We start from the raw sequence: 69,674 nt of genomic DNA on the forward strand, positions 1-69,674 counted from the left end.
AGCATAGCATTAGCATAGCATAGCATAGCATAGCATAGCATTAGCATAGCATTAGCATAGCATAGCATAGCATAGCATAAGCATAGCATAGCATAGCATAGCATTAGCATAGCATAGCATTAGCATAGCATAGCATAGCATAGCATAGCATAGCATAGCATAGCATAGCATAGCATTAGCATAGCATAGCATAGCATAGCGTAGCATAGCATAGCATAGCATAGCATAGCATAGCATTAGCATAGCATAGCATTAGCATAGCATTAGCATTGCATTAGCATAGCATAGCATAGCATAGCATAGCATTAGCATAGCATAGCATGGCATAGCATAGCATAGCATAGCATAGCATAGCATAGCATTAGCATAGCATAGCATAGCATAGCATAGCATAGCATAGCATAGCATAGCATAGCATAGCATAGCATAGCATAGCATAGCATAGCATAGCATAGCATAGCATTAGCATAGCATAGCATTAGCATAGCATAGCATAGAAGAGCATAGCATAGCATAGCATAGCATAGCATAGCAGAGCAGAGCAGAGCAGAGCATAGCATAGCATAGCATAGCATAGCATAGCATAGCATTAGCATAGCATTAGCATAGCATTAGCATAGCATAGCATAGCCTAGCATAGCATAGCAAAGCATAGCATAGCATAGCATAGCATAGCATAGCATAGCATAGCATAGCATAGCATTAGCATAGCATAGCATTAGCATAGATTTAGCATAGAATTAGCATAGCATAGCATAGCATAGCATAGCATAGCATAGCATAGCATAGCATAGCATAGCATAGCATAGCATAGCATAGCATAGCATAGCAGAGCAGAGCATAGCATAGCATAGCATAGCATAGCATAGCAGAGCAGAGCAGAGCATAGCATAGCATAGCATAGCATAGCATAGCATAGCATAGCATAGCATAGCATAGCATAGCATAGCATGCATAGCATAGCATAGCATGCATAGCATAGCATGCATAGCATAGCATAGCATAGCATAGCATAGCATTAGGATAGCATTAGCATAGCATAGCATAGCATAGCATAGCATTAGCATAGCATAGCATAGCATAGCATAGCATAGCATAGCATTAGCATAGCATAGCATTAGCATAGCATAGCATAGCATAGCATAGCATAGCATAGCATAGCATAGCATAGCATAGCATTAGCATAGCATAGCATAGCATAGCGTAGCATAGCATAGCATAGCATAGCATAGCATAGCATTAGCATAGCATAGCATTAGCATAGCATAGCATAGAAGAGCATAGCATAGCATAGCATAGCATAGCATAGCAGAGCAGAGCAGAGCAGAGCATAGCATAGCATAGCATAGCATAGCATAGCATAGCATTAGCATAGCATTAGCATAGCATTAGCATAGCATAGCATAGCCTAGCATAGCATAGCAAAGCATAGCATAGCATAGCATAGCATAGCATAGCATAGCATAGCATAGCATAGCATAGCATAGCATAGCATTAGCATAGCATAGCATTAGCATAGATTTAGCATAGAATTAGCATAGCATAGCATAGCATAGCATAGCATAGCATAGCATTAGCATAGCATAGCATAGCATAGCATAGCATAGCATAGCATAGCATAGCAGAGCAGAGCATAGCATAGCATAGCATAGCATAGCATAGCAGAGCAGAGCAGAGCATAGCATAGCATAGCATAGCATAGCATAGCATAGCATAGCATAGCATAGCATAGCATAGCATAGCATAGCATGCATAGCATAGCATAGCATGCATAGCATAGCATAGCATAGCATAGCATAGCATTAGGATAGCATTAGCATAGCATAGCATAGCATAGCATAGCATTAGCATAGCATAGCATAGCATAGCATAGCATAGCATAGCATAGCATTAGCATAGCATAGCATTAGCATAGCATTAGCATAGCATTAGCATAGCATAGCATAGCATAGCATTAGCATAGCATAGCAAAGCATAGCATAGCATAGCATAGCATAGCATAGCATTAGCATAGCATAGCATTAGCATAGCATAGCATAGCATAGCATTAGCATAGCATAGCATTAGCATAGCATTAGCATAGCATTAGCATAGCATAGCATAGCATAGCATAGCATAGCATTAGCATAGCATAGCATAGCATAGCATAGCATAGCATAGCATAGCATAGCATTAGGATAGCATTAGCATAGCATAGCATAGCATAGCATAGCATTAGGATAGCATTAGCATAGCATAGCATAGCATTAGCATAGCATAGCATTAGTATAGCTTAGCATAGCATAGCATTAGCATAGCATAGCATAGCATAGCATTAGCATAGCATAGCATTAGCATAGCATAGCATAGCATAGCATAGCATAGCATAGCATTAGCATAGCATAGCATTAGCATAGCATAGCATAGCATAGCATAGCATAGCATAGCATAGCATAGCATAGCATAGCATAGCATAGCATAGCATAGCATAGCATTAGGATAGCATTAGCATAGCATAGCATAGCATAGCATAGCATAGCATGCATAGCATAGCATAGCATAGCATAGCATAGCATAGCATAGCATGCATAGCATAGCATAGCATGCATAGCATAGCATAGCATTAGCATAGCATAGCATAGCATAGCATTAGCATAGCATAGCATAGCATAGCATAGCATTAGCATAGCATTAGCATAGCATAGCATAGCATAGCATTAGCATAGCATAGCATAGCATAGCATAGCATTAGCATAGCATAGCATTAGCATAGCATAGCATAGCATAGCATAGCATAGCATAGCATAGCATAGCATTAGCATAGCATAGCATAGCATAGCATAGCATAGCATAGCATAGCATAGCATAGCATAGCATTAGCATAGCATAGCATTAGCATAGCATTAGCATTGCATTAGCATAGCATAGCATAGCATAGCATAGCATTAGCATAGCATAGCATAGCATAGCATAGCATAGCATAGCATAGCATAGCATAGCATAGCATAGCATTAGCATAGCATAGCATTAGCATAGCATAGCATAGAAGAGCAGAGCATAGCATAGCATAGCATAGCATAGCATAGCATAGCATAGCATAGCATAGCAGAGCAGAGCATAGCATAGCATAGCATAGCATAGCATAGCATAGCATAGCATAGCATAGCATAGCAAAGCATAGCATAGCAAAGCATAGCATAGCATAGCATAGCTTAGCATAGCATAGCATAGCATAGCATAGCTTAGCATAGCATAGCATAGCATAGCATAGCATAGCATTAGGATAGCATTAGCATAGCATAGCATAGCATAGCATAGCATAGCATTAGGATAGCATTAGCATAGCATAGCATAGCATAGCATAGCATAGCATAGCATAGCATAGCATTAGCATAGCATAGCATAAAATAGCATAGCATAGCATAGCATTAGCATAGCATAGCATTAGCATAGCATAGCATAGCATAGCATAGCATAGCATAGCATTAGCATAGCATAGCATAGCATAGCATTAGCATAGCATAGCATTAGCATAGCATTAGCATAGCATTAGCATAGCATTAGCATAGCATAGCATAGCATAGCATAGCATAGCATTAGCATAGCATAGCATAGCATAGCATAGCATAGCATAGCATAGCATAGCATAGCATAGCATAGCATAGCAGAGCAGAGCAGAGCAGAGCATAGCATAGCATAGCATAGCATAGCATAGCATAGCATAGCATAGCATAGCAAAGCATAGCATAGCAAAGCATAGCATAGCATAGCATAGCTTAGCATAGCATAGCATAGCATAGCATAGCTTAGCATAGCATAGCACAGCATGCATAGCATAGCATAGCATAGCATAGCATAGCATAGCATAGCAGAGCAGAGCAGAGCAGAGCATAGCATAGCATAGCATAGCATAGCAAAGCATAGCATAGCAAAGCATAGCATAGCATAGCATAGCTTAGCATAGCATAGCATAGCATAGCATAGCTTAGCATAGCATAGCACAGCATGCATAGCATAGCATAGCATAGCATAGCATAGCATAGCATAGCATGCATAGCATAGCATAGCATAGCATAGCATAGCATAGCATAGCATGCATAGCATAGCATAGCATGCATAGCATAGCATAGCATTAGCATAGCATAGCATAGCATAGCATTAGCATAGCATAGCATAGCATAGCATAGCATTAGCATAGCATTAGCATAGCATAGCATAGCATAGCATTAGCATAGCATAGCATAGCATAGCATAGCATTAGCATAGCATAGCATTAGCATAGCATAGCATAGCATAGCATAGCATAGCATAGCATTAGCATAGCATAGCATAGCATAGCATAGCATAGCATAGCATAGCATAGCATAGCATAGCATTAGCATAGCATAGCATTAGCATAGCATTAGCATTGCATTAGCATAGCATAGCATAGCATAGCATAGCATTAGCATAGCATAGCATAGCATAGCATAGCATAGCATAGCATAGCATAGCATAGCATTAGCATAGCATAGCATTAGCATAGCATAGCATAGAAGAGCAGAGCATAGCATAGCATAGCATAGCATAGCATAGCATAGCATAGCATAGCATAGCAGAGCAGAGCATAGCATAGCATAGCATAGCATAGCATAGCATAGCATAGCAAAGCATAGCATAGCAAAGCATAGCATAGCATAGCATAGCTTAGCATAGCATAGCATAGCATAGCATAGCTTAGCATAGCATAGCACAGCATGCATAGCATAGCATAGCATAGCATAGCATAGCATAGCATAGCATAGCATGCATAGCATAGCATAGCATAGCATAGCATAGCATAGCATAGCATAGCATAGCATAGCATGCATAGCATAGCATAGCATGCATAGCATAGCATAGCATAGCATAGCATAGCATAGCATAGAATTAGGATAGCATTAGCATAGCATAGCATAGCATAGCATAGCATAGCATAGCATAGCATTAGCATAGCATAGCATAAAATAGCATAGCATAGCATAGCATAGCATAGCATAGCATAGCATAGCATTAGGATAGCATTAGCATAGCATAGCATAGCATAGCATAGCATAGCATTAGGATAGCATTAGCATAGCATAGCATAGCATAGCATAGCATAGCATAGCATAGCATAGCATTAGCATAGCATAGCATAAAATAGCATAGCATAGCATAGCATTAGCATAGCATAGCATTAGCATAGCACAGCATAGCATAGCATAGCATAGCATAGCATAGCAGAGAATTAGCATAGCAAAGCATAGCATAGCATAGCATAGCATAGCATTAGCATAGCATAGCATTAGCATAGCATTAGCATAGCATTAGCATAGCATAGCATAGCATAGCATTAGCATAGCATAGCATTAGCAAAGCATTAGCATAGCATAGCATAGCATATAGCATAGCATATAGCATAGCATATAGCATAGCATTAGGATAGCATTAGCATAGCATAGCATAGCATAGCATAGCATAGCATTAGGATAGCATTAGCATAGCATAGCATAGCATAGCATAGCATAGCATAGCATTAGCATAGCATAGCATAGCATAGCATAGCATAGCATAGCATAGCATTAGCATAGCATAGCATTAGCATAGCATAGCATAGAAGAGAAGAGCATAGCATAGCATAGCATAGCATAGCATAGCATAGCATAGCAGAGCAGAGCAGAGCAGAGCATAGCATAGCATAGCATAGCATAGCATAGCATAGCATAGCATAGCATAGCAAAGCATAGCATAGCAAAGCATAGCATAGCATAGCATAGCTTAGCATAGCATAGCATAGCATAGCATAGCTTAGCATAGCATAGCACAGCATGCATAGCATAGCATAGCATAGCATAGCATGCATAGCATGCATAGCATGCATAGCATAGCATAGCATAGCATAGCATAGCATAGCATAGCATAGCATAGCATAGCATAGCATAGCCTAGCATAGCATAGCAAAGCATAGCATAGCATAGCATAGCATAGCATAGCATTAGCATAGCATAGCATTAGCATAGATTTAGCATAGAATTAGCATAGCATAGCATAGCATAGCATAGCATAGCATTAGCATAGCATAGCATAGCATAGCATAGCATAGCAGAGCAGAGCATAGCATAGCATAGCATAGCATAGCATAGCAGAGCAGAGCAGAGCATAGCATAGCATAGCATAGCATAGCATAGCATAGCATAGCATAGCATAGCATAGCATAAAATAGCATAGCATAGCATAGCATTAGCATAGCACAGCATAGCATAGCATAGCATAGCATAGCATAGCAGAGAATTAGCATAGCAAAGCATAGCAAAGCATAGCATAGCATAGCATAGCATAGCATTAGCATAGCATAGCATTAGCATAGCATTAGCATAGCATTAGCATAGCATAGCATAGCATAGCATTAGCATAGCATAGCATTAGCAAAGCATTAGCAAAGCATTAGCATAGCATAGCATAGCATATAGCATAGCATATAGCATAGCATATAGCATAGCATTAGGATAGCATTAGCATAGCATAGCATAGCATAGCATAGCATAGCATAGCATAGCATAGCATAGCATTAGGATAGCATTAGCATAGCATAGCATAGCATAGCATAGCATAGCATTAGCATAGCATAGCATAGCATAGCATAGCATAGCATTAGCATAGCATAGCATAGCATAGCATTAGCATAGCATTAGCATAGCATTAGCATAGCATAGCATAGCATAGCATAGCATAGCATTAGCATAGCATAGCATAGCATAGCATAGCATAGCATAGCATAACATTAGCATAGCATAGCATAGCATTAGGATAGCATTAGCATAGCATAGCATAGCATAGCATAGCATTAGGATAGCATAGCATTAGCATAGCATAGCATAGCATAGCATAGCATTAGCATAGCATTAGCATAGCATAGCATAGCATAGCATAAGCATAGCATAGCATAGCATAGCATTAGCATAGCATAGCATTAGCATAGCATAGCATAGCATAGCATAGCATAGCATAGCATAGCATAGCATAGCATTAGCATAGCATAGCATAGCATAGCGTAGCATAGCATAGCATAGCATAGCATAGCATAGCATTAGCATAGCATAGCATTAGCATAGCATTAGCATTGCATTAGCATAGCATAGCATAGCATAGCATAGCATTAGCATAGCATAGCATGGCATAGCATAGCATAGCATAGCATAGCATAGCATAGCATTAGCATAGCATAGCATAGCATAGCATAGCATAGCATAGCATAGCATAGCATAGCATAGCATAGCATAGCATAGCATAGCATAGCATAGCATAGCATAGCATTAGCATAGCATAGCATTAGCATAGCATAGCATAGAAGAGCATAGCATAGCATAGCATAGCATAGCATAGCAGAGCAGAGCAGAGCAGAGCATAGCATAGCATAGCATAGCATAGCATAGCATAGCATTAGCATAGCATTAGCATAGCATTAGCATAGCATAGCATAGCCTAGCATAGCATAGCAAAGCATAGCATAGCATAGCATAGCATAGCATAGCATAGCATAGCATAGCATAGCATTAGCATAGCATAGCATTAGCATAGATTTAGCATAGAATTAGCATAGCATAGCATAGCATAGCATAGCATAGCATAGCATAGCATAGCATAGCATAGCATAGCATAGCATAGCATAGCATAGCAGAGCAGAGCATAGCATAGCATAGCATAGCATAGCATAGCAGAGCAGAGCAGAGCATAGCATAGCATAGCATAGCATAGCATAGCATAGCATAGCATAGCATAGCATAGCATAGCATAGCATGCATAGCATAGCATAGCATGCATAGCATAGCATGCATAGCATAGCATAGCATAGCATAGCATAGCATTAGGATAGCATTAGCATAGCATAGCATAGCATAGCATAGCATTAGCATAGCATAGCATAGCATAGCATAGCATAGCATAGCATTAGCATAGCATAGCATTAGCATAGCATAGCATAGCATAGCATAGCATAGCATAGCATAGCATAGCATAGCATAGCATTAGCATAGCATAGCATAGCATAGCGTAGCATAGCATAGCATAGCATAGCATAGCATAGCATTAGCATAGCATAGCATTAGCATAGCATAGCATAGAAGAGCATAGCATAGCATAGCATAGCATAGCATAGCAGAGCAGAGCAGAGCAGAGCATAGCATAGCATAGCATAGCATAGCATAGCATAGCATTAGCATAGCATTAGCATAGCATTAGCATAGCATAGCATAGCCTAGCATAGCATAGCAAAGCATAGCATAGCATAGCATAGCATAGCATAGCATAGCATAGCATAGCATAGCATAGCATAGCATAGCATTAGCATAGCATAGCATTAGCATAGATTTAGCATAGAATTAGCATAGCATAGCATAGCATAGCATAGCATAGCATAGCATTAGCATAGCATAGCATAGCATAGCATAGCATAGCATAGCATAGCATAGCAGAGCAGAGCATAGCATAGCATAGCATAGCATAGCATAGCAGAGCAGAGCAGAGCATAGCATAGCATAGCATAGCATAGCATAGCATAGCATAGCATAGCATAGCATAGCATAGCATAGCATAGCATGCATAGCATAGCATAGCATGCATAGCATAGCATAGCATAGCATAGCATAGCATTAGGATAGCATTAGCATAGCATAGCATAGCATAGCATAGCATTAGCATAGCATAGCATAGCATAGCATAGCATAGCATAGCATAGCATTAGCATAGCATAGCATTAGCATAGCATTAGCATAGCATTAGCATAGCATAGCATAGCATAGCATTAGCATAGCATAGCAAAGCATAGCATAGCATAGCATAGCATAGCATAGCATTAGCATAGCATAGCATTAGCATAGCATAGCATAGCATAGCATTAGCATAGCATAGCATTAGCATAGCATTAGCATAGCATTAGCATAGCATAGCATAGCATAGCATAGCATAGCATTAGCATAGCATAGCATAGCATAGCATAGCATAGCATAGCATAGCATAGCATTAGGATAGCATTAGCATAGCATAGCATAGCATAGCATAGCATTAGGATAGCATTAGCATAGCATAGCATAGCATTAGCATAGCATAGCATTAGTATAGCTTAGCATAGCATAGCATTAGCATAGCATAGCATAGCATAGCATTAGCATAGCATAGCATTAGCATAGCATAGCATAGCATAGCATAGCATAGCATAGCATTAGCATAGCATAGCATTAGCATAGCATAGCATAGCATAGCATAGCATAGCATAGCATAGCATAGCATAGCATAGCATAGCATAGCATAGCATAGCATAGCATTAGGATAGCATTAGCATAGCATAGCATAGCATAGCTTAGCATAGCATAGCTTAGCATAGCATAGCATAGCATAGCATAGCATAGCATAGCATTAGCATAGCATTAGCATAGCATTAGCATAGCATAGCATAGCATAGCATAGCATAGCATAGCATAGCAAAGCATAGCATAGCATAGCATAGCATAGCATAGCATATCATAGCATAGCATAGCATTAGCATAGCATAGCATTAGCATAGAATTAGCATAGAATTAGCATAGCATAGCATAGCATAGCATAGCATTAGCATAGCATAGCATAGCATAGCATAGCATAGCATAGCATAGCATAGCATAGCATAGCCTAGCATAGCATAGCATTAGCATAGCATAGCATTAGCATAGCATAGCATAGCATTAGCATAGCATAGCATAGCATAGCATAGCATTAGGCTAGCATTAGCATAGCATAGCATTAGGATAGCATTAGCATAGCATAGCATAGCATTAGTATAGCTTAGCATAGCATAGCATTAGCATAGCATAGCATAGCATAGCATTAGCATAGCATAGCATTAGCATAGCATAGCATAGCATTAGCATAGCATAGCATAGCATTAGCATCGCATAGCATAGCATAGCATAGCATAGCATAGCATAGCATAGAATAGCATTAGGATAGCATTAGCATAGCAGAGCATAGCATAGCATAGCATAGCATAGCATTAGGATAGCATTAGCATAGCATAGCATAGCATTAGCATTAGCATAGCATAGCATAGCATTAGCATAGCATAGCATAGCATAGCATTAGCATAGCATAGCATTAGCATAGCATTAGCATAGCATAGCATAGCATCGCATTAGCATAGCATAGCATAGCATAGCATAGCATAGCATAGCATAGCATATTATAGCATAGCATAGCATTAGCATAGCATAGCATAGCATAGCATAGCATAGCATAGCATAGCATAGCATATAGCATAGCATAGCATATAGCATAGCATATAGCATAGCATATAGCATAGCATAGCATAGCATAGCATAGCATAGCATAGCATAGCATAGCATAGCAACGTTCCGTTGATGTTATTACAGCAGCAGAAATACAAAGGCTTAGCAAAATAAGAAGTACCCTAAGGTCAAGGGTGAAAGTTTCTATTTTCCTTCTCATTTGAAAGTCGGAAAACATTCCCTCAAAATAAAAAAAATATCGACCATGCGTAAAAGAAACAAAAAGTTTTATTTTATTCCAAGTTAGAAATAGATTAACTTCTAAAATTTGGAGAAAATGCGGCGAAAGTCAAGGGGGATTCTGGTGAAATATAGCTTTGGTTAACTTTACTTCTGCTAGAAAAAAAGATGGAAGGAGTTTTGCGAACAGAGTGAACTGAGTGACTTATCGTATAGCTCGCGGACTCAAGAAATAAATAAAAAAACTTTCCAAATACGACTTTGTCGAACAGGGAATTGGAAACTTCTGTAAATTTCTTTTACTCGCTCACATCCTTATTGAATTTCTTAAATATTTTCATGAATAATGATTCAATAACCTATACAGTAAGTACTTAAGTATTTGACGATGATTTAAAGTTGAATATTCTTTAAGAAAATTTTATAAATTCCTGATAACAGTTCTAAAAATATTTTTCTTGAAATTCCCTTATAAATATGATCATGAATACTTTCGGAACTTTACACGAATGTCACCCGAGACATTTGATGAACTGGCCAAGCTTTTGCATGGCTCATTAAAAAAAAACCCTCATCTAGAGAGCCATTGTCCACTAAACATCGCCTCGCTATAACTTTGAGGTATGTACGCATTGTTTCTCCATTGAATATAAATATATTTTTTGTGCTATTTCTAAATTGTGTTACTTTTCCATTACTAAAAGTGGTTTTACTGTTTTAGGTATTTAGCAACAGGGGAAAGTCTTGCTAGCATTCCTTATGGCTTTCGTATAGGGAAAAGCACTGCACATGCAGTTATTACTGAGACATGTGATGCTCTTTGGGAGGTTTTACAACCTTTAGTTTTGAAAGTATGGTCTCTTATCTTTAAAAATCCATTTCTACTAGTAATTTTAAATGTAATAAAAAAATGTGGACGGAAGCTGCGTTCGAGTACAGCCGTCAATGGCAATATCCTAACTGTTGTGGGGCCGTTGACGGTAAACACATTACAATACAACAGCCACCAAATAGCGGATCCATGTTATTTAATTATAAAGTAGACGTTAATGGGTTCCACAAGTCGCTTGTCAAACCCTTTGCGCTTGCCAATCTGCATTTCCGTAAACGTCTGGAAAATCCCCCAGCATGGCGCGCGGTATCAAAATTTTACCCCAGGCAAGCGACTTGTGGATTTCTTTAAGAATGTTTATGTGAACTGCAAGATCCTCAATACAAAAATTTTACTCTCACTAAAGGGTACAAACTCAATTGTATTGATGGCAGTGGTTGATGCTGAATACAGATTCTTGGCCGTGGATATCGGAGGGTATGGTTCTAACTCGGATGGTGGTATTTTTGGATCATCGGACATTGGTAAAGCATTAAACAGTGGACAAATAGGATTTCCCGAGCCAACCAAGCTACACGATAGCATCCGTTTGAAAGCTCGTCGAAACTTGATCGACATAGCGTTGTACAGAATCGGGTTGATGGCGCTTGCAGAACATCAAATACCACAGTTCCATGTAGCGCTCTTCCGCTAACGAGTTGTGGACTACGAGCAAACGATAGGGCAACCAGAAAATGGCAAAAACAGCCACGACAACCACCAACATTTTCACAACCTGGAAAATATCAAATTGAAAGAAAATCGTATCAAGCGACAATATTTTGAACTTTTGTTTAATTTAAAACTGAAAAGTGAAAAATAATGAATAGTTAAGCCTAAATTCAGAAACTAAAAAAAAAAATAACTCGTCAAGCCATGAATTTATTTATTAACATGAATATACATGTGTATCATTAGCCTTTCTATCATGTTATTCAGGGATGGGAGGGATCTTTCTGTAACATACGCGTTTAACGTCATCGCGCTAGCCAATCAAAATCGAGACACCTGGAAGTTCGAACAGCAGATGACCAGTTTAACGAAACCATAGAGATAGGAAAATATATACCTCTAGAGTCACAACATGGAAGCGTTTACATGGTTTTAAAAAGTGCGGCCTGCCTCGGGATATACGTTGTGACTCTAGAGGTATATATGTTCCTATCTCTATGAACGAAACTGTATGAGGATTGAGGGATACAATTTTCGGTTAGGTTTACCAAACTGCGTCAAGTGTATATTAAAAATGATCGCCGATACGTGAAAAAATATCTCAACACGATGCCCGAAGGTGATTTTAATCTTTTAAACAAAAAATAACTGCCTGCAATGTTTTTCCTGAAACTGAAAACTGTTGGTAAAGTGCTAGCCCTTGGCCATTAAGAAAATGAATGTAACGGTTGCAAATAAACTATTAACATTTGAAATCGTGAGAATTGATGATGATGGTTTTTTTCTGCTGTTGGAGGTAAATTCATGCGGTACTTGATCAATTTACAAGCATAATTAGCCTTTCGCATAACGAGAGCTTTAGCTTTAAAAACAAACCGCCGGAAAGTCTCTGACGTCACGCAAACTAAGCCCCTCCCATCCCTGAATATGTAGTTTAACTAGTCAATGCAGATATATATTCATGTTAATAAATAAATTCATGGTCAAGCCTAAATTAAGAAACTGAAAAATAATAACTCGTTAAGCCTAAATTCAGAAACTGAAAAATAATAACTCGTTAAGCCCAAATTCCCAACTTTACAACTTATTCATTAAGCCTAAACTCCAAAATTGACAATATATTCATTAAACCTTAATTCCCAACTTGACAACATATTCATTAAGCCTAAATTCCCAACTTGACAACATATTCATTAAGCCTAAATTCCCAACTTGACAACATATTCATTAAACCTAATTATAATGCCAAACTTTGAATAGACAAAAAATAAGTCAATTTCGAAAACTTACTAATTAAGCCTAATTACAAACTTCGAAGACTCGGGTAGACTAAGCCTACTTCAAATATTCGTATATTTCTCAAAAAACACAGCAGTCTTAGTCATAAAACCAAGGTAACCTTTAAGGTAGGTAGCCCATTAATTATTATTATTTAAATCCCAAATTTATCTCGGAAAGCCAGGGGAATTATAGGAGCATTTTGTCACGTTTCAAAATAATTCTAGGGTTATAGTTAGGCCTAATATTCACTGTCAGACACCTTCCAGCTAAACAAAGTAACAGAAATAATGGGATGTTAATATTTCCAGTCGTTAAGCACGTCTGTGGGATTTTCAGAGTTTGTCTTTTGGAATGAAATTTCAATTAGACGAGGAAAATACTTAAGGCTCTGTTTAATTTCTTTTTTTTCCCCCGCTTCACCCTAAGGACGTTTCTGGGGTTGTCGTATATTACCCCATTACAGTATGTAAGAAAGATAAAAACTAAGGCTTAGCTGGAAAAGAAATATTCAGCCCCATTTAATTTTGAATACAACTAAAAATAAATGGTTGGGGAAGGTTCAGCAATTTCAAACTTTAGTCTAGGCCCTAATTCTCCAAGGTTTAGTTTTTAAGCCTGAAAATAAATGTGTCACATAAAGTTTTCGAAACCAACATTTAGGCTTAGAGTTGTAATTAAATGGATGAAGAAATTCTAACATTTTTTTCGCAGACAATCATAAATTATATATGAAAAAAATTCATTAAAATTGCTGGAATACGAATAATGGTTCTTAAGCCTTAGTTTAAATTTAAATAATTGTAACAATAGAGGGTATCATCCTAAATTAAATTGGACTATTAAGACCAGGGGAGGAGCTTGTATCACATCCCTCTATTGACGTCATCCTGGTCTAAGCGTCGCGAGTTTACTTATGTACATCTCAAAGTGTCATCATTACACAGTTGAGATGGAGATATTTCAAATGTCGTTCTATTTTGAACATCAGCTGATTGAATATTCGGTAATTGCAAATTTGAAAATCCCCATTCCCGATAATGCCTTAAAACCAAACCCTGATTACAAGAACAGGTCGTCTAAGAAAACGCTATTGTTAGCAACGTTCCGTTGATGTTATTACAGCAGCAGAAATACAAAGGCTTAGCAAAATAAGAAGTGACCGTACCCTAAGGTCAAGGGTGAAAGTTTCTATTTTACTTCTCATTTGAAAGTCGGAAAACATTCCCTCAAAATAAAAAAAATATCGACCATGCGTAAAAGAAACAAAAAGTTTTATTTTATTCCAAGTTAGAAATAGATTAACTTCTAAAATTTGGAGAAAATGCGGCGAAAGTCAAGGGGGATTCTGGTGAAATATAGCTTTGGTTAACTTTACTTCTGCTAGAAAAAAAGATGGAAGGAGTTTTGCGAACAGAGTGAACTGAGTGACTTATCGTATAGCTCGCGGACTCAAGAAATAAATTTAGGCTTAACTATTCATTATTTTTCACTTTTCAGTTTTAAATTAAACAAAAGTTCAAAATATTGTCGCTTGATACGATTTTCTTTCAATTTGATATTTTCCAGGTTGTGAAAATGTTGGTGGTTGTCGTGGCTGTTTTTGCCATTTTCTGGTTGCCCTATCGTTTGCTCGTAGTCCACAACTCGTTAGCGGAAGAGCGCTACATGGAACTGTGGTATTTGATGTTCTGCAAGCGCCATCAACCCGATTCTGTACAACGCTATGTCGATCAAGTTTCGACGAGCTTTCAAACGGATGCTATCGTGCAATCGACATCGCCCTGGTCAAAGGAGCAGCCGAAACAGAACTCAAACTTTCTACACTAGCGTGGCTATACCAGCCGCTGGTTCCTCGCTGGGAGTCAATCACCAATTGTTTAATAACGGACACAAACAGATCGGTATATACTACTTCATTTATAATAAATTCCGTTAATAAGAACCTAATTATCGCGTATAAATCCTTTTCGGGAAAATATAATTTAAAGCTAAACATAACACGGGCGCCAGGGTCTTTTTTTTCTGCCAATAACAGCTTTACCCGAGAATGTCATTAAAAATGGTAGAAAACCTCTCTATCCCTAGCTTTTAATTAATTTCGCTCTTAAACAATAAGCGCCTGGTCTCCCGCGATGCTCATTAGTCACTCTTTAGGGCAACGACAAACATCTGGAGCTTACTTTTAATTTGAAAGAGAAAACTAGGCCTAGCTCTCGCGCTTAATTCCGAAAACGGAATTGCGGCATTCTTTTTCTTCAAAACCAACCGAGTCAAGATCAAAGAATATTTCGGAATTTTTAATTATCAATGGGCTGGTCGAATACAATAGGTTTTTGTAAAAGGACTTCAAGGAAAACATTAGATCCAGAATTTGTTCATTTTTACCAAGTAATATTGGTTGTGGTAAAAACAATTCCATGCCAGCAAAAGTGCATAGATATAAAAACACAAAGTAGCAATTCCCTGCCTTTGGCTGTAGACGACGTGTTAACTGAAAAGCAAATTACCCTCCTCTCAACCCCTTTTCACGAATTAACCAATAAGGGAAGAGTTTCTTGACGTCATAGGTTTATAGGAAGTAGTACATGATGCTGATGACCCAAACGTTAATTTTTGGTACTAGTCTTTGCTAGAATCTGCTATTTTTTAAGCCAATTCACGGCTTGTTCCCTGTGCCACCGTATGGAAGGTAAGCATACGCAAAGAGGGTTAGACACTATTCTGGGATAAAGGAGGGTCTTCTCCTATTACACGGCGCCAGAAAGTGTCAACGAAGAGTACTTTTTGTTTTTGTTCTATATACTTTTGATGCCCTCCATTGTTTGTCCCAACAAGCCCCCCCCCCCGAAAAAAAGGAAAAAAAAATTCATTAAAGTTAAGAAAATTGATGTTATTTTTTGACATATTTGGTTTAAGTTAGTTTTTCACCGAATTGTTTGAGGTTATTTAAATGTAAATTCACCTTTTCAAATTTTTTTTTTTACTGAAACAACAAGGACCGCATTTACCGTTGCCTTTTATGGCTGCTCAACTGCATTTATTTTCTTTTTCAGTTTTACTAGAAATATATATGGACATTTTCACAATCCCTAAAAAAAACATATTTTCTAAGAACAGACTTCTTTTCCGAGACTTTTTGAGAGAAAGTTCTTGACTTTTGCGCGTTTTTATACGATTATTAGGCCTAAAAAATGTTTGGCCTAATCTATTGTATAAAGTCAACTTGAAGAAAACAGTGACGCTATCCTATTTTAGAGTTGAATTCCAACTTTTTTCAAAACCTTTATTTGCTCTTTAAATCCCCAAATAAGTCTTATACTAGCCTATATTCCCAGGCAGTTATACTGTAGATAATTTAACGTTTAAACTTTATACGAAGTATATTTAAAGTTAAATGTATTGAACAGTAAAACAATATCGGCTTCTTTTTGTTCTATCTCAGGGTCGAGGAGCCGTAAGAAGCCAACAATTTTCCGGTGACTCCACCCCTTCACCGGTTCATCATACTGAACAAATTGATCTGACGTTATACGACACCAAAACTTCCAATCCTGAGGTATGATTCCTAGGCTTAGTTATAAGATATCTCTTTGATACGAGAGAAGACAGACAGACAACCAACAACCCCGATGGTTTCCAATATAACCTTTTTCTTTCAACCAAAAACACAAATATACGAGAACCGTGCGATGCGGTCATCTTTCTACCAACCCATTTATTTACTCTTGGAACAAACTATCTTCCTTTCGGGCGGGTTACTAGTTAGTATATTCCATTTCCAGTGTGTACGGGCGGCTATTTCCGCGGAAGTTACTGTACGTGATCCAAATCGGAAGTGGTGTTCGTGATAACGTGACTACTAAACCGTTTATACCGACGTTGCGTTACGTATCTCGAAAGCTCGATTTGTGATGGGTGTGTGTGTGTACGTCTTCAAGTCCGGTCAAAACTTTGTGATATTCACTGGTTCGATTATTTACTCGAACTAAATTCGACAGACGAGGACAAATTTGTACATTTTTGCTAGTGATTACGACGGGTAAAGGGCTTCAAAATTGAAATGATTTACGCCCAAATTGGATGCGACAAAAGTTACTCGGTGGTTTTGGATTTTATATCGTCACGGAGTCGAATAACTTGAAAGTTATTGAGTGGTTTTTGGTTTTTTTAATCGTCAAAAAAATGTCTTGTTTTTATTGTGATGAAGTAATTTGGTATTTGTCGTAAATTGAATAATAATCAATATTACTTCAAAGTTTAAATTCATGTTTCTTTTTTTTTTGATTGTTTTCTATTAATATATTTCTGTAAATTTTCGCTCTTAAGAATTATAACTCGCGCCTGTACCTATCGTAGAATGGAAAGTTTTCGGGGTTTTCTCTCCGACGCATCAACAGTAAGGAGCCCGAGCGACGAATTTTCCCGCTTGCAACCCACAAAGGGGTACGACCTCCCAGGTTTTTTGAAGAGAAAATTGGCGCCAGGGGAGAGAACCGAGAAGGCTTTCCAAGCTTAGTTATAATAGAAAAAAAAAAGCAGTCTTATGTTGAACATTGAAGCGATAGGAGCGATTTTTTTTACCTTCAATAAAATTATTTTGTTTTTTCATGTTTTAAAATCTTCGTTAATTTAAACCTAAATTAAACCCGCGATCAACCCTTTAGATTTTTCAGTAGTGAACAACCAGAATCACGTCATGGTACCGAAACAACGGGATTAATAAGAATTTAGGTTAGATTAATTAGGAAATTATTGCGAGAGAACGTTAAAATCTTCAAAGACACGAATTAATTAAGTCTACGAAGCGTGTTTTATCGACTCAAAATAAACGAGAACATGGATGATTCAGCAAGACTCGCCAGAAAGAGAGGATCTATAAGAAGTTCCATAACCAAGTTATGTAATGCCTTGGACAAAGCAACGAGTAGCGCGTCAGCGAATCCACTAACTAACCTGGAACTAACATCCTACAACCTGAAGTTGGTCGAAAAATTAAAGCAACTAAAGGCCATAGATGAGGAGATCCAAAACGAAATAACTGATGAAGAGGCGTATGATCAAGACACGGAAGAATGTGAAAAAATAGAAGACAAAGTTTTAGACTATCAAGCGATTTGTGCAGAAGCGATAGCCGAGAACAATAGAAACGCTTCTAGCTCTTCTTCGAGAATCGATTCACAGAACACTATCGTGACGCCAACAATCAGCAACACTAACCAGACTGGGAGCGGCAACAGTGCGATTCCACAGAACATTCCGACATTTCATTATCAAGCACAGCAGCCCAGAATTGCAGCAACCGTGAAATTGCCCAGAATAAATATTGAAAAATACTATGGTGAAATAAACAAGTGGCAAGAATTCTGGACTCAATATGAAGTAACGATTCACAAGAAAGACATGGACCCTGAAGACAAGTTAGTCTATTTAAAAAGTTATCTTGGAGGGACAGCATTAGCGAGTGTGTCAAGCCTAAATATGACTTACGGTGACGCAATAGAAAAACTGACTGATCGGTTCGGGAGAGTTGATTTACTCGTACAAGCTCACAGACAAAAATTACGGTCATTAGATCCGGTACATAAGTCGTCCGATGTAAAGGGTTTAAGAAAATTGCTCGATACACTCACAATAACGGTTAGTAGCCTACAAGCGTTGAACGTTGAGGACAACCCAAGCTACGGGACTTTCGTTATACCTATGATCACGGATTTACTTCCTGAAGATATTATTCTGAGTTTCACCAGAGAGAATAGAAGAATGAGAATCAACAGCATGGAAAGGTTGATAGAATTTCTCAGGGAAGAGGTCGAAAGTCGCGAACAATGCGCGAAATTGAAGAGAGTACCTATGAGTCAAGAAAAAGAGCATAAGAAACCGAGAGAATACTCAAATCACCGATCAAAACAAGATTCATCGACCTTCTCAGTCACGGCAGTAGCGAACCCCTCTAAGGAAGAAGAAAAATCCTGCATTTTCTGCAAGGAAGCTCATTAATTCGAGACGTGTAAAAAGCCGCTCACGGCTAACGAAAGAAAAGAATTTATGAGGGATTTCGGGTATTGTTTTGTCTGTCTTGGTAAAGGACACATTGCAAGGTTTTGCCACAGAAAGGGGGTGAAATGTAAATTCTGTGATAGGCGTCATAGCCACGTGGTATGCGAAAAACAGTACCCACCAGGCGGAAGCGTAGAGCCGAGAACAGAAGAAACGGGAAATGAAAATACCAACGTTTCCTTAGCGATAGCAGACACAGGCGAAATTGATGAAAAACCCGTAATTTACCTGCAAACGGCTTGGGTAAAAGTATCTTACAATGGACGAGAGAAAACCGTGAGAGTCCTGATTGACCCAGCAAGTCAGAGAACGTACATCCTGGCAAAAATATCCAAGGAGTTAAACCTACCTGTGTTGGGTACGGAAAGTTTGGATATAAACTCGTTCCCAGGAATCGTAACCAAGGTCACGAGATCAAGAGTGAAGTTCACCATTGGAAGTACTTACGATTCAAACACGGTTATCTTAGAAGCAATAGAAACTCCAAAGATTGGAGGGAAAATACCCACCATGCCACGAGAAGAGATCGAGAGCTTAACACAAGGAAAGGAGTGGAAGATAGCTGACACGCCACCTAACGAGGAGGCTTCAGGCGACGAAGAAATATCTCTGCTCTTAGGAGCTGATTTTATCTGGAAAATCACCACAGGCGAAGTAGAGAAATTGTCCCCAAAACTCAAGGCCATTGAGACGATGTTTGGATGGACCTTTCTCGGCCCTTACGTGCGAAAGACAGAAAACAAGAGGGATACAAGCGTGTATAGCGTGAACGTGTTCTCCACGATAGCGACCCCTTGCGATCCACACGATACTGAAGAAAAATTAATTTCCCAGAACCTAAGAGCCTTGTGGAACCTCGAATCCCTAGGAATAATTGACAAGTCAGATGACGAAATCAACCTTGAAAAGGCCATCGACGATGAATTCGATCGAACCATAGAATTTGATGGAGAACGTTATGTTGTAAGACTTCCGTTTAAGGATAACGTAAAGCTAACCAGCGACAATGAAATGGTAGCAGAAAGAAGATTCTACGGTCAAATGAAGAAATTTCGCAAGAAACCTCAACTTTTCAAAGACTACGCGGACGTCATTGAGTCTCACGTGAACAATGGAATAGCAGAAGTAGTAAAAACGCCGGGTACCCCTGGACGTACGTTTTACCTGCCTCACAACGAAGTCGTGAAGGAGAACAGAACCACTACGCGAACACGTGTAGTATTCGACGGATCATCCCATCCTGTAAACGCCCCTTCACTGAACGACTGCCTACACGCCGGACACCCACTGAACGTCAACTTATTGGGCATACTGGTCCAGTTTAGAAAGAATGCCATAGCTTTCACCGCTGACATAGAGAAGGCGTTCTTACAAGTTAAGTTGGCAGAAGAAGATCGAGACGTCACGCGATTCTTTTGGGTCGAGGGAAGAGAAATAGACCCAAACAAAATGAAAGTCGTAGTCTTGAGAATGACTAGAGTCCTGTTTGGACTCAACGCAAGTCCATTCTTACTCGGAGCAACCATTCGCCACCACACAGAAGGATATAAAGACACGTTTCCAGGTGCTTACCGAATATTGAAAGAGTTCCTTTACGTAGATGACGTAGTCGGAGGAGGCAAGGATAACGAAGAAGCTCTACGTCTAGCAAACGACGCGAAAGAGGTCCTAAGAAAGGCTGGCATGAACCTAAGAAAATTCCAGTCTAACTCGGAATGGTTGAACCAAGAATTGGAATCTGAAATTGACGGTACTGAAAGGTTGGAAGACGTATCCTTCAAAGTATTGGGCATAGCTTGGAAGCCGAAGAGAGATATTTTTTACTTCGAAGTAGACAGCCTTATGGAATTCTTGAGAAAACAAAAGAACACAAAAAGATTTATTCTTCAAGCTTCATCAAGAATCTTTGATCCAGTCGGATTTTTGTCACCCTTTTTTATAACAGTAAAATGTTTGTTCCAAGAGCTTTGGGTGAGAGGCACAAACTGGGATCAAAGGATAGACGAAGATCTGGTCGAACAATGGGAAAGTTGGTGTATGGACCTTCCCAGACTCATGGAAATAGAAGTACCAAGGTACTATGGTCACGGTCAAACGTGTCAACTCCACTGTTTTACGGATGCGAGTCAAAAAGCGTACGGAACAGTGATTTACCTGAGATCTGAAAACGAAGGTCGAGTAAAGGTCGTTCTTTTGACCTCCAAGTCAAGAGTTGCGCCTCTCAAGGCACTCACAATACCCAAATTAGAATTAATGGCAGCAGTCCTCGGAACTAGATTGACAAAAACCATGGAGAAGAATTTCGTGGATGAGAAACCATCAAAACACTATTGGAGCGATTCCACTGTCACTCTTTCATGGATAAAGAGCAGCGCAAAAATTTGGAAACCTTTCGTAAACAATCGAGTTAGCGAAATTCATCAAAACACGGATCCAATTTTATGGAATCACGTGCCCGGAAAGTTAAATCCCGCCGATTTACTGACCAGGGGAATAAGCGCTTCCAAATTAAAAGAAAATGACACATGGTGGAATGGACCAGAGTTTCTATGGCAATCAGAGTCTGAATGGCCCAGTAAGAAAGAAGAGAGCTCTAAATTAACCCCAGAAGTTGAAGCTGAACGAAGAGCAAAGTATGAAGACTGCGCGGTTTACCTCGTCGCGAGTTCAAACCCCAAGATCGAACCTCTTTTGGAAATTGAGAAATATTCCAAGTACTCTAGAGTAGTAAGGATCGTGGCCTGGATGAAAAGATTTACATTCAATGCGAGAAACAAGCACCAAAAGAGACGGGGGGAGTTGAACACGCAAGAAATTCTCGAATCTGAAAATTATTGGATAAAAACCACCCAGAGGGATGCTTTTCCTTACGACATCGACGCGATGAAGGAGAAGAAAGATTTCAAGAAAGATTCACTGATCGCTGAATTAAAGCCATTCTTAGACCAGGAGGGTATTCTCCGCATGGGAGGAAGATTGGGATTTTCGGACCTCAAATTTGATGAAAAACACCCAATTATACTTCCCAGCCAAGGTCACTTCACACGGCTATTAATAAACAAGCATCACGAGGACGTTCTCCACATGGGAGTCAACGCTACGCTATCGAGTCTCCGTACACGTTTTTGGATTCCAAGAGGTCGACAAGTTGTCAAAAACGTGCTCTTTAGATGTTTAAAATGCGCGCGCGTGAAAGCTAAGGCTTTCGAATGTGAAACCGCGCCTCTACCGCCAATTCGCGTAAACGAAGGCGCGCCCTTTGAAAATACGGGAGTAGATTTTTGCGGACCGTTTTTGGTTAAAAATTACGTCGCGGAAAAGAAAGCATTCGTCGAATCAAAAAGCTATATCGCCTTGTTTACGTGCGCGACGACTCGAGCTGTCCACCTCGAAGTTGTATCAAATTTAAGCGCCAAGCATTTCATTATGGCTTTTAAGAGATTTGTGGCGCGTCGCGGAGTTTGTAGGATCATGATGTCAGACAATGCAAAAACATTCAAAAAGACTGAAAAAGAACTAAACAAACTATGGAAAACAGTAGTCACTCCAGAACTTATCCAGTAGTCTAGAGGATAAACGACAAATTTATATGGAATCATGCACTTTGTGAAGAAAGCATGAAACTTTGCACAATGATAAATAAGGGTATTCCTAATTAATTCGAGATTAGAGCCCACCTCTAACTCATCCGTGACATTTGTGACAAGCTTTCAAAAGTCCCCATAATGACATATATTTGAAATCTGAAATTTATGAAATTCCCCAAACTTCGATGCAGAGCGAAAGCCGCTTCGCCGGGACTGGCTAGAGGCATTTTCATAGGGGCCGTCTCTAAAGCGAAAACATACGCAATTTATGCAGCCTTAACGGATAGATATATTTTCTTAAAGCAATGGAATTATATAAAATATCGAGAATGTACAAAATTTTGATTTTTAATACTTAAAGGAGACAAATTTAAATGCATTTTAAGTAGCCCTCTTTCAATATTTTTCTTTTTCAATTATTTATTTTTTTTAAATTCTTTTTCACATCCGCCACATTTACAAAGTGCGGTGCAAGGTAAATTTGCTTTGACGCATTTGCACTTGCCATGACAACCTTTTAGGCACCCACATTTTATCATTTCGCGACAAGCTTCTGCGGCTGGTGGAATTGTCAACCATGTTGGTTGCCATTCTATGGTATTATCTGGTTGAACCAGTTTGGTCCACCCAAAGTCAGACGGGTCCGGTAGATCCGGCTGTTTTTCCAATGTCTGCCCAAAATGTGCCCACCCTGAAAAGCCACTCGAAGCACGTGTTGTAGCAACGCGTCTGCCGAAGGTGGTATGTTTTCAATGTCACGATTTTTTTGTGTGAATAAGGTTGTCTAGAGGATAAACGACAAATTTATATGGAATCATGCACTTTGTGAAGAAAGCATGAAACTTTGCACAATGATAAATAAGGGTATTCCTAATTAATTCGAGATTAGAGCCCACCTCTAACTCATCCGTGACATTTGTGACAAGCTTTCAAAAGTCCCCATAATGACATATATTTGAAATCTGAAATTTATGAAATTCCCCAAACTTCGATGCAGAGCGAAAGCCGCTTCGCCGGGACTGGCTAGAGGCATTTTCATAGGGGCCGTCTCTAAAGCGAAAACATACGCAATTTATGCAGCCTTAACGGATAGATATATTTTCTTAAAGCAATGGAATTATATAAAATATCGAGAATGTACAAAATTTTGATTTTTAATACTTAAAGGAGACAAATTTAAATGCATTTTAAGTAGCCCTCTTTCAATATTTTTCTTTTTCAATTATTTATTTTTTTTAAATTCTTTTTCACATCCGCCACATTTACAAAGTGCGGTGCAAGGTAAATTTGCTTTGACGCATTTGCACTTGCCATGACAACCTTTTAGGCACCCACATTTTATCATTTCGCGACAAGCTTCTGCGGCTGGTGGAATTGTCAACCATGTTGGTTGCCATTCTATGGTATTATCTGGTTGAACCAGTTTGGTCCACCCAAAGTCAGACGGGTCCGGTAGATCCGGCTGTTTTTCCAATGTCTGCCCAAAATGTGCCCACCCTGAAAAGCCACTCGAAGCACGTGTTGTAGCAACGCGTCTGCCGAAGGTGGTATGTTTTCAATGTCACGATTTTTTTGTGTGAATAAGGTTTTTCTTGCTTGGTTGACTTTTTCGTCAGAACTACACCGATCATACGTTAGTATCACAAATCTCCCTATAGTTGGAAAAATTTATTTAACGGCCGTTATAGAAGGCCTTCTAGATAAAGCGGGAGTTAGTTCTTTAAATACATTCCAAGTTGACCACGCGGTTTTCTTTCCTTTTCCGTTAAAATGTGAGGTGGTATCACATCCTGTGAGAGCGTGGATGGCATCGCCTCGCATTTGTCTTTTCCTATTTTGTAAGCGTAACGTGTTGCGTCTATGTAACGAACGCCAGTAATATGTGCCAGTGAGACGCTTAGAACCAAGACATCAGTATCCACGGTTCTAATCAAAATGGATCTATGTCCTTACTTCACGCCGTCCAAAACATGAAGGAGCATCCTCGTATCTGCTACCTCGTGAAAACAAGGAGAAATGTCTCCGAAATTGCCTTCAACAAAGCAAATTACGTTTTCACCATTTGTGACGAATATGGCTCCTGGAAACTGAGACGCGACAACCTTTTGACTTAAAAATGCAAACAATTCCTTCTTGTTTTCTTCGTGCCTTAGAAATTCTGGCCAATTGCGTGGCAAATCTTTTCTACCTTCAACCCTAACTCTCAATCCCTTACCACGCTCCCCTTTAAGGCTGCCATTCAGGTACACGTCAAAGACGACATCTACACGGCGAACGGAACCGATGAACTGGGAACGTATGTATTTTTAAAATATAGTTGCGTAATCAGAGAACGTTTTACCGTTGCCTGGTTTGATGATATAGACAATCACAGCACCATGGAGTACGATCAAATCAGATTCGAATGTTGTAGTGATATCGTCGTCGTCTGTCAACATATCTTCTAAGCAATGCGTTAGGTCAGACTTGGTACCGAAGCGTATGACACCATTATCCGACAATGAAGGTGGGCAAGGTTGGTTTTCGTGTCGAAAAAAAATCTTCTAGATCGCCCATACGGCCATAGTCTTGAAAATAAATTTCGATCATTCTTCATGGCCGCTATTTGAAGTTGGTTTTTGGAAATCGCGTGGTCAACTTGGAATGTATTTAAAGAACCAACTCCCGCTTTACAAGCCATATCTAGAAGGCCTTCTATAACGGCCGTTAAAAAAATTTTCCCAACTATAGGGAGATTTGTGATACTAACGTATGATCGGTGTAGTTCTGACGAAAAAGTCAACCAAGCAAGAAAAACCTTATTCACACAAAAAAATCGTGACATTGATAACATACCACCTTCGGCAGACGCGTTGCTACAACACGTGCTTCGAGTGGCTTTTCAGCGTGGGCACATTTGGGGCAGACATTGGAAAAACAGCCGGATCTACCGGACCCGTCTGACTTTGGGTGGACCAAACTGGTTCAACCAGATAATACCATAGAATGGCAACCAACATGGTTGACAATTGGTTGTCATGGCAAGTGCAAATGCGTCAAAGCAAATTTACCTTGCACCGCACTTTGTAAATGTGGCGGATGTGAAAAAGAATTAAAAAAAAAATAAATAATTGAAAAAGAAAAATATTGAAAGAGGGCTACTTAAAATGCATTTAAATTTGTCTCTTTTAAGTATTAAAAATCAAAATTTTGTACATTCCATTGCTTTAAGAAAATATATCTATCCGTTAAGGCTGCATAAATTGCGTATGTTTTCGCTTTAGAGACGGCCCCTATGGAAATGCCTCTAGCCAGTCCCGGCGAAGCGGCTTTCGCTCTGCATCGAAGTTTGGGGAATTTCATAAATTTCAGATTTCAAATATATATGTCATTATGGGGACTTTTGAAAGCTTGTCACAAATGTCACAGATGAGTTAGAGGTGGGCTCTAATCTCGAATTAATTAGGAATACCCTTATTTGTCATTGTGCAAAATTTCATGCTTTCTTCACAAAGTGCATGATTGTTTTGCTTATCCTATAGACTACAGTATTTCGGAGAGAAGAAGATAGACTGGAGATATATAGTCGATCGCGCTCCTTGGTGGGGTGGGATGTGGGAGAGAATGGTTGGAGTACTGAAGGGTTGTTTGAAAAAAGTTGTAGGTCGTGCCTTATTAACGTACGAGGAATTAGAAACCGTCGTCATAGAAGCAGAATCGGTTGTAAATTCACGACCTATTAGCTACATTTATAGCGATCAAAGCGAACCTTCAGCGCTCACACCATCCCATTTTCTTATTGGGAAAAGATTAGATACGCTACCCCCCAGAAAGTTCAAATTAGGAGAGTTGCAAATTGGCTATGGAGATTTAGAAAAAAGGTGGAAATACCGCCAAGAGTTGCTAAATAGGTTCTGGATCAGATGGAGAAAAGATTATCTCCTTGAATTAAGGTCTGCCCAGAAATCAGGGAAACTTGTAGCTAACTCTAGAGAACCCAAAGTGGGAGATGTTGTCATTCTAAAAGATGAGCGAATTCAACGTCATCTTTGGAAACTGTGTAGAATAACTAATTTACATGTAGGAAGGGATGGAATTGTTAGATCTGCCACGTTAAAAACTCATTTAGGCTCAGAGATAAAAAGACCACTGCACAGTGGCGGCGCAAGTCAAGTGGAGGCCCCAAGCGGTAACCATTTTGGGGCCCCCAAACTCGAGATATTAAAATTAAATAGTAGTTGTAAGAAGGAATTTATATAAGGCCTAAAATAGCGTCCGGTGCGCGCGTGATAGTCGACAATCCCCCTTAATGGGTGGGGGGAGGGGTTGGAAAAGGAGCCGGGACTTATTATTTTATCTTATACCGTTTTTTGGGTCGCCTGAGAGCGCTCCGAGATCGCTCCAAATTTACGTGTTACGTCATCGCTCTAGCTCGGAGGACCAAATGAAAGACCAAAGTTTTTTCAGAGCGGTTTTGTGACATCTTCAGGCGCTCCGTCTCTAGACTCGGAGCGGTTGGGATCAATCCGGGAGGAAACCGGGAGTGAGCGACTGGGTTATTGTAAGACGCGCCGCCGTCTCGGAACAGCTCGTTTTTACCCGAGGGGTCGGACGTTTGTCAAAATCCCGTACAGTTCGTTTGAAATATATTAAAATCTCTCTCGAAAATCTCGAAATCCCGAAATCTTACCCTTAAAATCTCAAAATCCCGAAATCTCACGTCAAAATCTCACGTGAAAATCTGAAAATCCCAAAATCCCTACCTCAAAATCTGAAAATCCCAAAATCCCTACCTCAAAATCTGAAAATCCCGAAATCCCTACCTTAAAATCTAAAAATCCCGAAATCTTCACCTAAAATCCCGAAATCCCACATTAGAATCTAGAAATCCCGAAATCTTAACGTAAAATCCCGAAATCTCACCGTAAAATATGAAAATCTGAAAACCCCTAGGCTTACAATACATGTTTTGCATCTATTGGGTAAAACCCTGCCTTCCATCTCGATTTTTGGCGCCTGCGCTATATAAGAGTACTGTATTACAAATTAGACTATTTTTGTCGATTTTTCTCCGGTATTCATTACGGTAAATTAAAACCAATTTATAGTCTAAAACCTAAACCTATTTTTCAAAATCTCGAAATATCCTTTGAACATTGGAAGTTATTAGTAACTGCAAAAATCCAAAATTTCATCAAAAATCCGAAAATCTCCTTCAAAATCTGAAAATCTCCTTCAAAATCTGAAAATCTCCTTCAAAATCTGAAAATCTCCTTCAAAATCTTAAAATCTCCTTCAAAATCTGAAAATCTCCTTCAAAATCTGAAAATCTTGTTCCAAATCCCGAAATCTCCTTCAAAATCTGGAAATCGCGTTCAAAATCTGAAAATCTCATTGAAAATCCCGAAATCTTAAAATCTTGGACTAGATTTCAAGATTTCTAAAATCTCAGTCAGAATCTCAAAATCTGGGGATAATCTCAAAATTTTGAAATCTCAAAATCCCGTACACTAAAATGCCGAACGTCCGACCCCTCATTTTTACCGCAAAGAAAAACGCTATGTTTTCCATCATCTAATTCTTTTACCTTTTCGTTAAGCCTTGGTTTGGTTTTGGAACTCGTGAAATCATAGGTACACTTGATTCGATTTAGAAACAATTACAGAACGAACTATTTTCACGTAGAGACACATATTCAAAATCCATCAAGTTATGTATGTTCAAAAACTTGTTCATGGCAATTAAAAGCAACCGTCGTAAAGTTTCAGCAAAGAGGAGAGAAAGACGGAGAGACAATCAGTATAGGCAGCCGTGATCCATGCGTGGTGAAAGCGGGGTAAATCTACGGTACACCGCGGCGCCTGAGCGCAGCTTTCTCGCGCATAGTTGTGGTAGGGGATGACAGAGATAAGGCGAGGAGGTCAATCCGAATCCCCCCATGTGCAAACGATGTGCGTCCTAAAACTAAACGTACCGAAAATTGTTTTTACTACCCCCTATTTTCCCATTTTTCGACGGATTTTATAAAACGCTTTTCTATCTCCCTCTCTCTCCTCTTTGGTTTCAGCCCCGCGGGCAGCCTCCATTTTCTGTTTTCTTTGCTCGAGGTTTGCTTTTTCTCTAGTCGAACTCGGAATCATTCGCGTCCGTATGGCCTATCCCCATGGGATCCAATGGGAAAGTGCAGAGCAATTACGGGCATGAAAGGCTTACTTGTCCACTGACACCGGCGTAAGAGTAGAAGCATAAAATCTCGCGACTTAGGTCTTCTTATATAAATCCCTTCTTGGTATAATACTGAAAGGGAAAATATTCGTCATTTATTTCCTTTTAAAACTATTAGTCTCTTCCATTTTTTACTTTGAAAAAAAATTGTTAATGGATGAAAATTAATTCTGCTCAACTCGGGGCCCCATGGCATCCCGGGGCCCCAAGCATTGGCATAGCATAGCATAGCAGAGCAGAGCATAGCATAGCATAGCATAGCATAGCATAGCATAGCAAAGCATAGCATAGCATAGCATAGCTTAGCATAGCATAGCATAGCATAGCATAGCATAGCTTAGCATAGCATAGCTTAGCATAGCATAGCATAGCATTAGCATAGCATAGCATAGCATAGCATAGCATAGCATAGCAAAGCATAGCATAGCATAGCATAGCATAGCATAGCATAGCATTAGCATAGCATTAGCATAGCATTAGCATAGCATTAGCATAGCATAGCATAGCCTAGCATAGCATAGCAAAGCATAGCATAGCATAGCATAGCATAGCATAGCATAGCATAGCATAGCATAGCATAGCATTAGCATAGCATAGCATTAGCATAGATTTAGCATAGAATTAGCATAGCATAGCATAGCATAGCATAGCATAGCATAGCATTAGCATAGCATAGCATAGCATAGCATAGCATAGCATAGCATAGCATAGCAGAGCAGAGCATAGCATAGCATAGCATAGCATAGCATAGCAGAGCAGAGCAGAGCAGAGCAGAGCATAGCATAGCATAGCATAGCATAGCATAGCATAGCATAGCATAGCATAGCATAGCATAGCATGCATAGCATAGCATAGCATAGCATAGCATAGCATAGCATAGCATAGCATAGCATTAGGATAGCATTAGCATAGCATAGCATAGCATAGCATAGCATAGCATAGCATTAGCATAGCATAGCATAGCATAGCATAGCATAGCATAGCATAGCATTAGCATAGCATAGCATTAGCATAGCATTAGCATAGCATTAGCATAGCATAGCATAGCATAGCATTAGCATAGCATAGCATAGCATAGCATAGCATAGCATAGCATAGCAGAGAATTAGCATAGCAAAGCATAGCATAGCATAGCATAGCATAGCATAGCATAGCATTAGCATAGCATTAGCATAGCATAGCATAGCATAGCATAAGCATAGCATAGCATAGCATAGCATTAGCATAGCATAGCATAGCATAGCATAGCATAGCATAGCATAGCATAGCATAGCATAGCATAGCATTAGCATAGCATAGCATAGCATAGCGTAGCATAGCATAGCATAGCATAGCATAGCATAGCATTAGCATAGCATAGCATTAGCATAGCATTAGCATTGCATTAGCATAGCATAGCATAGCATAGCATAGCATAGCATAGCATAGCATAGCATAGCATAGCATTAGCATAGCATAGCATAGCATAGCATAGCATAGCATAGCATAGCATAGCATTAGCATAGCATAGCATTAGCATAGCATAGCATAGCAGAGCAGAGCATAGCATAGCATAGCATAGCATAGCATAGCATAGCAGAGCAGAGCAGAGCATAGCATAGCATAGCATAGCATAGCATAGCATAGCATAGCATAGCATAGCATAGCATAGCATAGCATAGCAAAGCATAGCATAGCATAGCATAGCTTAGCATAGCATAGCATAGCATAGCATAGCATAGCATAGCATAGCTTAGCATAGCATAGCTTAGCATAGCATAGCACAGCATGCATAGCATAGCATAGCATAGCATAGCATAGCATAGCATAGCATAGCATAGCATAGCATAGCATAGCATAGCATAGCATAGCATATGAGCATAGCATAGCATAGCATAGCATAGCATAGCATAGCAGAGCAGAGCATAGCATAGCATAGCATAGCATAGCATAGCAGAGCAGAGCAGAGCATAGCATAGCATAGCATAACATAGCATAGCATAGCATAGCATAGCATAGCATAGCATAGCATAGCATAGCATAGCATGCATAGCATAGCATAGCATGCATAGCATAGCATAGCATAGCATAGCATAGCATTAGGATAGCATTAGCATAGCATAGCATAGCATAGCATAGCATTAGCATAGCATTAGCATAGCATTAGCATAGCATAGCATAGCCTAGCATAGCATAGCAAAGCATAGCATAGCATAGCATAGCATAGCATAGCATAGCATAGCATAGCATAGCATTAGCATAGCATAGCATTAGCATAGATTTAGCATAGAATTAGCATAGCATAGCATAGCATAGCATTAGCATAGCATAGCATAGCATAGCATAGCATAGCATAGCATAGCATAGCAGAGCAGAGCATAGCATAGCATAGCATAGCATAGCATAGCATAGCATAGCATAGCAGAGCAGAGCAGAGCAGAGCATAGCATAGCATAGCATAGCATAGCATGCATAGCATAGCATAGCATAGCATAGCATAGCATAGCATAGCATGCATAGCATAGCATAGCATGCATAGCATAGCATAGCATAGCATAGCATAGCATTAGGATAGCATTAGCATAGCATAGCATAGCATAGCATAGCATAGCATAGCATTAGCATAGCATAGCATAGCATAGCATAGCATAGCATAGCATTAGCATAGCATAGCATTAGCATAGCATAGCATAGCATAGCATAGCATAGCAGAGAATTAGCATAGCATAGCATAGCATAGCATAGCATAGCATAGCATTAGCATAGCATAGCATTAGCATAGCATTAGCATAGCATTAGCATAGCATAGCATAGCATAGCATTAGCATAGCATAGCATAGCATAGCATAGCATAGCATATAGCATAGCATTAGGATAGCATTAGCATAGCATAGCATAGCATAGCATAGCATAGCATAGCATTAGGATAGCATTAGCATAGCATAGCATAGGATAGCATAGCATTAGCATAGCATAGCATAGCATAGCATTAGCATAGCATTAGCATAGCATTAGCATAGCATAGCATAGCATAGCATTAGCATAGCATAGCATAGCATAGCATAGCATAGCATTAGCATAGCATAGCATAGCATTAGCATAGCATAGCATAGCATAGGATAGCATAGCATTAGCATAGCATAGCATAGCATAGCATTAGCATAGCATTAGCATAGCATTAGCATAGCATAGCATAGCATAGCATAGCATAGCATTAGCATAGCATAGCATAGCATAGCATAGCATAGCATAGCATTAGCATAGCATAGCATAGCATTAGGATAGCATTAGCATAGCATAGCATAGCATAGCATAGCATTAGGATAGCATTAGCATAGCATAGCATTAGCATAGCATAGCATAGCATAGCATTAGCATAGCATTAGCATAGCATTAGCATAGCATAGCATAGCATAGCATTAGCATAGCATAGCATAGCATAGCATTAGCATAGCATAGCATTAGCATAGCATAGCATAGCATAGCATAGCATAGCATAGCATAGCATTAGCATAGCATAGCATAGCATAGCGTAGCGTAGCGTAGCATAGCATAGCATAGCATAGCATTAGCATATCATAGCATTAGCATAGCATTAGCATTGCATTAGCATAGCATAGCATAGCATAGCATAGCATAGCATAGCATAGCATTAGCATAGCATAGCATAGCATAGCATAGCATAGCATAGCATAGCATAGCATTAGCATAGCATAGCATTAGCATAGCATAGCATAGCAGAGCAGAGCATAGCATAGCATAGCATAGCATAGCAGAGCAGAGCATAGCATAGCATAGCATAGCATAACATAGCATAGCATAGCATAGCATAGCAGAGCATAGCATAGCATAGCATAGCATAGCATAGCATAGCATAGCATAGCATAGCATAGCAGAGCAGAGCAGAGCAGAGCATAGCATAGCATAGCATAGCATAGCATAGCATAGCATAGCATAGCATAGCAAAGCATAGCATAGCATAGCATAGCTTAGCATAGCATAGCATAGCATAGCATAGCATAGCTTAGCATAGCATAGCTTAGCATAGCATAGCATAGCATAGCATAGCATAGCATAGCATTAGCATAGCATTAGCATAGCATTAGCATAGCATAGCATAGCATAGCATAGCATAGCATAGCATAGCAAAGCATAGCATAGCATAGCATAGCATAGCATAGCATAGCATAGCATAGCATAGCATTAGCATAGCATAGCATTAGCATAGAATTAGCATAGAATTAGCATAGCATAGCATAGCATAGCATAGCATTAGCATAGCATAGCATAGCATAGCATAGCATAGCATAGCATAGCATAGCATAGCATAGCATTAGCATAGCATAGCATTAGCATAGCATAGCATAGCATTAGCATAGCATAGCATAGCATAGCATAGCATAGCATAGCATTAGGATAGCATTAGCATAGCATAGCATTAGGATAGCATTAGCATAGCATAGCATAGCATTAGTATAGCTTAGCATAGCATAGCATTAGCATAGCATAGCATAGCATAGCATTAGCATAGCATAGCATTAGCATAGCATAGCATAGCATTAGCATAGCATAGCATAGCATTAGCATCGCATAGCATAGCATAGCATAGCATAGCATAGCATTAGGATAGCATTAGCATAGCATAGCATAGCATAGCATAGCATAGCATAGCATTAGGATAGCATTAGCATAGCATAGCATAGCATAGCTTAGCATAGCATAGCTTAGCATAGCATAGCATAGCATAGCATAGCATAGCATAGCATTAGCATAGCATTAGCATAGCATTAGCATAGCATAGCATAGCATAGCATAGCATAGCATAGCATAGCAAAGCATAGCATAGCATAGCATAGCATAGCATAGCATAGCATAGCATAGCATAGCATTAGCATAGCATAGCATTAGCATAGAATTAGCATAGAATTAGCATAGCATAGCATAGCATAGCATAGCATTAGCATAGCATAGCATAGCATAGCATAGCATAGCATAGAATAGCATAGCATAGCATTAGCATAGCATAGCATTAGCATAGCATAGCATAGCATTAGCATAGCATAGCATAGCATAGCATAGCATTAGGATAGCATTAGCATAGCATAGCATTAGGATAGCATTAGCATAGCATAGCATAGCATTAGTATAGCTTAGCATAGCATAGCATTAGCATAGCATAGCATAGCATAGCATTAGCATAGCATAGCATTAGCATAGCATAGCATAGCATTAGCATAGCATAGCATAGCATTAGCATCGCATAGCATAGCATAGCATAGCATAGCATAGCATTAGGATAGCATTAGCATAGCAGAGCATAGCATAGCATAGCATAGCATAGCATTAGGATAGCATTAGCATAGCATAGCATAGCATTAGCATTAGCATAGCATAGCATAGCATTAGCATAGCATAGCATAGCATAGCATTAGCATAGCATAGCATTAGCATAGCATTAGCATAGCATAGCATAGCATCGCATTAGCATAGCATAGCATAGCATAGCATAGCATAGCATAGCATAGCATATTATAGCATAGCATAGCATTAGCATAGCATAGCATAGCATAGCATAGCATAGCATAGCATAGCATAGCATAGCATAGCATAGCATAGCATAGCATAGCATATAGCATAGCATAGCATATAGCATAGCATATAGCATAGCATATAGCATAGCATATAGCATAGCATAGCATAGCATAGCATAGCATAGCATAGCATAGCAACGTTCCGTTGATGTTATTACAGCAGCAGAAATACAAAGGCTTAGCAAAATAAGAAGTACCCTAAGGTCAAGGGTGAAAGTTTCTATTTTCCTTCTCATTTGAAAGTCGGAAAACATTCCCTCAAAATAAAAAAAATATCGACCATGCGTAAAAGAAACAAAAAGTTTTATTTTATTCCAAGTTAGAAATAGATTAACTTCTAAAATTTGGAGAAAATGCGGCGAAAGTCAAGGGGGATTCTGGTGAAATATAGCTTTGGTTAACTTTACTTCTGCTAGAAAAAAAGATGGAAGGAGTTTTGCGAACAGAGTGAACTGAGTGACTTATCGTATAGCTCGCGGACTCAAGAAATAAATAAAAAAACTTTCCAAATACGACTTTGTCGAACAGGGAATTGGAAACTTCTGTAAATTTCTTTTACTCGCTCACATCCTTATTGAATTTCTTAAATATTTTCATGAATAATGATTCAATAACCTATACAGTAAGTACTTAAGTATTTGACGATGATTTAAAGTTGAATATTCTTTAAGAAAATTTTATAAATTCCTGATAACAGTTCTAAAAATATTTTTCTTGAAATTCCCTTATAAATATGATCATGAATACTTTCGGAACTTTACACGAATGTCACCCGAGACATTTGATGAACTGGCCAAGCTTTTGCATGGCTCATTAAAAAAAAAACCCTCATCTAGAGAGCCATTGTCCACTAAACATCGCCTCGCTATAACTTTGAGGTATGTACGCATTGTTTCTCCATTGAATATAAATATATTTTTTGTGCTATTTCTAAATTGTGTTACTTTTCCATTACTAAAAGTGGTTTTACTGTTTTAGGTATTTAGCAACAGGGGAAAGTCTTGCTAGCATTCCTTATGGCTTTCGTATAGGGAAAAGCACTGCACATGCAGTTATTACTGAGACATGTGATGCTCTTTGGGAGGTTTTACAACCTTTAGTTTTGAAAGTATGGTCTCTTATCTTTAAAAATCCATTTCTACTAGTAATTTTAAATGTAATAAAAAAATGTGGACGGAAGCTGCGTTCGAGTACAGCCGTCAATGGCAATATCCTAACTGTTGTGGGGCCGTTGACGGTAAACACATTACAATACAACAGCCACCAAATAGCGGATCCATGTTATTTAATTATAAAGTAGACGTTAATGGGTTCCACAAGTCGCTTGTCAAACCCTTTGCGCTTGCCAATCTGCATTTCCGTAAACGTCTGGAAAATCCCCCAGCATGGCGCGCGGTATCAAAATTTTACCCCAGGCAAGCGACTTGTGGATTTCTTTAAGAATGTTTATGTGAACTGCAAGATAGTAGATAGAAAGTATTACCTCTGGCCCACTGGCGTCAGACAGTGCCAGATGGCACCAATAAATATGGCGTCAATGAATCAGACATGACGTCCACCGCATTTTTTTTTTTTTTTTTTTTTTTTTTCTGGCGTCAATGAATCAAACATGGCGCCCACACCATTTTTCTTCTTATGACGCCAGTAAATCAAAAATTTTTCCCCCAATTTTGTTGTGACGTCAGTGAAACGTACATGACGTGTTCTACTATGGCGTCAGTGAATCAATCATGGCGTCAATGTTAGGCTTAAGCGTCATATTCGACAACGTGGAAAATAACCCTTGTCTTACACGTGGTTTAAACGTCGTGTACACTATAAGAACGTGATTGGTCTAAAAAGTGCGCCATGTTTACATGGTCTGAAGGTCACGTGACATTAAAGTATAAAAGAAGAGGACGGTTTAAAGATAAGGCATTCCTTCCTTGAAGTACCGATCCAGATCCGAAAATGTAAGTATAATTTCTCATAAAATTTTAGTGTTATAATCTTGGTCCGCATCCCATTAGATGTGATTACCATATTTAATGTGAATATTTAGGGACAACTCCAACGTGTTCGAGATTTCCTCAACTAAGTCAGTTAGTGTAACGTCGGACTGTAGGATTAGACTAGGAATGACCGATGGCTCAACTGGGATCGTATTAAGCGAGGAGGAATATATGCAACTTTACGGGATGAAGGACACCATAAACGGATTTTTCGGGAAGGACGACGCTCAACCCACCACGTGCTTTTTCGAGGGATCGATGGACAAGCGAATTCAACTCGTAACTTATCAGGATAGGAAGATGTTAAATATCCGTCAAGTGATCCAGGGGCAGGGAGCGAACTACGGAATCCAATACCCAACTAGGAATGGATTTGCCATAGGACCATTCCTATGGGAGAAGTTGTTGGAAAAACACATTCAGGTGACGACATTCATTACCGAGGCGAAACGTGTGGAGAGTGCGATTAAGGGCATAGTAATACAGCAACTAACTGAGGGAATAAAGAATTCGTGCAACGGCTGCATTATCGACCATCCTTCACAATTACAGCACGATTGTATAATGATGGAATGGAGTGAACGTGTAGATGAACATTATTCTAATGCCGTGTCTAATTTAAATATCGAGATGATAGTTAATATTTTTAATAATTCCACTTTCTTAAGTTTTCAATTCTGCAAGCAAATGGTTTCTCTAAGTGTATGCAACTCTAAAAAATTCTTGTAATACATTGAATTTAAATAATAAATATTCAAATTTAATACTTTTTCATTAACCTTAATATAAGCATATTTCAAATTTTAGGAGTGATTCAAATTTAATACTATTTAACTGAATATATAGGCATATTTCAAATTTTAAGAGTTATTTCAATTTAATACTTCTATATATAAACTTTAGAAATTATTTCAACTTAAACCAATTTCTCTTTATTGATAGGCCTATTTCAAGGATAGGAAATGTAAATAACGAGGTCGGTGATCGGGAATAGAGAAACTCGAACGGTAAATAAACGGCCTATGTCAATAATTAGAAATCATGATAAGCGCTTGTATGAAACTCTAACACCGAGTGTCGACATGGGATAATAGTTGGGGTTGCAATGTTTGTTTAAGCTAGGAAACTTGTAAATAAATAAGCTCGATTGATACTTGGCGCGAATTTCGAAACATGACGCGGTGAGAGGCCTATTTCGCATTTTCAAGGATAGTAAATGCAAATAACGAGGTCGATGACCGGGAATAGAGAAACTCGGAAGGTAAATAAACGGCCTATGTCAATAATTAGAAATCATGATAAGCGCTTGTATGAAACTCTGGCACCGAGTGTCGACATGGTGTGATAGTTCGGGTTGCAATGTTTCTGTTCGGTGTTTCACTATTTCTGTTCAGTGTTTCACTATTTCTGTTCGGTGTTTCACTATTTCTGTTTAGTGTTTCACTATTTCTGTTCGGTGTTTCACTATATCTGTTCGGTGTTTCACTATATCTGTTCGGTGTTTCACCATTTATGTTCAGTGTTTCACCATTTCTGTTCAGTGTTTCACTATTTCTGTTCGGAGTTTCACTATTTCTGTTCGGTGTTTCACTATTTCTGTTCGGTGTTTCACTATTTCTGTTCAGTGTTTCACTATTTCTGTTCAGTGTTTCACTATTTCTGTTCGGTGTTTCACTATTTCTGTTTAGTGTTTCACTATTTCCGTTCGGTGTTTCACTATATCTGTTCGGTGTTTCACTATATCTGTTCGGTGTTTCACCATTTCTGTTCGGTGTTTCACCATTTCTGTTCGGTGTTTCACTATTTCTGTTCGGTGTTCCACTATTTCTGTTCAGAGTTTCATTATTCCTGTTCGGTGTTTCCCTATTTCTGTTCGGTGTTTCACTATTTCTGTTCAGTATTTCACTATTTCTGTCCAGTCTTTCACTCCTTCTGTTCAGAGTTTCACTATTTCTGTTCGGTGTTTCACTATTTATTTTCAGTGTTTCACTATTTCTGTTCAGAGTTTCACTATTTCTGTTCAGAGTTTCACTATTTCTGTTCGGTGTTTCATTATTTCTGTTCGGTGTTTCACTATTTCTGTTCAGTGTTTCACTATTTCTGTTCGGTGTTTCACTATTTCTGTTCGGTGTTTCACCATTTCTGTTCGGTGTTTCACCATTTCTGTTCGGTGTTTCACTCTTTCTGTTCAATGTTTCACTCTTTATGTTCCATGTTTCACTCTTTCCGCTCAATGTTTTACTCTTTCTGTTCAATGTTTCACTCTTTCCGCTCAATGTTTTACTCTTTCTGTTCAATGTTCCACTCTTTCTGTTCAATGTTTCACTCTTTCTGTTCAATGTTTCACTCTTTCTGTTCAATGTTTCACTCTTTCTGTTCAATGTTTCACTCTTTCTGTTCAATGCTTCACTCTTTCTGTTCAATGTTTCACTCTTTCTGTTCAATGTTTTACTCTTTCTGTTCAATGTTTCACTCTTTCTGTTCAATGTTTTACTCTTTCTGTTTAATGTTTTACTCTTTCTGTTCAATGTTTTACTCTTTCTGTTCGGTGTTTCACTATTTCTGTTTAGTGTTTCACCATTTCTGTTCGGTGTTTCACTATTTCTGTTCGGTGTTCCACTATTTCTGTTCGGTGTTTCACTATTTCTGTTCGGTGTTCCACTATTTCTGTTCGGTGTTTCACTATTTCTGTTCAGAGTTTCACTATTTCTGTTCAGAGTTTCACTATTTCTGTTCAGTGTTTCACTATTTATGTTCAGTGTTTCACTATTTCTGTTCCGAGTTTCACTATTTCTGTTCAGTGTTTCACTATTTCTGTTCAGTGTTTCATTATTTCTGTTCAGAGTTTCACTCTTTCTGTTCAAAGTTTCACTAATGCTGTTCAAAGTTTCACTCTTTCTGTGCAAAGTTTCAGTCTTTCAGTTCACTATTTATGTTCAAAGTTTCACTATTTATGTTCATAGTTTCACTATTTATGTTCATAGTTTCACTATTTATGTTCAAAGTTTCACTATTTATGTTCAAAGTTTCACTATTTATGTTCAAAGTTTCACTATTTATGTTCAAAGTTTCATTAGTTCAAAGTTTCACTATTTCTTTTCAAAGTTTCGCTATTTCTGTTCACCTAGAATATAAACGTCTTACTCTTAATCGGAATACATTAATTTATGATTTTAAATTTCTTTAGTATTGTGAGATTTAGAACTCTAGATAAATTCCTAATCCAACTGCAAAAGTTAATATGGAAAACGAATTTTCAAGGTGAAAGATACGTAATGTAAAACGGATGATTTCAAAGTTCAGACTAAATAACAGAAAATCAATGAAACACCATCTCCTCATTATCATTAATTTATGTTTTGATATTATTGCAGTTTGGTTTCTAATATGTTTATAGGTATTTACGTAACAGAAAACGTTTTCAAATGGTCGAATTGCGATTAAGTTTTCTTCACAAGAAACTAAAAAAGTGGTTGAAAGTGACATGAAGTGTCTATAATTCATTTTAAAGTATCGGCAAAACACTAAAAATTGGTTAAAGTTTCGCTAAATGTTTAGTAAACGTTCCGTTATTCGACTTAAATATAACCAATATTGTTAATATCTGACTATTATAAAACAGATAATGAAGTTGAATGACGAAAAAGAGGTCGAAAGTGTTGTTAATCTACTAAAATTCAGATGAAACTGACGTGAAATGAAAGCATTCGATTGAAAGCGAACTAATACGACTAAGAAAGTGGATCAAAGTTTTGTTAAAATACTAAAATGTGGTTCAAATCACATTCAAAGGAACTAAAAAGCAGTTGAACGTTCATGAAATGACAAAAGTACAATTGTAAGTAATGTGTTTAATATTTTTATAAATTTTACAAGGGTATAAATACTTCTCGCGGATCTCAACAGTGTATGAAATTTGATCACACGCATGTAACTAGTAATTGGTCCATTAACGTAACGAATGTGGATGATTACCAAGAAATAAACCCTTTTGATTTCAATCGTGATTTGATACTATCATGACCAAAACTTCGGTATATCACGACGTTTAGAGGAGACCTTTAGACACTTAATACTTGTCAAATCCTGTTGGTGAGATATTAACAATTGCCAAACTTGCTTGCAATATGAACCAAGGCTTTGAACGCAGAATTTATCCCAGTCTGTTTATTTTATCAGTAAAGATCTTCTCAAGATACACTTTCTTATCAGTTTGATGGTTTGATATATGGAAATTTCACTGGTGATAAATTATAAAGTGCATCGTCTAATAAATCTCCACCTCTTTTATCGGTATCATCGTCTTTTCGATCTTACGCTGAAATTTCAAAATATCATTTAACCACTTTGGAACAGAAAAACCCCAATGCAAAAACAGATGGACACGTGTAGGTTCAATAGAGAAAGATGTACCACAGACATTGGATGGAAGTGTCAAGGCTGCCAATCTCAGGACCGGGAGGGGGCCGCCTAATAAAACACGCGCCGGGGGGAAAAACACGTGTGGCGGCCCACCCCTGGTCCTGAGATTGGCAGCCTTGACACTTCCATCCAATGTCTGTGGTACATCTTTCTCTATTGAACCTACACGTGTCCATCTGTTTTTGCATTGGGGTTTTTCTGTTCCAAAGTGGTTAAATGATATTTTGAAATTTCAGCGTAAGATCGAAAAGACGATGATACCGATAAAAGAGGTGGAGATTTATTAGACGATGCACTTTATAATTTATCACCAGTGAAATTTCCATATATCAAACCATCAAACTGATAAGAAAGTGTATCTTGAGAAGATCTTTACTGATAAAATAAACAGACTGGGATAAATTCTGCGTTCAAAGCCTTGGTTCATATTGCAAGCAAGTTTGGCAATTGTTAATATCTCACCAACAGGATTTGACAAGTATTAAGTGTCTAAAGGTCTCCTCTAAACGTCGTGATATACCGAAGTTTTGGTCATGATAGTATCAAATCACGATTGAAATCAAAAGGGTTTATTTCTTGGTAATCATCCACATTCGTTACGTTAATGGACCAATTACTAGTTACATGCGTGTGATCAAATTTCATACACTGTTGAGATCCGCGAGAAGTATTTATACCCTTGTAAAATTTATAAAAATATTAAACACATTACTTACAATTGTACTTTTGTCATTTCATGAACGTTCAACTGCTTTTTAGTTCCTTTGAATGTGATTTGAACCACATTTTAGTATTTTAACAAAACTTTGATCCACTTTCTTAGTCGTATTAGTTCGCTTTCAATCGAATGCTTTCATTTCACGTCAGTTTCATCTGAATTTTAGTAGATTAACAACACTTTCGACCTCTTTTTCGTCATTCAACTTCATTATCTGTTTTATAATAGTCAGATATTAACAATATTGGTTATATTTAAGTCGAATAACGGAACGTTTACTAAACATTTAGCGAAACTTTAACCAATTTTTAGTGTTTTGCCGATACTTTACAATGAATTATAGACACTTCATGTCACTTTCAACCACTTTTTTAGTTTCTTGTGAAGAAAACTTAATCGCAATTCGACCATTTGAAAACGTTTTCTGTTACGTAAATACCTATAAACATATTAGAAACCAAACTGCAATAATATCAAAACATAAATTAATGATAATGAGGAGATGGTGTTTCATTGATTTTCTGTTATTTAGTCTGAACTTTGAAATCATCCGTTTTACATTACGTATCTTTCACCTTGAAAATTCGTTTTCCATATTAACTTTTGCAGTTGGATTAGGAATTTATCTAGAGTTCTAAATCTCACAATACTAAAGAAATTTAAAATCATAAATTAATGTATTCCGATTAAGAGTAAGACGTTTATATTCTAGGTGAACAGAAATAGCGAAACTTTGAAAAGAAATAGTGAAACTTTGAACTAATGAAACTTTGAACATAAATAGTGAAACTTTGAACATAAATAGTGAAACTTTGAACATAAATAGTGAAACTTTGAACATAAATAGTGAAACTATGAACATAAATAGTGAAACTATGAACATAAATAGTGAAACTTTGAACATAAATAGTGAACTGAAAGACTGAAACTTTGCACAGAAAGAGTGAAACTTTGAACAGCATTAGTGAAACTTTGAACAGAAAGAGTGAAACTCTGAACAGAAATAATGAAACACTGAACAGAAATAGTGAAACACTGAACAGAAATAGTGAAACTCGGAACAGAAATAGTGAAACACTGAACATAAATAGTGAAACACTGAACAGAAATAGTGAAACTCTGAACAGAAATAGTGAAACTCTGAACAGAAATAGTGAAACACCGAACAGAAATAGTGGAACACCGAACAGAAATAGTGAAACACCGAACAGAAATAGTGGAACACCGAACAGAAATAGTGAAACACCGAACAGAAATGGTGAAACACTAAACAGAAATAGTGAAACACCGAACAGAAAGAGTAAAACATTGAACAGAAAGAGTAAAACATTAAACAGAAAGAGTAAAACATTGAACAGAAAGAGTGAAACATTGAACAGAAAGAGTAAAACATTGAACAGAAAGAGTGAAACATTGAACAGAAAGAGTGAAGCATTGAACAGAAAGAGTGAAACATTGAACAGAAAGAGTGAAACATTGAACAGAAAGAGTGAAACATTGAACAGAAAGAGTGAAACATTGAACAGAAAGAGTGGAACATTGAACAGAAAGAGTAAAACATTGAGCGGAAAGAGTGAAACATTGAACAGAAAGAGTAAAACATTGAGCGGAAAGAGTGAAACATGGAACATAAAGAGTGAAACATTGAACAGAAAGAGTGAAACACCGAACAGAAATGGTGAAACACCGAACAGAAATGGTGAAACACCGAACAGAAATAGTGAAACACCGAACAGAAATAGTGAAACACTGAACAGAAATAGTGAAACACCGAACAGAAATAATGAAACACCGAACAGAAATAGTGAAACTCTGAACAGAAATAGTGAAACTCTGAACAGAAATAGTGAAACACTGAAAATAAATAGTGAAACACCGAACAGAAATAGTGAAACTCTGAACAGAAGGAGTGAAAGACTGGACAGAAATAGTGAAATACTGAACAGAAATAGTGAAACACCGAACAGAAATAGGGAAACACCGAACAGGAATAATGAAACTCTGAACAGAAATAGTGGAACACCGAACAGAAATAGTGAAACACCGAACAGAAATGGTGAAACACCGAACAGAAATGGTGAAACACCGAACAGATATAGTGAAACACCGAACAGATATAGTGAAACACCGAACGGAAATAGTGAAACACTAAACAGAAATAGTGAAACACCGAACAGAAATAGTGAAACACTGAACAGAAATAGTGAAACACTGAACAGAAATAGTGAAACACCGAACAGAAATAGTGAAACACCGAACAGAAATAGTGAAACTCCGAACAGAAATAGTGAAACACTGAACAGAAATGGTGAAACACTGAACATAAATGGTGAAACACCGAACAGATATAGTGAAACACCGAACAGATATAGTGAAACACCGAACAGAAATAGTGAAACACTAAACAGAAATAGTGAAACACCGAACAGAAATAGTGAAACACTGAACAGAAATAGTGAAACACCGAACAGAAACATTGCAACCCGAACTATCACACCATGTCGACACTCGGTGCCAGAGTTTCATACAAGCGCTTATCATGATTTCTAATTATTGACATAGGCCGTTTATTTACCTTCCGAGTTTCTCTATTCCCGGTCATCGACCTCGTTATTTGCATTTACTATCCTTGAAAATGCGAAATAGGCCTCTCACCGCGTCATGTTTCGAAATTCGCGCCAAGTATCAATCGAGCTTATTTATTTACAAGTTTCCTAGCTTAAACAAACATTGCAACCCCAACTATTATCCCATGTCGACACTCGGTGTTAGAGTTTCATACAAGCGCTTATCATGATTTCTAATTATTGACATAGGCCGTTTATTTACCGTTCGAGTTTCTCTATTCCCGATCACCGACCTCGTTATTTACATTTCCTATCCTTGAAATAGGCCTATCAATAAAGAGAAATTGGTTTAAGTTGAAATAATTTCTAAAGTTTATATATAGAAGTATTAAATTGAAATAACTCTTAAAATTTGAAATATGCCTATATATTCAGTTAAATAGTATTAAATTTGAATCACTCCTAAAATTTGAAATATGCTTATATTAAGGTTAATGAAAAAGTATTAAATTTGAATATTTATTATTTAAATTCAATGTATTACAAGAATTTTTTAGAGTTGCATACACTTAGAGAAACCATTTGCTTGCAGAATTGAAAACTTAAGAAAGTGGAATTATTAAAAATATTAACTATCATCTCGATATTTAAATTAGACACGGCATTAGAATAATGTTCATCTACACGTTCACTCCATTCCATCATTATACAATCGTGCTGTAATTGTGAAGGATGGTCGATAATGCAGCCGTTGCACGAATTCTTTATTCCCTCAGTTAGTTGCTGTATTACTATGCCCTTAATCGCACTCTCCACACGTTTCGCCTCGGTAATGAATGTCGTCACCTGAATGTGTTTTTCCAACAACTTCTCCCATAGGAATGGTCCTATGGCAAATCCATTCCTAGTTGGGTATTGGATTCCGTAGTTCGCTCCCTGCCCCTGGATCACTTGACGGATATTTAACATCTTCCTATCCTGATAAGTTACGAGTTGAATTCGCTTGTCCATCGATCCCTCGAAAAAGCACGTGGTGGGTTGAGCGTCGTCCTTCCCGAAAAATCCGTTTATGGTGTCCTTCATCCCGTAAAGTTGCATATATTCCTCCTCGCTTAATACGATCCCAGTTGAGCCATCGGTCATTCCTAGTCTAATCCTACAGTCCGACGTTACACTAACTGACTTAGTTGAGGAAATCTCGAACACGTTGGAGTTGTCCCTAAATATTCACATTAAATATGGTAATCACATCTAATGGGATGCGGACCAAGATTATAACACTAAAATTTTATGAGAAATTATACTTACATTTTCGGATCTGGATCGGTACTTCAAGGAAGGAATGCCTTATCTTTAAACCGTCCTCTTCTTTTATACTTTAATGTCACGTGACCTTCAGACCATGTAAACATGGCGCACTTTTTAGACCAATCACGTTCTTATAGTGTACACGACGTTTAAACCACGTGTAAGACAAGGGTTATTTTCCACGTTGTCGAATATGACGCTTAAGCCTAACATTGACGCCATGATTGATTCACTGACGCCATAGTAGAACACGTCATGTACGTTTCACTGACGTCACAACAAAATTGGGGGAAAAATTTTTGATTTACTGGCGTCATAAGAAGAAAAATGGTGTGGGCGCCATGTTTGATTCATTGACGCCAGAAAAAAAAAAAAAAAAAAAAATATGGTGGACGTCATGTCTGATTCATTGACGCCATATTTATTGGTGCCATCTGGCACTGTCTGACGCCAGTGGGCCAGAGGTAATACTTTCTATCTACTCAAGATCCTCAATACAAAAATTTTACTCTCACTAAAGGGTACAAACTCAATTGTATTGATGGCAGTGGTTGATGCTGAATACAGATTCTTGGCCGTGGATATCGGAGGGTATGGTTCTAACTCGGATGGTGGTATTTTTGGATCATCGGACATTGGTAAAGCATTAAACAGTGGACAAATAGGATTTCCCGAGCCAACCAAGCTACACGATAGCATCCGTTTGAAAGCTCGTCGAAACTTGATCGACATAGCGTTGTACAGAATCGGGTTGATGGCGCTTGCAGAACATCAAATACCACAGTTCCATGTAGCGCTCTTCCGCTAACGAGTTGTGGACTACGAGCAAACGATAGGGCAACCAGAAAATGGCAAAAACAGCCACGACAACCACCAACATTTTCACAACCTGGAAAATATCAAATTGAAAGAAAATCGTATCAAGCGACAATATTTTGAACTTTTGTTTAATTTAAAACTGAAAAGTGAAAAATAATGAATAGTTAAGCCTAAATTCAGAAACTAAAAAAAAAAATAACTCGTCAAGCCATGAATTTATTTATTAACATGAATATACATGTGTATCATTAGCCTTTCTATCATGTTATTCAGGGATGGGAGGGATCTTTCTGTAACATACGCGTTTAACGTCATCGCGCTAGCCAATCAAAATCGAGACACCTGGAAGTTCGAACAGCAGATGACCAGTTTAACGAAACCATAGAGATAGGAAAATATATACCTCTAGAGTCACAACATGGAAGCGTTTACATGGTTTTAAAAAGTGCGGCCTGCCTCGGGATATACGTTGTGACTCTAGAGGTATATATGTTCCTATCTCTATGAACGAAACTGTATGAGGATTGAGGGATACAATTTTCGGTTAGGTTTACCAAACTGCGTCAAGTGTATATTAAAAATGATCGCCGATACGTGAAAAAATATCTCAACACGATGCCCGAAGGTGATTTTAATCTTTTAAACAAAAAATAACTGCCTGCAATGTTTTTCCTGAAACTGAAAACTGTTGGTAAAGTGCTAGCCCTTGGCCATTAAGAAAATGAATGTAACGGTTGCAAATAAACTATTAACATTTGAAATCGTGAGAATTGATGATGATGGTTTTTTTCTGCTGTTGGAGGTAAATTCATGCGGTACTTGATCAATTTACAAGCATAATTAGCCTTTCGCATAACGAGAGCTTTAGCTTTAAAAACAAACCGCCGGAAAGTCTCTGACGTCACGCAAACTAAGCCCCTCCCATCCCTGAATATGTAGTTTAACTAGTCAATGCAGATATATATTCATGTTAATAAATAAATTCATGGTCAAGCCTAAATTAAGAAACTGAAAAATAATAACTCGTTAAGCCTAAATTCAGAAACTGAAAAATAATAACTCGTTAAGCCCAAATTCCCAACTTTACAACTTATTCATTAAGCCTAAACTCCAAAATTGACAATATATTCACTGGGAAGTGCACGGACCTCTAGGCCTTAGTTTCAAATACGTGAAGTAGACTGTATGCAATTTCACACGTACGGAAAAAGAGGGGGTACCTCAAACAATTGGAAGAGAATTGTTCTTTTTTGATTATTAATGAAACAAGTTGGGAAAACCAAAATATTACCTCTCCGAGTCAAGAGAAGGACTACTTACAAACTTATTTACCCAGATATGGAAATGTTTCTTTTTTTTTATGAACAAATACTGAAGTTAAAATTTATGAAATCTTAAAGCAGTATACAAAGCATAGCAAATATACTGTAAATCAGACGACATTTTACATCCAATAAGGATATACTTGTACACATTAAAATCATCCGATGGGGGAAAAACGGGAAATGAAGAGATAAAACTTTGGAGGGATATTACCTTTACGTGTTTGTAAAGGCCAAAATTTCTACTCCTCAACTGTATACCCTCTATGTTCAAAGCCATATTCACAACAGGGTTGCCATGAAAACACTATCCTCTCGTTTCACCTCAACGATTTTCTTAGTTTGTCAACATGACTGTTAACGTTACATAACACCAAAGCTAATTTGTGGCTACACACACTGAAGGTAAATGCGCACCATAAAAAGCATGAAAACACGAAGCTATAATCCGATTACGATCAGACCTTTCTCTGATCTGGGCTGCGTTCAGCAGAGTTCACCAAAAATAACAGCGGATTTTGGAAAACGTTTACCGGTGAGATCTGTCGTCATAGCTTTTCTCCGGTCATCGGTGTCTTAAAAATGACGCTAGCGGAATAAAGCGTGCAAGGTACCAAGGCTTAACAAAAATTCTATAATAATATATTTAAAGAGATAGATGACAACAACTTTTATAATTAAAATTAGAAACTAACACGTCTCTTAAAATTCTCGCGTGCTCAACTGGTTTCACGCCAATTAAATTAGTGCTGTGCGAGTACTCGATAAGACTCGAGTACTCGATCGAGTATCGAGCCGAGTACTCGGCTCGATACTCGATAAGAGATTTTCTGAGACTCGAAAACGATTCGAGTATCAAACCAAGGCTCTATAAATACTCGAACCTGCTTTTGGAAGGCCTTTAACTCTGAAAATTGGATGTATTAGCTATAAAAATCCACTAGAAAGTCACGTTTATTGGTTAACACACGCATGTTAGTGTTTATTAGGTAGTTTAGATCATAATGCCAGTGTAATGTAGTAGAGTAGTAGCTCCTAGCTGGTTCAATAGTGGAAGTAAAAGTAATAAAATACAGTTAATAATAGCGTTGACTATTATAATTATAATTAAATTTTTATTTTATTAATTTATTTCTTCTTCTTTTTTAAGTTCAGCTTAGTAATTTTCGTTTGGGACTTTGCGCGAAGGATAATAAAGGCTAGTAAGGTGAGGAATGAGATTCCGAAGAAGATATTGATGAGGAATTAGTTTGTTAAATTTAAAGGAAAGAATTAGAAGACTTATACTGTCTGGGAATTGATGGAAGTAGTTGTCGATGATCAAAATTACACTAAATGTCTATAATTAGAGCGATAAATTAACAGAAAGTGCTGAAATACTGCAAAACCAATTCCCAATTACTCGATAAATACTCGAAACAAATTTTCCAACTACTCGATACTCGATTCGAGTACTCGAGACTCGGCTCGATACTCGATAAGGGAAAATTTCAATACTCGAGACTCGACTCGAAACCAAAAATTTAAGGCTCGCACAGCCCTAAATTAAATAGCTATAGTCCCATCAGAATCAGCAAGAGCTATTTGAATTAATTCCTCCATGTTTTTTCGCCAAGCTGAGAACTACGCGTTTTACGTCACCAAAGAGAATATAGGGGAGGAGTGAAAAATGGGGCAAAACTTGTCACTCTTTTCTACCGCGCATCTTCAACGCGCAGTACCGAGGCATTTCCGTTTGTGACATTAAATGGTATGTAGGTGGCGCTACTGAGCCGGAAACTCTCTCGTACCGCTAGTATAATTTAGGCGAGACAAAAACCATTTACGCTTGTGGAGCGTAGGACATTGCTAACAGCGCTAAGCTCTGCTGAACGCGGCCCAGATTTCCACCATGATTATAAAATCTAAGCCTAATTATTTAAAAGTGTATTCTAGAGGGCCGGTAGGCCCTTCTAGATAAGATCCCACACCCTCCCGTAATGTTAAATGAAAATTCACAGATTTTCGCCGATTTTCCCCTAGGAATAACATGGGGTTTTTGGTGCTCCTGCACATCGAATCATTTAAAAACTACATGGAAGTTAGCTTTCGGAATACTTTTAAATTAACAAGTAACTATTCAAGTGTGCCTTTTTCAAGTTTCATCAAATTTAATTAAGTCTAAGTATGTTTTAAAAATGTAAGTACCTCAAAAGATTATTCTACAGCAGACGACGCTAATTTGCCATTTCACCGCCTTGAAACTTTGACTTGATATTTATCACTAAATATAACACTATATTTATTAAAAACTTCTCTGGCGGGTCTAATTTTCGTTTAATTATGTGTCTCGGTTGAAATTCTATACTTAAGATACCTTTTTAATTTATATTTTAGACGTTAGTTTCGACCAAGGCTTAAGTTGCCTTACTTAGACCATGGATTTATAATAGAAGCTTACGCTTCGTGGATATTTCACTGTAGTCTTCAGTAAGGCATTTTTTTCAAACACATTTATGTCACAAAAATTCGCGCGGGTGGGGACTGGGGGGGCTGATGACGTAGAAATTGAGGTAAACTTTTTTCTTTCGGCGCGCGTGCGCGCGCGCTTTTCTAAAGATAATTTCGCGCGCGCTATTCAAAATTAGAATTCGATCACGTGAAAAACTTCAACCCCCCTCTGAATTTGCCTCAAATTCTACGTCACAAACGCGCGTGCCAGGCTGGTACTATTTCAGACGAGGAATAAATGTTGTGCGCGTTTTAAGGTGAGTGAAATATCCAGAAAGCATAAGCTTCTATTATAAATCCATGCTTAGGCAGTCTATTGAGTGAGTCAATGCAATGAGTGATTGTAAAAGCTGGAGCCTGGAAGGATAGATGGATCAGTGTTGGAAATAAGGATATTTTTAAAACTGGACCTGTGGCCTAGGTATTTTAATTAAATTAACTGTCCACGGTGCCACGTAAACGTACAAGGGCAGTGCACGCAATGTCATGGATAATTGCAATCGTAAAGTGGACTGTAAAAGATACGGCTTTGATAGTTTAAAAATCGTGGCAGGTTTGTTTTGAAGTTGACTATAAAGCTCGGGTTCTAAAACGAATTGTGAGCCGTATCATATAAGAATTAGTAGAAGTGTAGAACCATTTTTAACCTCGTCCTAGAAGTGAAAAATTTCGCATTTCAGGCAAATATTATTTTATAATAGATTAATACAAATAAAGACTGAAGGAACAGATATTATATAAAAAGGACTTGGTTTGCCCAAGCCTAAAAAACAAAACGATAAGAGTTTTTTCCAGTTGACTGAAGCGCGGATATTCTATTTTTCTATATAATTTTAAAGACAATCTGTATTTTACTACTCTTTAGAATTTAATTCAATCTCCTGATTTTACTGGTAATGGATTTATTTCCTATAAATTAATTGAAATAAAATATTACTTATCTCAGATTTTTCATGATAAAATTTTACGAAAATGGAATTGTTGTTGAAAAATCTGAGATAAGTAATATTTTATTTCAATTAATTTATAGGAAATAAATCCATTACCAGTAAAATCAGGAGATTGAATTAAATTCTAAAGAGTAGTAAAATACAGATTGTCTTTAAAATTATATAGAAAAATAGAATATCCGCGCTTCAGTCAACTGGAAAAAACTCTTATCGTTTTGTTTTTTAGGCTTGGGCAAACCAAGTCCTTTTTATATAATTTAACTTTCGGCTCACTCTGAACCGTTAATGTCTCTGCATTACAGAAACGAAAACCAAACCCAAGCGTTTACTTTTTGGTTCACTAGGCCTATTGACTAATAAAAGTTCATTTGAACAATATAGTTGCGTTCTTCTTGAAATCACTTTAGAAAGGATTATCCTATAAACAGATGTAGTATAGCTTAAGTAATATATAAACATCGATTTCAAATAATAATATTAAAAAATTCTTGGGATATCAAAATGAAACAGAGCTTTATAGCTACAAAACCACTAAAGGCATCGAATTTACGAAAAGATATTTCCATATATTAATTATACATTATGAGAAAACCAAATATTAAGGTTTTGAAGGATTTCTTTCCACAAAACAAAGCGAACTGCTAACGCGCTGCACTAAAGGACGGACATACACAGACTAAAACAGACTGCTTTTTAACTCTTTCCGTTTTAATTTTGAGATGAGAAACAAGATTATCTTAAATATTAAAATAAATATAATTAATATTAAATATTTTCTTCGTTAGTTGTTCGCCTTATTGAGCGTTACATCGTGTTGATAAAGAACAATTAAACATTCTTGAGAGACTTGACTAATATTGGCGTTTGAAATGAAGCATACGCCGGTTGCTTCACCTTACTCAAATAGGTAGTATATAAGGGTTTCGAATCGCAGCTATGGATAAGAACAGCGAAATTGCGTGAACCTTTGGTGGAAGCCCCACCTTAGGGAGGCCGGACGTTTCTCGTAACCCTGGCCGATCGCCGCGTATGTCTTAACATTAAGGATGATGATGGAGTAGAAGCCAGGTGTACAGACTGGTGTCCATGTGGGGTGGACAAAAACAAAGACCAGAAGATGGTGGTGTAGAAGCCAGGTGTACAGACTGGTGTCCATGTGGGATGGACAAAAACAAAGACTAGAAGATGGTGGTGTAGAAGCCAGGTGTACAGACTGGTGTCCATGTGGGATGGACAACAAAGACAAGAAGATGGTGGTGGTAATTAGAAGCCAGTGTGTACAGACTGGTGTCCATGTGAGAAGGACAAAGACCACGAGAGGGTGGTGATTAGAAGCCAGTGTGTACAGACTGGTGTCCATGTGGGATGGACAAAGACCACGAGAGGGTGGTGATTAGAAGCCAGTGTGTACAGACTGGTGTCCATGTGGGATGGGCAAAGACCAGAGGCTGGTGGTGTTAGACAGGCAATGGAGTAATGGAGTAATGGCCTGTAAGTGTAAAACAATTTTCGAAATTTCCGGAAATTGAGAACACGTTTGCTCCGATTTGAAAACTGCGAACGCGGTCCCCTGGGGTGTAAGTCAATAACAACAGACTGACACACACACAGACAGACAGACACGTCGAAATTAGAACCTCTCCGTGACATACGTCACTCGGAGAGGTAAAAAATGACCTGATTTAGAAGAAAATTTTTTTTTCGGTGTAACTCGCTTCCTTCCCTCACTTTTACCCCCCTTTTGGGGGTAAAAATGACTAATTAATTAATAACTTCTGTTCTAATTATCCGATTACCATTTCACGATAACAGACTTGTAGCTCTTATTCTCCTCTACAAAACATGTACAGACAATGTTTTACGATAAAGCAGCGGATATTTAGATATTCAGGGTTGAGTAACACCAAAAGTAGATAGGGGGAAAGTAAAGCTCGAGGATGGTCCCCCACCTTTGACTGTGGGTTTCCTCTAAGTTTAGAAGCTCTCTCTCCTCTCCCTTACCCCCTATGCGAGTTAGCCAATGACGTTTGAGAAAACACCCCAACCGTTTATCGATTTTTTTGAGAGGTAGTTCATAGCGACGGCAGCGCCCCGGGACAGTAGCAGGTGAAATTGTCTACTCTAAAGGAAAATTCAAATCGACCAAGTGTTACATCGTTTAAAAATTCGGGGCGCTGATTTTTATCCTTTAATAGTCCAGACAAAAAGAAATGCAGAATAACCACCACTATCTTCTTCATGTTTTGACTTAAGAAGATCACAAATCATATCATATAACAGTTCATTCATGGATCCATTACCTTTCATACAGTTAAATATTCTAATTCTACTTCCAGTATCGTCCGTGGTAAAAAGATCGTCATTTATTAATTTTAACGTTTCCGCTCACAGATGTTGCTTTACCGTATATCCGTATGCAATCTTGTTAAGCCTTAGCTAGTAGGAGTCCTTTTAAAACTGTTTACAGAACTATTTTTCAGTTGCAAATAGGCACTGGCAAACCATAAAACGTATTTTCCCACGAGTCTGAAATTTTAGTTTTAGTTTCAATATAATGGCTGAATATAATAGTCGAGTATTAGTAGTTTTAACTTTAAAATGGATCGCGAGACTATGATACTTAAGGGAGTCATTTGTTGGTGGTAATGCTTCTGGTTTAACTTCAGTTTGACCACAAAACAAGCAGTTTTCTTTAAAAACGAAATTACTAATTGTAGAGCGTAATTCTTTGCGCGACGAAGCGGAAGCGATTTTCTGGGTTTGTTCTATTTTCACGGGATTCGTAAAATTTCACCGGCAGTTATTGTGAATTTTTTGTCCCACTTCTAAATCATAATTAGGTACATTTCTCATCCCACAAGCATTTTTAATACTGAGTATGCCTTTCTCTGTTAAGCAACTAGAAGTTGAATCAGACACGACCTGAAAATTGCAAAAAACACAAATATCGCGATCCATTTTAAAGTTAAAACTACTAATACTCGACTATTATATTCAGCCATTACATTGAAACTAAAACTAAAATTTCAGACTCGTGGGAAAATACTTTTTATGGTTTTTAGCATACCACGTGATATAGCCATGGCCAATGAGAAAAACGCAAGCATCATCGAAAAATCACCCTGGATTTACGTCTACACCTAACCGCGATTTTAGGGGCTCATATATAGTCAGTATTTTCTCTTCGGACAAAACTTTGTTTAGGGGGTGTTACTCAACCCTGAATATCTAAATAACCGCTGCTTTATCGTAAAACAATGTCTGTACATGTTTTGTAGAGGAGAATAAGAGCTACAAGTCTGTTATCGTGAAATGGTAATCGGATAATTAGAACAGAAGTTATTAATTAATTAGTCATTTTTACCACCAAAAGGGGGGTAAAAGTGGGGGAAGGAAGCGAGTTACACCGAGAAAAATGTTTTTTTCTAAATCAGCGCATTTTTTTCATTATTAATCAAAAAAGAACAATTCTCTTGCAATTTGTTTGAGGTCAAACTGTATCTCAACTGTACTACTTGGTACAGACTAAAGCCAGACCGAAAATCTTTACGCCGAGCCCGACGGAATTACCGTTTGGCCGGGCGTAAGTTGCGTTCTATTTTTTCGGTCGTGCTTGGCGTTACGCCGGTGTCTCAGCCAATAAAATTATCCCACTGACTAAGTCATAAATTTCAAGAGCGCATGCATACGCGAGATAGATTTTTTTTTTTGAGGTTGACCAAGGCTTATCGAAAACATGCTACCAAGAAAGAAAAATGAAACTAATGGAAGTAAAAAGAGATTAGATATTAATAAGACTTTATTGAGTAGGTTAGAAAATATCCCTTCTCGTACGATCTAAGTGACAAGGGGACAAAGATATCAATTCATAGTGCAAAATAGATGTTATGGAAACCACTCAAATCTGTCACGTGACCCAAAAATATCTACCGCCACCAAACTCAAAATTCAGTCGTAGTGTGAACGGTCTCTACCGCCTGACTCTGTCGTAAGTTAAAATTTCTACCGCCGGTTTTTTTCGCTCGAGTGGGAATCTAGCTTAAATTGGAAGATGGGACTGCAAAAACCGCGTGTAGTCTGTAGAGTAGAAAGTCTCTAGCATTACGAAGTGTCACACTTATGGAAAATATCTTATAAACTTATGTTTTAACCCATGATTTTACTTTTAAGGTATTTACTTTCTAACTATAAAAAACCCAAGCAAATTAATGTTTAAAATCCAATAATAATTAAATATGATCAATTTCAAACTCATTAAATATAAGCTAAAACCCATGTTCTTCTAATGGCATCGCCTGTCAGCAGCGCCCCTAGCGGGAGAGTCCCGAAACTTAATTCGACTCATAAGCCTTAGTGGAAAAAGTGTCAATATTGGTCGCGGTGTGGCGCTAGAGAGGCGCTGCCCTAAAAGAACCTCGCCCCGATTCTCCATTCCAGTACATCCGTGCATGGATTATCTAACGCTAGGGAGTGTTCGTTCCCAAAAAGATAAAGTATGCATATTACATCCCTAGCAGCAGCTACTATCCATAACAGGAAGTTATAAGAAAATTGGACCAAATATCACGTGTCCTATGACGTCAAAATTAAAATCCCACCTAAAATTGGGCGTCGCCATCTTTAAAATCTGCAAAAACTATTTTGCCTGGAGATGGCGCTATATCTACATCCGTTTCGGTCCAATAAATTGGAGGAATGAATAGGGGAATCTTGGAATAATTCGGAACATGTAGTTGGCGATAGCAATACGTGGGAAACACGGTTAGTGAACAATCCCTAGCATTAGTTAATCCATGATCCGTGTTTAATGATGTTCGAGTAGACTTTCATAGATGTCCCCCCAGGGTTGGGACGAAATTTTTCTATTGAATATCCCTGACCATTTTAAGGTGTTTACCAGAGCCCACTTCATGGTCTCGAAGCATAGTTTGATTCACCAAACGAAATCCCTTACCTAGTATCCCTGACTTTTTCGAAAAAAAAAAAAAAAAAGAAAGCTTTCAATCCCTGACTTATCCAGGTTCTGTACGCGTCCTGAGACTAAAATAAAATCTATCTATAGAGAGCTTTCAGTTGGAGGAGGAGCCGAGTCTCGTGACATAATTTACGCTGCCATATCGGTGGGTTTAAAGCGGGAATGAGCCTGAGATCACCCAATATGGCTGCCAGAACAGCGGTAAGACTTTGGAGGGTGGGACATACTACTATCCCATCCGAAAGCTCTCTATATATATGCATTTATGTCCATACAATCCTGTAGATCAAAGAAAAATGAGGAAACTTACTGCGTTTGAAGGTCTTCAATCTCAGAATCTTTAATTTGAGATTCGCGGACTTGCGCTGTTAGTTCTTTCCGTACCTTCTCGGTCTCTTCGCCTTTTTCCCGCAACAAAGCACTTTGATGTTTAACTTGCTCATGAAGATACGCGCGCATTTTATTACTTTCTTCCAACTCATCCAGTAAATGCGCGGTCTATAATTAATAAAACAAAATGTATATAGTTGAACTGCATGGATAATGAACTCCGTGCAGTTTGGAATTCGAGTGAGAGCGACACCTACAGCAGAGTATTCTTAAAGGGAAAGGCGCAGGTAACGTAACTGATTATACCTTAAAAAAACGGCATTTTTCTAAATATACAAGGAATTAAATATTTAAAAAAAAAAAAAAAATGATCTCTCATTACAAAATAATTAGTACATTTAATTAGTCTTACAAATAATCAAGGACTACTGCGCCATCCGGCCGCCATTGGTTTAGTGGCGTCTGCTAAATCTAATCACTTGGATTGAATTCTTACAGACAGAGAGGTAAGGGTAAAGGTGGTTCGATTTAGCAGACGCCACTAAACCAATGGCGGCCGGATGGCGCAGTAGTCCTTGATCGTTTTTAAGACCAATTAAATGGTAATTATCATATTGTAAAAAGAGATCATTTATTTTCTTAAAATATTTAATTCCTTTTATATTTAGAAAAGGCCATTCTTTTAAGGTATAATCAGTTACGTTACCTGCGCCTTTTCCCTTTTATTTCTGATCTGTACTGTCACTTAAAATTTTCTCTTCGCGACTAGCGTGCGTCGGGAGGGGAAAAAAATTCACGCCTCTTCACTCTTGCAAAGTTTTTTTTTTCGGGTTTTCTCTTCATGTCCACGGTACTAACCATTATTGAAGTGAACTTCGTGTAAGGTAATATATTTCTGCTTATATACATAGTTCCCGTGCTAGGAGGATCCATTCCATTTACACAGGGAGGCCAGGCTTCTGGTGTTACAAAAGGAGGCCTGCCTCACTAGGTGAGGCAAAAGCCAGGTTTCCTATTAAAAATGGTAAGGATCCTCCTAGCATGGGAACTATAGCCACGTTTACACGAGACACTTTGAAACTGTTTTGGAATGTACAAAAAAATAATATTACGCATTATTTTTCAAAAAGTGTTAGGCCTTTCCAAAACGCTTGAAAACGGTTCCAAAGTGTTTCGTGTAAACGCGGCTTATGGATACATGAAAACAACTCTATATTAAATGAAAAATTCAGGCAACATAACATTATCCCTTAAAAGAACGGCCTTTATCTGTAAAAGCCCCAACTATTAAAAGGTAGTTGAAAAAAAAAAAAAAAAACCAGCCCCAACTATTAAAAGGAAGTTCAAAAAAATAGCCCCAACTATTATAAATTAACCATAAAAAACAGCCCTAAATATTAAAATTTATAATAAAAAAATAAGTTAAAAGGGGCATACCCAGTATGTTCTCTTCTTTTGCGCCGGCTTTTTTTCCAACAATGGAATGATGGAATCATCATCTTCGTCATGGTCGAGGATAATGATATCGGACGATTCGTCCAAATCTCGGACCGGTTGGGGAGACGGAGTCAGCGTCACAATGTCCTCGCGCCCCTTACCGCACTTACACGAGCTCTCGTTAGATTTCTTGACACGGCTAACTTCATCCAAGAGGTCCATTATCTAAAGTCGCGAAGGAAAACTCGACTAATTCATATCTTAAATCTCGGCTCGTCAATGTCGCAAAAACCCCCTAAGCCTCGGCTCGTCAATCCCAACCAACTAACTTACCTGGACATTGTACTCATCCGTCAACTTATTTATGGTTTCTCGCGACTCTTGAGCGGTTTTCTTCATCTCTCGATCGCAATCGCGGTGTTCTTTCCTTATTTGTTCGAGGCTCGATCGAGCTTCGCGATAATCCCGAGCGACGTCATTATTCTTGCACATTTGTTGCAACAGCATCTCGAATAAATAAGACAAAGCGCATTTGAATTCGGCCGCTTTGCTCAACTCGTTCCATCGACTCTTTTCGTTTAACGTCAAATCTAAGCAAGCAAACAAAACATGAATGAATGAATCTAGTTTAGTGCGCAGATACTCAGGCGCACGCGTGTCCGTACCGTCCGATCCAGTCAGCATATCGTGATGAAAGGCTTGTATGCTCGACGTGAATTCCTCTATACTTTGCATAATTCGTGAAATCTCTTGTTCGATTTCCAACCTTTTTTCCAACGTATCCGAGGAATCAACTTCGTCCAAGTTGAAGATGTTGTCACACGAGATGCGTTTCTAGCCCCCAGAGACATCATTAGATATTCATTGATGGTATAAAGAAAACTAATAAGCCCGGAGCAATTAGCGAAGGTTAAGTACCTTTGAAGGCGACTGAGACAAGTCTTCTAATTGTTCTTGCAAGTTTTCGAGCTCTTTGCCCAATTTAGCTCTGTTTTCTTTCAGAACTTCGATATGCTTTCTGGCTGCAACTCTGTTGAATTCAACGTCGATCTCTTGGTTCAACCAATCCTAGAAATATAACTTCACTTAGGACTCGAACGGCGATTCCAGTTTTCTACTATACGAAACTAGCGTAATCAGGACTGGCCGAGTCCAATTTTTCTAATACTCTAAGTTGGACTCGAAACTAGCGTAATCAGGACTCTCACAGAACCCTGGTTTTTATCTAAACCGATTAATGATTAGGAAGAAACGAAAATACGTTCTTACCTTGACACGTTCACTCAAGTTGGCTCCTCGGAAGGTGGCGCCATCTTTAGCGAGCGCAGTTTGCTTAGCCATCGACATTTCTAGTTTCTGTTTGGCCGATTGCGCGGCTTTGAGGTTCATCGTGACTTGAGCCATTCCCTCGTTATTCTTCAGCATTTTACGTTGTTCGTTTTGGAAGCGGACATCCTGCGTTTGCTCTTTGCGTTCCTCTATTCGTTCCGACTCTTCTTGCATTTTACGCATTAAAGACACTCGAGTGCTCTTAAGCTCCTAGAAAAAGACAATCGAACGACGACCAAGGCCTCAGAGACGATTTTAAAGCGAATAGAGCTATCTCGGAAGCTTTAGTACGACGTCATCCGCGCTATTTTCCGGGCATAGAAGCAAAGCGGCGTACCCAAAACATGGCCGCCCATTGCAGACCAAAACTATAATAAGCCCATGACGTTTTACTCAAGCACTGTCGTCACAGCAGAGATAACTCGATGATTTTTTTTTGTTTCCTTAATTTTAATTTCCCCTAATAATTTTTAGGCCTAAAGTTACTCGTTAATTGCTAAGAGAGATATCGTAAAGACGCCATTAAACATGTACACAGTCTGAGTCAATACGCTAAAATAAACCGATTTTAACGGAACTTTTCTTATTAAACGCCTACCGTCTTAAATTGGAATTGAAACTAAATAAATAACGAAGTTATATTGAAAGCGTGACTTACCATGATTTCTTTCTCCAATTCCTTCTTCCTCCCCTGTTCTCTTTTCATGGACAGCAACCGCGTTTTCTCCGCCATTTCCTTCTTTAAAACGGCCATCTTACCTTCCAACGCTTTGATACTTTTCTGCCGCTCCTCGCTCATCCTTAAATAAAAGTGTTTCGTAACGAATTAAATTTAATTAAAAACAAGTTGGGAAACCAAAATAAATAACCTCTCCTACGAGTCGAGACCAAATTAAGGAGGTTTTTCTTCAATAATTAAATATCATTGAAATTAAATTAATGATTTAAATCGTCAGTAATTTACTTTAATATTAGTTAAATCGTTTTAAGAAACTTTATTCATAAAATAATTTTAAACATAGCTATTGTTGACGTTTTATTTCTAGCGTATGCCTCTTTAAGAATCTTTGGAAATTTAGGTATATAAGTTAGGCGATTAATTCACGATAAATGATAAGAACACCCGCAATTGCGGCGATAAAATTATGAAATTCATTGCAACCAATCTCAAATACCTCCCCCCCCCCAAAAAAAACCAAAAAAAAAAAAAACAATTTAATAAAAAACGCAACTCACTTGGCGCCAGCGTTCTTGGATGTTGATGGCTCTCCGGATAGTTCCAAAATACGCTTGCTCTCCAATCTATTGATCTCGCATTGCAATCGCTCAATTATATGCTATGCTATATGCTATGCTATATGCTATGCTATGCTATGCTATGCTAATGCTATGCTATGCTATGCTATGCTATATGCTATGCTATATGCTATGCTATGCTATGCTATGCTATGCTATGCTATGCTATGCTATGCTATGCTGTGCTGTGCTATGCTATGCTATGCTGTGCTGTGCTACGCTATGCTATGCTATGCTGTGCTGTGCTGTGCTACGCTATGCTATGCTATGCTGGGCTGTGCTATGCTATGCTATGCTGTGCTATGCTGTGCTACGCTATGCTACGCTGTGCTATGCTGTGCTATGCTATGCTATGCTATGCTATGCTATGCTATGCTATGCTGTGCTATGCTGTGCTATGCTGTGCTATGCTGTGCTATGCTGTGCTATGCTGTGCTATGCTGTGCTATGCTATGCTGTGCTATGCTGTGCTATGCTATGCTATGCTATGCTATGCTATGCTATGCTATGCTATGCTATGCTGTGCTGTGCTGTGCTATGCTATGCTATGCTGTGCTATGCTGTGCTATGCTATGCTGTGCTATGCTATGCTGTGCTATGCTATGCTGTGCTATGCTATGCTGTGCTATGCTGTGCTATGCTATGCTGTGCTGTGCTATGCTGTGCTATGCTGTGCTATGCTATGCTATGCTGTGCTATGCTGTGCTATGCTATGCTATGCTATGCTATGCTATGCTGTGCTATGCTATGCTATGCTATGCTATGCTGTGCTATGCTATGCTATGCTATGCTATGCTGTGCTATGCTATGCTGTGCTATGCTGTGCTATGCTGTGCTATGCTATGCTGTGCTGTGCTATGCTGTGCTATGCTATGCTATGCTATGCTATGCTGTGCTGTGCTGTGCTATGCTATGCTATGCTGTGCTATGCTGTGCTATGCTATGCTATGCTATGCTATGCTGTGCTATGCTATGCTATGCTATGCTATGCTGTGCTGTGCTATGCTGTGCTATGCTGTGCTATGCTATGCTGTGCTATGCTATGCTGTGCTATGCTGTGCTATGCTATGCTGTGCTGTGCTATGCTGTGCTATGCTATGCTGTGCTATGCTATGCTATGCTATGCTATGCTATGCTATGCTGTGCTATGCTATGCTATGCTGTCCTGTGCTATGCTATGCTGTGCTATGCTATGCTATGCTATGCTATGCTGTGCTATGCTATGCTATGCTGTGCTATGCTATGCTATGCTATGCTATGCTATGCTATGCTATGCTGTGCTATGCTATGCTATGCTATGCTGTGCTATGCTATGCTGTGCTATGCTGTGCTATGCTATGCTATGCTATGCTGTGCTATGCTATGCTGTGCTATGCTGTGCTATGCTATGCTATGCTATGCTGTGCTATGCTATGCTATGCTATGCTGTGCTATGCTATGCTATGCTATGCTATGCTATGCTATGCTATGCTATGCTATGCTATGCTATGCTATGCTATGCTATGCTATGCTATGCTATGCTATGCTATATGCTATGCTATATGCTATGCTATGCTATGCTATGCTATGCTATGCTATGCTATGCTATGCTATGCTATATGCTATGCTATATGCTATGCTATGCTATGCTATGCTATGCTATATGCTAAGCTATATGCTATGCTATATGCTATGCTATATGCTATGCTATGCTATGCTATGCTAATGCTATGCTATGCTATGCTATGCTATGCTATGCTATGCTATGCTAATGCTATGCTATATGCTATGCTATGCTAATGCTATGCTATGCTATGCTATGCTATATGCTATGCTATGCTATGCTATGCTATGCTATGCTATGCTATGCTATGCTATGCTATGCTATGCTATGCTATGCTATATGCTATGCTATATGCTATGCTATATGCTATGCTATATGCTATGCTATATGCTATGCTATATGATATGCTATGCTATGCTATGCTATATGCTATGCTATATGCTATGCTATGCTATGCTATGCTATGCTATGCTATGCTATGCTATGCTATGCTATGCTATGCTAATGCTATGCTATGCTATGCTGTGCTATGCTATGCTATGCTGTGCTGTGCTACGCTATGCTATGCTATGCTGTGCTGTGCTGTGCTACGCTATGCTATGCTATGCTGGGCTGTGCTATGCTATGCTATGCTGTGCTATGCTGTGCTACGCTATGCTACGCTGTGCTATGCTGTGCTATGCTATGCTACGCTATGCTATGCTATGCTATGCTGTGCTATGCTGTGCTATGCTGTGCTATGCTGTGCTATGCTGTGCTATGCTATGCTGTGCTATGCTGTGCTATGCTATGCTATGCTATGCTATGCTATGCTATGCTATGCTATGCTATGCTATGCTATGCTGTGCTGTGCTGTGCTATGCTATGCTATGCTGTGCTATGCTGTGCTATGCTATGCTGTGCTATGCTATGCTGTGCTATGCTATGCTGTGCTATGCTATGCTGTGCTATGCTGTGCTATGCTGTGCTATGCTATGCTGTGCTGTGCTATGCTGTGCTATGCTGTGCTATGCTATGCTATGCTATGCTATGCTATGCTATGCTATATGCTATGCTATATGCTATGCTATGCTATGCTATGCTATGCTATGCTATGCTATGCTATGCTATGCTATATGCTATGCTATATGCTATGCTATGCTATGCTATGCTATGCTATATGCTAAGCTATATGCTATGCTATATGCTATGCTAATGCTATGCTATATGCTATGCTATGCTAATGCTATGCTATGCTATGCTATGCTATATGCTATGCTATGCTATGCTATGCTATGCTATGCTATGCTATGCTATGCTATGCTATGCTATGCTATGCTATGCTATATGCTATGCTATATGCTATGCTATATGCTATGCTATATGCTATGCTATATGCTATGCTATATGATATGCTATGCTATGCTATGCTATATGCTATGCTATATGCTATGCTATGCTATGCTATGCTATGCTATGCTATGCTATGCTATGCTATGCTATGCTATGCTAATGCTATGCTATGCTATGCTGTGCTATGCTATGCTATGCTGTGCTGTGCTACGCTATGCTATGCTATGCTGTGCTGTGCTGTGCTACGCTATGCTATGCTATGCTGGGCTGTGCTATGCTATGCTATGCTGTGCTATGCTGTGCTACGCTATGCTACGCTGTGCTATGCTGTGCTATGCTATGCTACGCTATGCTATGCTATGCTATGCTGTGCTATGCTGTGCTATGCTGTGCTATGCTGTGCTATGCTGTGCTATGCTATGCTGTGCTATGCTGTGCTATGCTATGCTATGCTATGCTATGCTATGCTATGCTATGCTATGCTATGCTATGCTATGCTGTGCTGTGCTGTGCTATGCTATGCTATGCTGTGCTATGCTGTGCTATGCTATGCTGTGCTATGCTATGCTGTGCTATGCTATGCTGTGCTATGCTATGCTGTGCTATGCTGTGCTATGCTGTGCTATGCTATGCTGTGCTGTGCTATGCTGTGCTATGCTGTGCTATGCTGTGCTATGCTATGCTATGCTGTGCTATGCTGTGCTATGCTATGCTATGCTATGCTATGCTATGCTGTGCTATGCTATGCTATGCTATGCTATGCTGTGCTATGCTATGCTATGCTATGCTATGCTGTGCTATGCTATGCTGTGCTATGCTGTGCTATGCTGTGCTATGCTATGCTATGCTATGCTGTGCTATGCTGTGCTATGCTATGCTATGCTATGCTATGCTATGCTGTGCTATGCTATGCTATGCTATGCTATGCTATGCTGTGCTGTGCTATGCTGTGCTATGCTGTGCTATGCTATGCTGTGCTATGCTATGCTGTGCTATGCTGTGCTATGCTATGCTGTGCTGTGCTATGCTGTGCTATGCTATGCTGTGCTATGCTATGCTATGCTATGCTATGCTGTGCTATGCTATGCTATGCTGTGCTGTGCTATGCTATGCTGTGCTATGCTATGCTATGCTATGCTATGCTGTGCTATGCTATGCTATGCTGTGCTATGCTATGCTATGCTATGCTATGCTGTGCTATGCTATGCTGTGCTATGCTATGCTATGCTATGCTGTGCTATGCTATGCTGTGCTATGCTGTGCTATGCTATGCTATGCTATGCTGTGCTATGCTATGCTGTGCTATGCTGTGCTATGCTATGCTATGCTATGCTGTGCTATGCTATGCTATGCTATGCTGTGCTATGCTATGCTATGCTATGCTATGCTATGCTATGCTGTGCTATGCTATGCTATGCTATGCTATGCTATGCTATGCTATGCTATGCTATATGCTATGCTATATGCTATGCTATGCTATGCTATGCTATGCTATGCTATGCTATGCTATGCTATGCTATGCTATATGCTATGCTATATGCTATGCTATGCTATGCTATGCTATGCTATATGCTAAGCTATATGCTATGCTATATGCTATGCTATATGCTATGCTATGCTATGCTATGCTAATGCTATGCTATGCTATGCTATGCTATGCTATGCTAATGCTATGCTATGCTATGCTATATCTCAGACCACTAATATAGGGACAGTCATCTTAATAGTAGGCTAGGTTAGAATAGAGCAACGCCTGTTTGCAGCGCCGCGGTGGCGACTTTGGAATATTTCGAACTCTAACAGATGCACGTACCTCTAAACAGTAATAATTACGGTTATGTAGGCTGTAATTTAGGTCAGGTCTAATACGAGCCTCAGGTATGAACATTAGGATAAATTAAGCGAAGGAGGATTATAATTAAATAATTATATTAAGGTGAGTTAAAAGTTATTATTATTTTCAAATTTACGTAGATGTTGAACGAGTAATAAACATATTATGAAAGCTTCATGGTGTGATATAGAGATATATAGTTAAGCCTAGTAAGAATGGTCACATGACACAGGGTACGATAATTTCACGCTTTCGACGCGAGGTGGCGGTTGCTACGCGTAGCCAAATGTAAACTGTCGATTACCATTGAGTTTACTGTCCCTATATTAGTGGTCTGAGGCTATATGCTATATGCTATGCTAATGCTATGCTATGCTAATGCTATGCTAATGCTATGCTAATGCAATGCTATGCTATATGCTATGCTATGCTATGCTATGCTATATGCTATGCTATGCTATGCTATGCTATGCTATGCTATGCTATATGCTATGCTATGCTATGCTATGCTATGCTATGCTATGCTATGCTATGCTATGCTATGCTATGCTATGCTATGCTATATGCTATGCTATATGCTCTCTTATGCTATGCTATATGCTATGCTATGCTATGCTATGCTATGCTATGCTATGCTATGCTATGCTATGCTATGCTATGCTATGCTATGCTATGCTATATGCTATGCTATATGCTATGCTATATGCTATGCTATGCTATGCTAATGCTATGCTATGCTATGCTATGCTATGCTATGCTATATGCTATGCTATATGCTATGCTATATGCTATGCTATATGCTATGCTATATGCTATGCTATATGCTATGCTATATGCTATGCTATATGCTATGCTATATGCTATGCTATATGCTATGCTATATGCTATGCTATATGCTATGCTATATGCTATGCTATATGCTATGCTATATGCTATGCTATATGCTATGCTATATGCTATGCTATGCTATGCTATGCTATGCTATACTAATGCTATGCTATGCTATGCTATACTATATGCTATGCTATGCTATGCTATATGCTATGCTATGCTATGCTATATGCTATGCTATATGCTATGCTATATGCTATGCTATATGCTATGCTATATGCTATGCTATATGCTATGCTATATGCTATGCTATGCTATGCTATATGCTATGCTATGCTATGCTATATGCTATGCTATGCTATGCTATGCTATATGCTATGCTATGCTATGCTATGCTATGCTATGCTATGCTATGCTATGCTATGCTATGCTATGCTATGCTATGCTATGCTATGCTATGCTATATGCTATATGCTATGCTATGCTATGCTATGCTATGCTATATGCTATGCTATGCTATGCTATGCTATGCTATGCTATGCTATGCTATGCTATGCTATGCTATGCTATGCTATGCTATATGCTATGCTATGCTATGCTATATGCTATGCTATGCTATGCTATGCTATGCTATGCTATATCTCAGACCACTAATATAGGGACAGTCATCTTAATAGTAGGCTAGGTTAGAATAGAGCAACGCCTGATTGCAGCGCCGCGGTGGCGACTTTGGAATATTTCGAACTCTAACAGATGCACGTACCTCTAAACAGTAATAATTACGGTTATGTAGGCTGTAATTTAGGTCAGGTCTAATACGAGCCTCAGGTATGAACATTAGGATAAATTAAGCGAAGGAGGATTATAATTAAATAATTATATTAAGGTGAGTTAAAAGTTATTATTATTTTCAAATTTACGTAGATGTTGAACGAGTAATAAACATATTATGAAAGCTTCATGGTGTGATATAGAGATATATAGTTAAGCCTAGTAAGAATGGTCACATGACACAGGGTACGATAATTTCACGCTTTCGACGCGAGGTGGCGGTTGCTACGCGTTGCCAAATGTAAACTGTCGATTACCATTGAGTTTACTGTCCCTATATTAGTGGTCTGAGGCTATATGCTATATGCTATGCTATATGCTATGCTATGCTAATGCTATGCTATGCTAATGCTATGCTAATGCTATGCTAATGCTATGCTAATGCTATGCTAATGCAATGCTATGCTATGCTATGCTATGCTATGCTATGCTAATGCTATGCTATGCTATGCTAATGCTATGCTATGCTATGCTATGCTATGCTATGCTACTATGCTATGCTATGCTATGCTATGCTATGCTATGCTATATGCTATGCTATGCTATGCTATGCTATGCTATGCTATGCTATATGCTATGCTATATGCTATGCTATGCTATGCTATGCTATGATATGCTATGCTATGCTATGCTATGCTATGCTATGCTATGCTATGCTATGCTATATGCTATGCTATGCTATGCTATGCTATGCTATGCTATATGCTATGTTATGCTATGCTATGCTATGCTATGCTATGCTATGCTATGCTATGCTATGCTATGCTATGCTATGCTATGCTGTGCTATGCTATGCTATGCTATGCTATGCTATGCTATTCTATGCTATGCTATGCTATGCTATGCTATGCTCTATGCTATGCTATGCTATGCTATGCTATGCTATGCTATGCTATGCTATGCTATGCTATATGCTATGCTATGCTATGCTATGCTATGCTATATGCTATGCTATATGCTATGCTATATGCTATGCTATATGCTATGCTATATGCTATGCTATGCTATGCTATGCTAATGCTATGCTATGCTATGCTATGCTATATGCTATGCTATATGCTATGCTATATGCTATGCTATATGCTATGCTATGCTATGCTATGCTATGCTATGCTATGCTATGCTATGCTAATGCTATGCTATGCTATGCTATGCTATATGCTATGCTATGCTATGCTATATGCTATGCTATGCTATATGCTATGCTATGCTTTGCTATATGCTATGCTATATGCTATGCTATATGCTATGCTATATGCTATGCTATATGCTATGCTATATGATATGCTATGCTATGCTATGCTATATGCTATGCTATATGCTATGCTATGCTATGCTATGCTATGCTATGCTATGCTATGCTATATGCTATGCTATGCTATATGCTATGCTATGCTATATGCTATGCTATGCTATGCTATGCTATGCTATGCTATATGCTATGCTCTATGCTATGCTATGCTATATGCTATGCTCTATGTTATGCTATGCTATGCTATGCTATGCTATTCTATGCTATGCTATGCTATGCTATGCTATATGCTATGCTATATGCTATGCTATGCTATGCTATGCTATATGCTATGCTATATGCTATGCTATGCTATGCTATGCTATGCTATGCTATGCTATATGCTATGCTATGCTATGCTATGCTATATGCTATGCTATATGCTATGCTATATGCTATATGCTATGCTATATGCTATATGCTATATCCTAATGCTATGCTATGCTATGCTCTGCTCTGCTATGCTATGCTATGCTATGCTATGCTATGCTATGCTATGCTATGCTATGCTATGCTATGCTCTGCTCTGCTCTGCTATGCTATGCTATGCTATGCTATGCTATGCTATGCTCTGCTCTTCTATGCTATGCTATGCTAATGCTATGCTATGCTAATGCTATGCTATGCTATGCTATGCTATGCTATGCTATGCTAATGCTATGCTATGCTATGCTATGCTATGCTAATGCAATGCTAATGCTATGCTAATGCTATGCTATGCTAATGCTATGCTATGCTATGCTATGCTATGCTATGCTATGCTATGCTATGCTATGCTATGCTAATGCTATGCTATGCTATGCTATGCTATGCTATGCTATGCTATGCTATGCTATGCTATGCTAATGCTATGCTATGCTAATGCTATGCTATGCTAATGCTATGCTAATGCTATGCTATGCTATGCTATGCTATGCTAATGCTATGCTATGCTATGCTATGCTAATGCTATGCTATGCTATGCTAGAGCTATCCTAATTCTATGCTATGCTATGCTATGCTATGCTAATGCTATCCTAATGCTATGCTATGCTATGCTATGCTATGCTATGCTATGCTATGCTAATGCTATGCTATGCTATGCTATGCTATGCTAATGCTATGCTAATGCTATGCTAATGCTATGCTATGCTAATGCTATGCTATGCTAATGCTATGCTATGCTATGCTATGCTATGCTATGCTATGCTATGCTATGCTATGCTAATGCTATGCTATGCTATGCTATGCTAATGCTATGCTAATGCTATGCTATGCTAATGCTATGCTATGCTAATGCTATGCTATGCTATGCTATGCTATGCTAATGCTATCCTAATGCTATGCTATGCTATGCTCTGC

General features: G+C 38.5%; 7 protein-coding genes and 1 long non-coding RNA gene across 12 annotated transcripts; 5 read left to right on the forward strand and 3 right to left on the reverse strand.

The window, feature by feature from the left end:
- Positions 1–10,416: 10,416 nt before the first annotated feature.
- Positions 10,417–12,782, forward strand: LOC149587439 (uncharacterized). The gene is made up of 2 exons (XR_016380196.1): positions 10,417–11,096; positions 11,197–12,782. It is a non-coding gene; the product is annotated as an uncharacterized LOC149587439 (long non-coding RNA).
- A 1,210-nt stretch (positions 12,783–13,992) lies between these two features.
- Positions 13,993–19,296, forward strand: LOC149587440 (uncharacterized). Of its 3 annotated transcripts, XM_089863265.1 has the most exons (4): positions 13,993–14,302; positions 14,866–15,200; positions 16,742–16,855; positions 17,082–19,296. In XM_089863265.1, exon 4 carries the CDS (start codon positions 18,136–18,138, stop codon positions 19,294–19,296), a length of 1,161 nt encoding a protein of 386 aa, XP_089719391.1. In that variant the 5' UTR covers positions 13,993–14,302; positions 14,866–15,200; positions 16,742–16,855; positions 17,082–18,135. The 3 variants fall into 3 exon arrangements, with proteins under 3 accessions (XP_089719391.1, XP_089719389.1, XP_089719390.1); XM_089863263.1 differs by having other exon boundaries at positions 16,742–19,296; XM_089863264.1 differs by lacking the exon at positions 14,866–15,200 and having other exon boundaries at positions 16,742–19,296.
- A 48-nt stretch (positions 19,297–19,344) lies between these two features.
- On the forward strand, positions 19,345–22,920 carry LOC149587441 (uncharacterized). Its single transcript, XM_089863277.1, has one exon. It carries the CDS (start codon positions 19,345–19,347, stop codon positions 22,918–22,920), a length of 3,576 nt encoding a protein of 1,191 aa, XP_089719403.1.
- Positions 22,921–24,201: 1,281 nt separating this feature from the next.
- On the reverse strand, positions 24,202–25,677 carry LOC149587442 (uncharacterized). Of its 3 annotated transcripts, XM_089863272.1 has the most exons (3): positions 25,285–25,675; positions 25,003–25,206; positions 24,202–24,936 (listed from the first exon to the last, which is right to left on the reverse strand). In XM_089863272.1, the coding sequence occupies exons 1-3, from the start codon at positions 25,379–25,381 to the stop codon at positions 24,893–24,895; spliced, it is 345 nt and encodes a 114-aa protein (XP_089719398.1). In that variant the 5' UTR covers positions 25,382–25,675; the 3' UTR covers positions 24,202–24,892. The 3 variants fall into 3 exon arrangements, 2 of the variants coding, with proteins under 2 accessions (XP_089719398.1, XP_089719397.1); XR_016380198.1 differs by having other exon boundaries at positions 24,202–25,231; positions 25,285–25,677; XM_089863271.1 differs by having other exon boundaries at positions 24,202–25,206; positions 25,285–25,670.
- Positions 25,678–25,928: 251 nt separating this feature from the next.
- On the forward strand, positions 25,929–27,182 carry LOC149587443 (uncharacterized). The gene is made up of 2 exons (XM_089863278.1): positions 25,929–26,008; positions 26,465–27,182. Exons 1-2 carry the CDS (start codon positions 25,929–25,931, stop codon positions 27,180–27,182), a joined length of 798 nt encoding a protein of 265 aa, XP_089719404.1.
- Positions 27,183–36,300: 9,118 nt separating this feature from the next.
- Positions 36,301–37,477, forward strand: LOC149587444 (uncharacterized). Its single transcript, XM_089863281.1, has 2 exons — positions 36,301–36,669; positions 36,759–37,477. Coding segments are annotated over exons 1-2 (681 nt in total). The 5' UTR covers positions 36,301–36,667; the 3' UTR covers positions 37,438–37,477.
- A 7,438-nt stretch (positions 37,478–44,915) lies between these two features.
- LOC149587445 (uncharacterized) lies at positions 44,916–46,092 on the reverse strand. Its single transcript, XM_089863262.1, has 2 exons — positions 45,724–46,092; positions 44,916–45,634 (listed from the first exon to the last, which is right to left on the reverse strand). Coding segments are annotated over exons 1-2 (681 nt in total). The 5' UTR covers positions 45,726–46,092; the 3' UTR covers positions 44,916–44,955.
- A 7,688-nt stretch (positions 46,093–53,780) lies between these two features.
- Positions 53,781–60,133, reverse strand: LOC149587446 (uncharacterized). The gene is made up of 10 exons (XM_089863279.1): positions 60,033–60,133; positions 59,316–59,539; positions 58,965–59,114; positions 58,712–58,880; positions 58,380–58,636; positions 58,047–58,271; positions 56,590–56,777; positions 56,413–56,528; positions 53,925–54,069; positions 53,781–53,862 (listed from the first exon to the last, which is right to left on the reverse strand). The coding sequence occupies exons 1-10, from the start codon at positions 60,127–60,129 to the stop codon at positions 53,781–53,783; spliced, it is 1,653 nt and encodes a 550-aa protein (XP_089719405.1). The 5' UTR covers positions 60,130–60,133.
- Between the last annotated feature and the right edge of the window lie 9,541 nt (positions 60,134–69,674).

This window comes from Phalangium opilio, unplaced genomic scaffold, assembly GCF_054372755.1.
Source record: "Phalangium opilio isolate 3A_F unplaced genomic scaffold, DU_Popi_V2 ptg001156l_1, whole genome shotgun sequence".
In the NCBI taxonomy this organism is placed as follows: Eukaryota; Metazoa; Arthropoda; class Arachnida; order Opiliones; family Phalangiidae; genus Phalangium; species Phalangium opilio.

What these genes read in the sequence shown, in the direction of transcription:
- LOC149587440 (XM_089863263.1), top strand. Translation starts at nt 18,136, where the DNA reads ATGGATGATTCAGCAAGACTCGCCAGAAAGAGAGGATCTATAAGAAGT.
- LOC149587441 (XM_089863277.1), top strand. Translation starts at nt 19,345, where the DNA reads ATGAGGGATTTCGGGTATTGTTTTGTCTGTCTTGGTAAAGGACACATT.
- LOC149587442 (XM_089863271.1), bottom strand. Translation starts at nt 25,381, where the DNA reads ATGTTGACAGACGACGACGATATCACTACAACATTCGAATCTGATTTG. An exon ending in TATCATCAAACCAGGCAACG is followed by an intron (nt 25,207 to 25,284) that starts GTAAAACGTTCT and finishes TTCGCCGTGTAG; the next exon opens with ATGTCGTCTTTGACGTGTAC.
- LOC149587443 (XM_089863278.1), top strand. Translation starts at nt 25,929, where the DNA reads ATGGCAACCAACATGGTTGACAATTGGTTGTCATGGCAAGTGCAAATG. An exon ending in TTTACCTTGCACCGCACTTT is followed by an intron (nt 26,009 to 26,464) that starts GTAAATGTGGCG and finishes CTTATCCTATAG; the next exon opens with ACTACAGTATTTCGGAGAGA.
- LOC149587446 (XM_089863279.1), bottom strand. Translation starts at nt 60,129, where the DNA reads ATGGCCGTTTTAAAGAAGGAAATGGCGGAGAAAACGCGGTTGCTGTCC. An exon ending in ATTGGAGAAAGAAATCATGG is followed by an intron (nt 59,540 to 60,032) that starts TAAGTCACGCTT and finishes AAATGCAAGAAG; the next exon opens with AGTCGGAACGAATAGAGGAA. An exon ending in ATTGAAGACCTTCAAACGCA is followed by an intron (nt 56,529 to 56,589) that starts GTAAGTTTCCTC and finishes GCATATATATAG; the next exon opens with AGAGCTTTCGGATGGGATAG.